Below are 72,089 nucleotides of genomic sequence, written 5' to 3'. Positions count from 1 at the left end.
TCTAAACCTTGGCCTAGAAGTTTCGAAGTCAAGGGACTCTTTCCTCTCGTAGGTAGAGAGTTGGAAAGGTCTCTCTGCCTAGTCAGAGCGCTGAAGTTTTATCTTAAAAAGAAGACTCAACTTCAGGGATGTCACCAGAGTCTCTGGTGTGCAGTAAGAAACCCCAAGAGACCTATGTCAAAGAACGCACTGGCGTTCTTTGTCAGGAATGTAATAACAGAAGCTCACATGAAGTGCCAAGAGAACTCCTTAAAGCTGGTTAGGGTTAAAGCTCATGAAGTTTGTGCAGTTGCAACTTCCCTATTTTTTAGCAAGAATATGTCTATGAAGGACATTTTAGCGGTGACGTATTGGAGATGCAACTCAGTCTTTGTGTCCCATTACTTAAAGGATGTAAAAGTAACATACGAAAAATGTTTTTCTCTTGGGCCTTACGTATCAGCGGATACTGTGTTGGGAAAGGGAGCTGATACTGATCCTTAAATAATATTATTTGTTTTTGTTCTTTACTGATGTTTTTGTAACAAATTTGGTGTTGAGTTTTAGGGTTGTTTGAAAGGATGTTGGGGATGGCTCCTTTCAATCTTAGTACTAACCCCAGTGTTAGGATCAGGTGATCGGGATCAGTATCGTGCTCCTTGATAATGCCATTAGGCAAGGTGTTTTGTCATTTAAGTGGATAGGACCCCGTTGACAAAGATCCTAAGGTTCTGTCAAGTAAGTGGATAAGACCCCATTGAACAGACCAACAAGAACTCTTAGCAGGAGGTCACTACCTCGCTGAGGCTCTTGAAGCCATGCAGGCTCCTAGGCAGTAGCCATGAAGTCTTTCGCTAACACAGGTAGGAACCAAGGTTTTTTATTTTTATTACCTACAACGTATGTTGTTTACCTGTCTATTCAGTAAATAGCCGTCTCTTACCCTCCGCCAAAGGTGCCAATCAGCTAAGTATATATCTGACAGGGAAGTTGAATGTATAAAAATGTTGTCATGATACAATAAAGTTTTATACATACTTACCTGGAGGGCAGATATATTACGATTAAATGGGCCAAAACCCAGCCTCCCCTCAGGAGACAGGTGGAAGAGAAAATCTGAATTAGAAAACGGGAATGGTTCCTATTCCTGCCACCCAGCGGCAGGGCGGTAGATCACCTGTAGCGTGTGCCGCGAAATTCGAATTTCTGTCGGGGACGACAGAGTCTATAGCTAAGTATATATCTGCCAGGTAAGTATGTATAAAACTTTATTGTATCATGACAATAACATTTTTCGACAAATTGTTATTTTTAAGAGGTACGCTTGCCTCCCTCTTATTACTTGGGTCCAGAGGTCTGACCATTGATCCTGCGGTACATACCCCGATCATTGGACAGAGGCTAGGATCCCTCCCTCTGCTCTTACGACCAGGGAGGGAACCAAGGTGGACGAACACCAGTCTGTTCATTGACTCAGATTCCTCCCACCAAGAAGTGAATCTTCCTATTGTTAAAGGACCGATGGTTTGTATTCGTATCGGAACAAATAACAATTTGTCAAAAATTGTATTTTTCCTAACTATACAAACCTGAGGTCCTTTACACATAGTCCCACCTCATGCCACCCCTCACTCTTGTGTTTTTTCCTGGGCCTAAAGCAAAGTGAATCTTCACCTCCCAGTTGCGCCGTGCGCTGACTGTCGGACAAGCAGTTAACTACCGAACTCCCTTGTACGAAGCTTACGACCGGTTCCAGCTGCCGTAAGTTACATTCCTATTGTTAAAGGACCTCAGGTTTGTTTAGTTAGGAAAAATACAATTTTCGACAAATTGTTATTTTTCTATCATTTCGGTCGAGTTAAAGTTGACCAAAGGACAAATTTTTTCTATATCATTATTTATATGAAAATATTTCAAAACTTATAAAAGCTACAACCATGGGTTGTTTATTGTTGTATTCTACATGAAATTGCGCATATTTTCATATATAAAACTTTATGTAACGGCTAATTTAAAATGGTGCAAACATTACGACAATCGACCAAAAAAATTTATGATTTTTTCGGAATAGTTACCACGCAGACGTAAGGAAAATTTTTTTTTTTTTTCATAAATTCACCATAAATCGAAAAAATGTTGTGCTAGAGACTCCCAATTTGTTGCAAAATAAAGGTAAATGATTGAATATTACTAGAATGTAAGAGTTTTAGCTGACAATTGCGTTTTTTGACCATTTTGGTTGAGCAAAGTTGACCGAAGGTTAATATTTTGGTACTTATCGTTATTTATATGAAAATATTTCAAAACTGATAAAAGCTTCAACCATGGGTTATTTTTTTTTGTATTCTACATAAAATTGTGCACATTTCCATATATAAAACTTTATGTAACGGCTGATTTAAAATGGTGCAAACATTATGACAATCGGACGAAAAAATTTAAATTTTTTCGGAAGAGTTACCACGCGGACGTAAGGAAAAAGTTTTTTCATAAATTCCCCATAAATCAAAGTATTGTGCTAGAGACTTCCAATTTGTTGCAAAATGAAGGTAAATGATTGAATATTACTAGAATACTATAAAAGTTTTAGCTTACAATTGGGTTTTTTTTACCATTTCGGTAGAGTCAAAGTTGACCGAAGCTTGAAATTTTGGCACTTATCATTTTTATATGAAAATATTTCAAAACTGATAAAGGCTACAACCATGAGTTGTTTTTTGCTGTATTCTACATGAAATTGCGCACATTTTCATATATAATACTCCATGTAACGGCTAATATAAAATGGTGCAAAAATTTTGTCAAAGTGACAGAATAATTTCTGAGATGTGTCACTGATGCTTTTTAGTGCGAGAAGAAAGAAATTCACGCTTGCGCGCCTGGTAACAATTGTTAACAAAATAATGCCTTTATCCATGAGCTCAGAATAATTTCTGAGATGTGTCACTGATGCTTTTTAGTGCGAGAAGAAAGAAATTCACGCTTGCGCGCCTGGTAACAATTGTTAACAAAATAATGCCTTGATCCATGAGCTCCCAACATCCCCCAAGGCGCATGATTAAAAAGTTTTCGCCTAGTAGGCCTATAACTATTTTTCCGCGAATTTAAAATAAACTTTTCGTCGACGTACCATACGTCCAATCGGCACCCGACAGACAATTTTCGTCTACGTTTAATAAGTCCAATCGGCGTTAAAGGGTTAATTTCCTGTATCTATATTGTAACAGTATTTAATCTTAACATTGGATTGTCTCTCCTTTACAGAAAGGATGTACGTAATGCAGTAGAAGTTGCCGGGAAAGCTCAACCAGGTTGGGATAAGCGAAGTGGTTTTAATCGTTCTCAGATACTGTTTTACTGGGCAGAGAACCTAGAGCAAAGACGACAGGAATTTATTGATCATCTGACATTAATTGGCCATTCTAAAGAGAAAGCTGAAATAGAATTTGATGCCGCAATTGCAAGATTATTCCATTGGGCTGCTTTCTGTGATAAATATGGTGGTGCTGTTCAGGAAACCCAACTATATGGCACTGTTTTGAGGCTTCATGAACCTTTGGGAATAATTGGCATAGCATGTCCTGATACCTTCCCCCTGCTTGGATTTGTTTCCCTTGTGGCTCCAGCCATTGCACGTGGCAATGCTATTGTGGCAGTGCCGAGTGAAAAAAATCCTACAATTGCATTAGCATTATACCAGGTCAGTGTGTTATATATGTTTATTTAATACTTTAGTACCTTTTGAGGAACATAGGCGTACGATAATTAGCGAAAATTGATGGTTTTTTTGTTTCTTAATTGAGTCAGAAGAAATTCTTAAAATAAGGATACAGTGAAATTAAAAAGTATTGGTTACAGTAATCTTCTGGGATATAACTAGTTTCAAACTGAGGTTGTAAATTGAAGATCAAAACTAGTGAGTTCAGATCTGTAGCCTTTTTTAGCTTGCCCCATTGCGTAGCTTAGTGAGTAAAATCTATGAAATCCAAATAGCAAGAATAAACAGTTTTAGAAAGAGTTAAAAAATCTTTGAAAACCACATAAATATTGAACTTGATTAGCAAAATTTAATCGAGGCATTCATTTTGACGCTGTTATAATTGGGCTATCATTATCAATAACCACCACACAAGCTTTCAATAAACCAGTCATAGAGTAACGTAGATTAAATGTAACTATTCAAACACAAGAACTCGTTATAATTAACAAAAACTAGAGTTGGAACCATGTAATAGCATAAAGCAACTTTTTAAGTATGCACATTGATCACATCACAGTTTTATATATCTTAGCTTGCAATTTTTGGTTACAGAAATTATAAAAAAAAAAAAGTTTACATATGTACATAGGTAGAAAAAGTGAAGTAAATTATGAACAATGAAAGTGTACAAGAAGTGTGTGTTGTATGCACATTCCTTGTACCATCCTTTTCAGAGTTAATTTTTATCACTCATTAGGTATAATACATAGGCAAGGTAGTCCTCGACTGCTTACAGCATCTGTAGTATAAAAAAATTTTCATAAATATACAAAACTTTTCTATATTAGTACAAAACAATAAGCAATTGTAAATAATTTTATGTTAATTTGGAAGTTTATTTTGGTGATAAAGATTAAAATTCAGAGCCCAATGAATGTTGTGTAAGCAATATTTATTAAGAGACTGTCATAGAATATTTTTTCAGTCGATATAACGAGAGCATCATATTGCTTTGAAGTTTATTAAAAGGCTTTGTACATGATTAATTTAATTCTAGTGTCAGTACTCTATGGGGAGCAGATTTTTCAGTTGAAAATTGTATTTTTTTTTTAAAGTGTCAAAGTGGAATTTTTGGCTGAAATTTGTCTTTTTTTTTTTTCCTGTTATGAATATTGTAACAATTCTGTATCCCAAAAGTTACAGATTTTCACTTCATACCCTGTCAGCCCCAAATAGGTCCCAGCTGCATTACTAATTTTTTCAGGGTTTCCCTTGAATGTTTTCCTATCTAGCCACCCAGTTTAATACTTGCTAAAATTTTGCCCTTACGTATTTCAAAATACATCATCTCGGCTAACACAGTGTAAGTGTAAAAAGTGCAACTTTGGTATGGTTAAGCTCATACTTTATATATAAAGGAAGCTAGTGTGCAAAATCTCTCTCTCTCTCTCTCTCTCTCTCTCTCTCTCTCTCTACTCCCTCTCCTCTATTCTCTCTCTCTCTCTCTCTCTCTCTCTATCTCTCTCTCTCCTCTCTCTCTCTCTCTCTCACAACTAAGATTCAATTTGAATTTGGTATCATAGTATGAAAATGCATAAAATTTCCAGTCTGTTTTTATTGATTTTTTTTTCTGGGATATTTTCTAGATTCTTGAAACTTCAGATCTTCCTGGAGGGGTTGTGAATATTCTTACTGGCTGCCGAGATCACATCACAAAATATCTGGCAGAACATCAAGACATCCAATCAGTGTGGTATGTGAGATTTTTACAGTACTGTATTTGTAACAATTTTTTTTTTAAACTTTGTAACCTTTTAAAGCTGTAGGACAATTTTCTCCTTTAAAGCAATCTAATTTTACAAGCCAAACAGGTATGTTCAAAGCACACTTTGTAGAGAAATGACAGGAGGATGACAAGGTGAATCTTCACCATGAAACAAAATAGGTTAAAATGGTAAAAACATGTGAAAATAGCAAAACTGTTAATGGTAATCCAGTAACTGAATTTAGGCAAAGCAATAAGTGAATGTTGAATTTAAGAAAAAAGAAAGTTAAAAGCAACAAGCCATTCTGTGGATAAATGTAATTTTCTACTTTCTTTGGATCCCATGAAGTTTGTTTTGAGTAGGTTTACTAACTAACCTCTAAGCTTCACTACAAGAAATTTAGTAGTCAGATCGTTAAAAGCTTGATGTGTTCAGTATATAAAAACAAGGGTGGAGACAATACAAGTGGTTATGGGAGACCCAAAACCCATGTGAGAGAAAGTATATGTTATGAGGTCTACTGCAAGATTATAAATGGTTGTTCTTCCAGTCTACTCCCACATGCAGAGGTAGACAAATGGAGAGTGCCAGGCATATGACATTGCATATGACAGAGCTATGACTGCAGGAAATGGATCATGATATCCCGACTGGGGTCTTAGAAGTGAATGTAGCCACACTTGTAGAGGTTCTGAGAGTTATAAGGAAGGTTAATTACCAGAACCGAGACGTATTGAAACTCAGATCTTTAGATTACAGATTTTTTTACCCATTAAGGCCACTATGAATATATTTACAGGTACCTACTCTGTTTCATATTTAAAAATTTTGAACAGTACAGTAGAATTTTGATACATGTCAGTTTCCAAGAGAAACTCTGCTCATGTCTTTAGTCTCAGTTTCTGTAATGGCTTTATCAGTATTTTTATCTTTGTAATATTGTCCTATTCATTGTAATAATTGACACTTGGCTTCATTTATTTCATCATAATAATTGACACTGAGGTTCATTTTTAAGAAAAAGGAAGTGAGATTCTCACTCTGGAATATAATTAAGATTACAGATTATCCTGGTAGGTTTTGTAGATCATGACACAGGCAGGTACATTCATATCTGTACTAAGTAAACTGTTTTCCTGCTCTTCAAGTACATGAATGTATCTGCTGCACGGTATACACAAAAGTATATACATAGTAAAGAAATATATTTTATAAGTTGAAAATATGAAGACTGCTGAAAAAATTTAGACCAAAAGGTGGTACAAATTACCTGTAACAATTGAAATAATTTTATAATCATGGGGTAGCAGTTTTCCAGAATTAAAAAAGAAACACCAATACTAATATATACTGTGCATTGTTCATTAACATAGTTATGTAGATGAACCATTTAAGTGTATGACATAGTAGAATAAATGTGGGTGATAGGCATTAGTGGTTTTGCTTTTTTGCAGGCAAAAATGCCTTGGAACTTATGCAGCTTTTTTTATGTGGGATTTCCCTGACATTTTTTTCTTCTAAGATTCAAAGGGTAGTTGAAGAGTAGTAATCGGCTAATTGTACAATTAGCCAAATTTTTCTAGAAAGTAGGTTACAGATTTCTTTTGAATCAAAACTGTCATATTTACTATAATTGCTTTTGTGATTCTATTATTTTACAGGTATTTTGGAAGTCTTGAAGGATCAAAGTTTGTTGAACACACATCAGCTGTAAATGTAAAACGAACCTGGGTGAATTATGGATTGGATCGTGATTGGTTGGATACCCAGCAAGGACAAGGAGAAGAATTTCTGTACCATTGTACTCAGGCAAAGAATATATGGCTGACAATGGGTGATATATTTGCGAATTGAAAGATTGAATAAACCAATTTCTTTATAAGTCATGGTAAGGTGATTTATCATAGTTTTTGAATATGTAATGTTTGTCCTATCTGAAATATTTAATTAAATACTTCAGTATTTAAACATTTAGTATTGGGATGGTTACATGGAAGCCATAACTTTTGGGTGGGAGATTTTGAAGATCTCAGAACCTTGTTAAAAGATATGTATTTACAATCAGAAGGTATACTAAAGAATTCATTGTCCATCTTTACATAAAAAATGTCTTGCTTTTCAACTTAAAACAAAATTTGATAACAAAAAATTTGAAAAATATGATGGCTTCAAGGATTATCATAAAAAAAATAGTCATTCAAACCTCTATAAATGAGCTACCTATTATTCCCTCCCAAAATTTATCCACAGGAATGGTATCAGTTTGCATAAAACTGTCAAAAGCCAAAATTCCAGTTTTAACTATTACAAATGGAAAAATTTCATACCTATTTCATTTAGTTTCTTAGCTTCTGGGATGAAAAGTAAAAAAATATTGTGACATAGTTTTGCATGTTATGTTTTAGGTGTGCATATGGTTTGCAGCGTATTCTTATAAAATTCATGAATATTCAACCCTACTGTAGTACTTTGTAAGCTTGAAAGTTTTGTACACATGGAAAAATTAGAGAGTTTTGTGAGCAGGACATAAAACTGAGAAAGTAAGTAAATTAATTGGTTTATGAACTTCTGTACTGTAGTGTTTTATTTTTCCTTTGACCTTACTCTGGGAAAAGGTAGAAGTGAAGTATTATACTAATGTATTTTGTAACTTTTTCATTTGAATTAAACGAAGGTAGTGATGAAGCATGAAGTACTGTAGTATTTTTTGTATTGTCTTGATTATTTTGAGTAGACTATGGTAAAGGAGTTAATGTAATTTTTATCCATTGATGGTAAGTTTCTTGATCTTTGATTCTCAGTTTAAGGTTGGCCTTTAATGGTTTATTTTGTGTGGATTAGTGTGCATTGCTTCAGTAACATTTCATCGTGGTAAGGGTTTATTAAATGATGTAGGTAACAGATACAAAGATTTAATATTAAAAGTAAGGAAGCTGCATAAGGATGTGGTTTGCAAAGGCCTGAAAATAAACTTGGAGATAACCGCGTGAAATGGTTTGAACATGTGAGGATCAGTTTCTTAAAAATAATAGATATAATACTACCATTACAAAGACTAGTATAGTATTAAAATCCAGAAAATCACGGGAATGGTAATAGGTGAAGATTAAGATCAGAGAGGAATTTGAGTAGGAAATGAACAAGCTGAAGGTAAGTGGTGAGAATTAAATTAATGCTTAACCCATATGGGAAACATGGAGTATAAAAATGTCAGTGATTAATGATGAAAGACTGAATCCATATGGATTTTTAAGGTGCTAAAGAAACTATTATTTGGAAAGTTAAAAACTTGGGGCAGATGGATAGGATCATAAGGTGTTTGGAAATTTTTGAACTGTATGATGAACTGAAGAAATATGTGATGCTTTCTTTCATAAAGAATCACATAGAATACTGTTCAGTCCTCTGTCTACTCTTCTATAGATCTAGACAGTACACATGAATTATTTGTTTTTAGCAGTGACAACTCGGACAAATATATGAAAAATAACTAGAGCTAGTGAAAAGTAAAAGGCTGAAAGAAATGCAAATGTGGCTGAAGTATTTCATATAAATTTTAGTACTGTTTATGGTGCACTTTGCATGATCATTAGCTGTTAACCCCCTCCTGTCAGTTCATATCTTTGTAGTTGAATTGGTTTTTGCTTTTAATACCCTCGCATTATATTCTTTGCAAAGTAAACAATCCCTATGGGATAAATGGCTACATTTTAGTTATGTCTTTAGGTAAAACCTTCCTAATAACTATGATAGTAGAGCAATATGTACTTCATCATGTAAAATGTAACTGTAATATACAGTTGCCTCTTCAATTTTGTAGGCACTCAGGACCATAGGTGCCATCCCTGCTTTTGATGGAAAATCCACAAAGAATTTTGGTCCCCAAGATTGTAGTGTTTGAGTATTTCATGGACCAGACTACTAGAAACTAGTGTTTTCAGTGATTCAGTGCTGGGACACTAAACTTGTAAAACCTAATAATGCAACTACAGTTATTGGTAATAAATATACGTATAGGTTAACATTGCAGACTACTAGTGGTTTCTTCTAAGAAAAAAAAAAAAAAGTTTCAAACCACAATTAACAAATCCCTGTTTCCAGCAGCATACAGATAGTAGTTTCATTTCTTGTACATACCTAACAAATATTGTAGTTTTTTGTGTTTTTTAATTACAAGAATTAATGCATAATTTATTATATTAAAAAATTTGCTTTATGACAATGTACCTCTGCCTCAGGGATTTGAACAGCTGACCATAAAGCTATGGAGGAAATAAAAGGTGGAAATCAGTTTTAACTGCACTTGAATTGGTTTTACCCTCTTCCTGCTCTAAGCAGTGAGTACTCATTTAATTTTTGTCATCAAATGGCTTGAGGTGAAGTATGCTATAAGCAGACAGCCTAATGTGGAAAATAGACTGGCAAATATCCTCCCAAGGTCTATGAACTGATGACGTGTGAGTTACCAGGTCAGTACTATGTCCAATCAATACCATCATATGTGCTACAACATACTTTGAATCTTGGCTGGCCAATTGGATACATACAGATGCTTTTACCCCTTCCCCACCCTACCAGTGTGATTAACTTCTCCTCACCACATGGCTTGAGGTAGAATATACTTTATTTGCAGGCAGTCTTGCCTAGAAATAGATAAGGTAAAGCTGCTTCATAGGTATTTGATCTGCTGACATTTGAGTTGCTGAGCCAACACTATCCACTGAAACACACACAATAAAAAGTTAAATCAGATATTGTTCTGTACGTACTTAAAATAATAGCAGGCCTACTGTAACCATATGTACGGTTTATCCCTTACCCATTGCCAGTGAATAGACTAAATTCTCCCCTCCAAGTGAAGGATGCATTATAAGCAGGTAGCTGTGTTGGAGAATAGATAAGACATGGACAAAACTATACTGTGATACCTTTGTGATTGAATAGATAGTGTTTTGTCTTGTAACACAGGTCAGTGGTGCAAGTCCTCAAGAGGAGGTTTTGAATTTTAAGCTTTCCCCCAGCAATTTTAGTTGCTTATTTTACATAGTTCATCTTGGGCCACTTGAACGAGGATGTAAAGATGTATCCAACTTGATGGATTGACTACTCCAAACTTCTTCAGTTAGAGTCCCTCTTGAGCTCTTTCTCTTCCAGAGATGATCCTTTTATCAGATGCCTCAAGAAGGAAGAGGTTGGGGCATGCACTTGCAAGGAGAGTTCATTTCAGGGACCTGGATGCTGAACTTTCACATATCAGCATCCTAGAGATCCAGGCAGTATGGTTGGCACTGCAGCCCTTTTAGGCCACCCTACAAGACACTTGGTGGTGGATGTCATGAGTAGCACAATCATGGAAATGTGAGCCAGGTGCATCCCAAGAAAGAAGAACATCCTGACAGATCAGCTGAGCCTGCAGGGTGAGGTAGTGGGAATGGAGTGGCCCTTACACCCCAAAGGAGAGGAGAAATTGATCAATCTTTGGGGGTTCTATGATCAATCTTTTGCAATACTTTCAACAACCAAGAGCATACCTAGACATATACCTCTTTCAGCGCTTCCGTGGCGTGGTTGGTATGGTGTTGGCGTGCCACCTCGGTGGCCACAAGTTCGATTCTCAGGCATTCTATTGAGGAGTGAGATGTGTATTTTTGGTTATAGAAATTCACTCTCGACGTGGTTCGTAAGTCACGTAAAGGCGTTGGTCCCATTGCTGAATAACCACTGGTTCCATGCAACGTAAAAACACCATACAAACAAACATATACCTCTTTCACCTATTCAACCTTCTCCTTTTACTGATCAACAGTATGTTTGCAACTCTGGGCCTTTGGATAACCCTGGCAGAATGGTACACAGACCTGCTGAATCTTCTAGAAGTACTGAGGAGTTTCCCTTCTGGCCCACCATCCTGTGTAAACTGCACATTTGCAGGTATCATTGGGTAATTCAATTCCTCCATCCTCATGGGTGGAAGTTATCCAGCATCTCCTGTGAAAGTGTTCTTGCACCAGTCCTTGGTTGAAAGTTTTGGACACCTCCAGTTTAGTTAGCCATATTTATACAGAATTTTAAGCAGTCCTATCCTCTCTGGAAGCAGTGTCCTTCAGAGTGGGTCATGTCCTTGGTCGTTTGGATTCTGATGGTCACCACTTAAAAGCCTTGTGTCTCAATCCTCAGATAGAAACATTACTTTGAAAATAGTTTTGTTTTGTTTGTTTGTATGGTGTTTTTACGTTGCATTTAACCAGTGGTTATTCAGCAATGGGACCAATGGCTTTATGTGACTTCCGAACCACGTCGAGAGTGAACTTCTATCACCAGAAATACACATCTCTCACTCCTCAATGGAATGGCCGAGAATCGAACCCGCGACCACCGAGGTGGGAAGCAAACACCATACCAACCACGCCACTGAGTTATTGGCTTAGGCATTGGTTAAGAGACTTGGGATTTTACATGTTTTGTCTTGTCATTGGTACTTTGAAGATGGGGTGCTGTCTCCTATTTTGTCCCAGTATTTGTAGCCAAAACTCAAAATCCTTTGTTCCTGACGAGAGATTATAGAGTTTCATAATTCCTTTCCACCAAGACTGTTGGTGGAGGCCCAAATGAATTACTTCAGCAGTGTGATGTTTTTGAAAACTGCTTTCCTAAGGGTAAAGAAAGTGTGTGTAGATTTGCTTTCAAGCTCAAGATGGTGTGCATAGCACTAATATGCACTTCAATCATCCAGAGGAGCCTGTCCCCCCCTCCTTTCCTAAATATAGTCCGGGTGGGTCACCATGACAATTTTTTGCCACTTGTAACTTACATAGTATTAGCATCTTGAGCCTTTTGTAAAAGCAGACTTTTGGCAAATTCTCAGTTATATGTATTTGCACTAACAGATTCAAATGTTGTTATTAAAGTTATTTTATTTACCTAATAGTTATTTGTTCCAATATGTTATACAAACCATCGGTCCTTTACAATAGGAAGGTAACTAGCGGCAGCTGGAACGGTCGTAAGTTTCGAACAAGGGAGTTCGGTAGTTAACTGCTTGTCCGACAGTGCGCGCACCGCGCAACTGGGAGGGGAAGAACCACTTTTGCTTTCGGCTGTGTGGTGTGAGGACGTTGTTCGCCATCGCTCTCTGCCTGCTACATCGTCGTATGCTTTGGAATTGTGTATTGTGTATTCTTCTACTGGTTTGTCTGGTTTTGAAAGTGAAATTTGTAAGTACTGTATTTTCATTTTCATTTATTATTGATATCATGGATCAAGAAATGGAGCTTTTGCCGCGCCCCCCCATCATCTGTAGTGTCTCCCGGGTTGGAGGGGCGTAAATGCGGCGGTTTTCGCTCATTTCCAGAAGTGGATCCTCATGATTTGTGTACTCGGTGCCGAGGGCGTGAATGCTCTCGGGTCGGGCCATGTGTAATTTGTGTCAATTGGTCGGAGGTGCAGTGGGGGTTGTAACGAGGGTAGGAAGAAGCGAAGGCCTGCCAAGGAGTCGTCGGAAAGCTCTCCAGCGACTCCTCTGGTTACTGATACTTCCTCGTCTTTCCTACCCCCGGCTCAGCTCCCCCGTATGGCACCTTCCCCTTCCGGGGGGGTTTCGGAGTCCTTCTCCTCGCTTGATCCATCGAGTGTGGAGGAGGGTGCTCGTTACCCCGATGTACAACTGTATTCGGGGTCTTCCGTTCGCTCGGGGTGGGCTCGTCTCCCCCCGCGCGAGAGGGAACCCCTCATGTTTACCAGACTGTTGCTCCCGCAGGTGCTTCTTCCGTGGGGTACGACCTTGGACAGGTGTTGGCGTCACTGGGACTACAGGGCGTGCCGAGTATTCAGGGGCTTATTCAGCATCTGGCGGGGTCTTGGGCGGTCACCCATGGAGCGGTGACCACCACCACTACCACGATCTCTACCCCAGGGTAGGCCGCCCCTCCTCACCTGGTTTACACTCCCCATGTGATGTCGGTGACGCCAATAGCCGCCGTGCAAGGGCCGATCGCTGCCATACCAAGGAGGGGCGTGCCACCGCCGCCTGGGTTCTTCATGCTGCCTTCCCCAGACTTCCGCTGCCCTAAGAGCTCGCCCCTGGACCTGCCGCTAAGTCTCCTGGCCTACCTGCTTTGCCTGGAGTACCTGCCGTACCTGCCGCTACTGATGTTCCTGCCACTACTGATGTTCCTGCCGCTGGTCCTGCTGTTCCTGCTGTTCCTGCTGCTCCTGCCGCTCCTGCTGTTTCCGCTGTTCCCGCTCCTGCCCATGTCGTTCCAGCCCACGGTGTTGCTGCCCCAGACGCTGGTCTGTCCGGACAGGTGCAGCCGGGCCCTGTTGCTTCGGCAACAGCAGCCCCGGCTCCTTCCTGGATGGCAGACCTGACGTCTGTCCTGTGAGAGCTGACGAAGAAGAAGAAGAAGAAGAAGAGGAGGAAGGTGTCGTCGTCGTCTTCATCGTCTTCATCGTCTTCTTCGTCGTCTGCTGCCGCCTCTTCCCCTTCAACTTCTAAGGCTTCCAAGCCGAAGAAGAAGAAGAAGAAGAAGGCTGCCTCCTCCCCCCCTAAGAAGGCTCCTTCGGGAACTTCTAAGGGCCCGTCCCACTCCGGTGGGACGGGGGGTCCTTCTGCTGGTCCTCCTGCTCCTTCGGGAACAGGGCCCGTCTCTCCTTCCGCAAGGAAGAAGAAGACGGGGACCAGACGGGTACCGGCTAACACCGGTACTTCCTCACCTGGTGTTAGCGGCGCTGCCGCTACGCCAGGTTCCGGCTCGGTCTCTCGTTCGCGAGAGGTTCCGAGTGTACGGTCTCCCGCGGGAGACCATACAGCCAAAGTTCTGGCGCCAGAGTCCGCTCAGCGCCAGGACCCTGGCACGGAGCAGAAGGCTGGTGAGAGCCGCTCAGGTGACTCTCGCCAGGCCAGCGGCCGCTCTCGCAGCGACCAGCCGGTAACCCGGGTCGATGTGACGGTCCCTGACCGGCCATGGGCTGAGGCTGGGAAGAGGTCCCCCCGATCGTTGGCGCCAGCCTCGGCTGGTACCAGCGGTTCGACGCACCGCGAGGACACGCACCGATCTCACTGCAACAGTGGTCTCTGCAGGTCTCCTGACCGCCGCTCCCACAGGGACCGGGCGGATAGGGGGACCAGCAGCAGCTCCTCTGACGCATGAGATCGGGGCTGCTATGCTCAGTCCAGCCGCTCACCACAGGTGAGCGGTGCAACCAGGCCTGCAGCACGATCCCCACCGCGGGTTGGCGATCGCCTGCAGCCCTCCAAGCACACTGGTTCTGCCAGTGAGCGAGGGGGGAGCGTCAGGTCTTCCTCTCCTGTACCTTCAACTTCCTTGGGTTACGCCGGGAAGAGTGAGGCACCTAGGAGTGATCGCGAGGGGCGCGCCCCTCACGATCCCGTCACGACGCCGTATGTGCCAGGCACGGTCTTAGGATCAACCAGGACGTACGCGCAAGTGACAGGAGGAGACCGAAAGGGGTCTGTTGCTGTTCCTCCTTCTGAAGGAGGAGGATCTCAGGAGTCGCTCTTGTTGGAGGGACTTGACGGTCCTACTCCTCAAGACGCCGTCACTCCAGAAATCCAGAGGAACTCTGCCGAGGTTACTGCGCTGATTCGTCAGCACAACAACCTCGGGGAAGGATCGCCGCTCCCACCATCCGAGCCCATGTCCCGGCTCGAGTTGTTTTGGGGCCCGAAGAGGGAACCCAAACCGATGGTGGGTCTGCCGCGATCAGAGCTGGCCGACTCCGACTCCGTGCTTAACCAGGTGGAGTCTCTTGTCTCCGGACGGGAGGGTTCGCTGAAGTCAGGCAGGTTGTCTAAGCTACTTCCTCCTCCTCCTCAGCGACAGCGGCGTTTCTACGTGCCTTCTGAGGCTCCAATGCCGCCCAAACAGGTTAACCCAGAACTAGCAAGGCTAACTCCGGGTGTGTCCCTGCAGCAGCTCCTGTTAGAGAACCTCTGGTTCTTGCAGCAGGAGGCACTTGCCCTGGAATCAACCGCTATGGTGGCTTTTCAGGCAGTCTCCTGGTTGGATCTGTGGTCCCTCACAGTATCCAAAGTCGCGGCCAACTCCGGGAGTTCTACTCTCGAAGAAGACCCGGCTTTCAGGAGACTTTGCCAGTCTGGAGGTAGGGCCATTTCCTACCTCGCCCATCAGACGGTAAACCTGTGGGCCAACCTGGTACTTCGTCGTAGGGACGCAGTTCTTACCTGGGTATCCAGGGGGGCTGGATGCAAGGTGGCACTTGGACTACGTAATGGACCTATTCGGAGTTCCTCCTCTCTCTTCCCTGGAGAGATGGTGGACGCTGCGGTAGAAAGGCGGCGCACTGATGACAGTGACTGCTTAGTACACCAGGCAGTCTCGAAGGCTTCTGGGCAGCCTCGAGCTACTGCGGCCAAGCCCAAGAGTTTGGCTAGCGCTTCCTCGGCTGCTGAGACGGTTACCCCGTCTAAGCCCTAAGGGAAGACTCTTCCTTCAACTTCTACCAGGGGAGGTCGTTATCAGCCCCCCTCCCAGCCCTCCTTCTCTCGAGGGGGGGCAGGGAAGAAGTCGAAGAAAGGCGGGAAACGCTAGGGACGGCGTTCCCCCTCACCTGCTGGCGAGCCATTGGGCAACATGGCAGCGCTACGGTGCCGAGACCTGGATAGTAGACGTCCTTCGGGAGGGATATCTACTACCCTTCGAATCTCGGCCACTCCTCACCTCCAACCCGGTCCATCTTCAGACCTACGTCCAGGGAACATCAAAGGACATCGCTCCCCAACAGGAGACCAAGACCATGTTGAGCAAAGGAGCTGTAGAGATCGTCAGGGATCGGTCACCGGGCTTCTACAGCCGCCTTTTCCTGGTGAAGTCTTCGGGGGGCTGGCGCCCGGTGATAGATCTCTCTCCCCTGAACCGATTCATTCGCCAGTCTCGGTTCGCGATGGAGACGGCACGTTCCGTGCTCGACTCCATCAGGGAGAACGATTTCATGCTTTCAGTGGATTTGAAGGGCACGTATTTTCAGATATCTGTTCCATCAATCCTCCAGGAAGTACTTCCGCTTCATCCTCGACGGGACGGTGTACCAATTCAGGGCACTTTGCTTCGGTCCTTCAACTGCCCCACAGGTGTTCACGCGAGCGTTCACTCTGGTGTCTACTTGGGCCCATTCGCACGTGATACGTCTTTTGAGGTATCTCGGCGATTGGTTAGTCCTGGCGAGCTGCTACAGGACAGGGATCGACTCCTGAATTTCTGCTGCGATCTAGGGATCGTAGTAAACTTCGAAAAGTCCGATCTCGAGCCCAAGCAGAGGATGAAGTACCTGGGTATTCTGATCGACAGGTAGCAGGGCAAGTCTTCCCCGCAGACTTGCGGATCAGCAGATTCAGGGAGGCAGTCGACCGATTTCTGTCTCGACAGGAACAGTCAGCTCAGCAATGGCAAGTTGTGATCGGCCACCTGTCGTCACTCGAGAAGTTAGTTCCTCACGGACGTCTTCACCTGCGGTCTCTTCAGTGGAGACTAAAGGAGAGTTGGTCACAGGCCCAGGACCCACCGTACTTCCCCGTGTCCCTCACAGAGGAGGTGAGGCAGGACCTAGCCTGGTGGCTGGACGACAGGAACCTCTTAAGAGGAGTGCCTCTCCACACACACACTCCCCCCCCCCGGGAGATGTTGCTGTTTTCAGACGCATCCACCGAGGGATGGGGCGCACACCTGGAGGAGTTGCTGGCTGCAGGTGTGGGGGACCATCACGACAAGCACCTTCACATCAATGTCCTGGAACTCAAGGCAGCATTCTACGCTCTCCAAGAGTTTCAGGACCGCTTGGTGGGACACTCGGTGGTGTTGATGTGCGACAACACCACAGTAGTGGCATACGTCAACAAACAGGGGGGCCTAGTGTCTCTTCCGTTGCACCAGTTGACTATGCAGGTGCACGAGTGGGCCATGGCTCACTCGATAGAGCTGTCAGCACGCTACATTCCAGGCAAGAGGAATGTAGTAGCAGACAAGCTCAGCCGTCGGGATCAGGTGATAGGAACCGAGTGGTCTCTACACCCAGACGTGGCGGAAAGGCTCTTCAACCTGTGGGGGCGTCCAGTTGTGGATCTGTTCGCCACCCGGCACAACAGAAAACTCCAAGTTTTCTTTTCAGCCGTGCCGGACCCATGGGCAGCTGCAGAGGACGCTCTTCAACACCCGTGGGACAACCTCTTCGCATACGCCTTTCCTCCATTCTGCCTGATTCGCAAGGTGATCAGCCGAGTGCTGGCCACCCCGAATCTCAGGATGATCCTGGTGGCTCCCAAATGGCCCCAGGCCATTTGGTATCCGGACCTGCTGGCTCTACTTGCGGAAGCACCGAGAGAGATTCCCCCTTGGCACAACCTTCTCGTCCAGCCGCACGTAGAACGGTACCACCGAACAGTCCAGTCCCTACAACTTCACAGCTGGCTGTTATCCACCATCTCTTGCGAACGAGAGGCTTTTCTCGCAGCACAGCAAAAGAGATGGCTGGACACGTCCGACAGTCCTCTGCAGCTGTGTACCAGGGAAAGTGGGCCGTATTCTGTGGTTGGTGTTGTAGACAGGGTCTATCTCCTCTCAGAGCCACTCTTCAGCAGGTAGCAGATTTCCTCGTTTTTCTTCGCCGAGAGAAGCTCCTCTCCGTCCCCACAGTCAAAGGATACAGAGCTGCCCTGGCCCTGGTCCTAAAGCTGAGGGGATTGGATATCTCGAATTTGTTCGAGATCTCCTTGCTCATGAGGAGCTTCGAAAGGTCTTGCCCACCCAGGGAACTCAGGCCCCCAGGGTGGGACGTGGCCAAGACTCAGAATCCGTCGATCCCTGACAACAGGTTCGAGTCTTTCACAATCCCCTACCTAATGGATTTCACCGACAACGATATGGATGAGATGCTGCTTTGTCCTGTGAGGGCGCTACGGCGCTATCTGAAGAGAACTCGACACCTCAGGCCTGAGTGTCGACGCCTCTTCGTTAGCACTGGGGTGACCAAGAAAGAAGTATCCAAGAGAACACTTTCTTTCTGGCTGTGTGAGGTGATCAGGAGGGTGTACGAAACTGATGGTAGTGACGACATCCGTCCCCTTCATCCGAGAGCCCACGAAGTCAGAGATATTGGTCCTTTGCTTGCGTTCCGCAAGAACTTCTCCATGGCGCAGGTCCTGAAGGCAGGGGTCTGGTCTAACCTGACCACCTTCACGTCCTTCCACCTTCGGGATATTGCCCACAAGTCCTTGGATACTTTTTCCTTGGGACCTGTGGTGTCTGCTCAACACGTTGTGTAGCTTACCCAGCACCCGAGCAGGCAGAACAGCATCGATTCCTGGTGTGACTGTAGGAGTGAATGAGAATGCGACTGGCTTCTCTTCCCCATCTTTCTCTCCCTCTACCTATGGGCAGAGGGACACGGTCGTCACTACGCTGGAAAAGGAAAAGATGCAGGTAAGCTACTCGACTGAGCCCCATCCTATCCCTTTCATTAGGGATAGGAGTGAATATCCACCACTTCCTCCAACAAGGGGGGGGGAAGTGGATGCCAACAAGAGACAAACCCATAACTTTATGTTGCCTCTTGCAACAGGAACAAGTTCTTGCTTGCTAGTTTTAAGAGATATGCTTGCCTCTCTCTTATTACTTGGGTCCAGAGGTCTGACCATTGATCCTGCGGTACATACCCCGATCAATTGGGCAGAGGCTAGGATCCCTCCCTCTGCTCTTACGATCAGGGAGGGAATCCAAGGTTGGGCGAACACCAGTCTTCTTTAAGACTCAGATTCCTCCCACCAAGAAGTAAGTCTTCCTATTGTAAAGGACTGATGGTTTGTATAACGTATCGGAACAAATGACAATTTGTCGAAAATTGCATTTTTCCTAACTACGTATACAAACCTGAGGTTCTTTACACATAGTCCCACCTCATGCCACCCCTCACTCTGCGTTTTTCCTGGGCCTAAAGCAAAAGTGATTCTTCAACTCCCAGTCGCGCAGTGCGCGCACTGTTGGACAAGCACTTAACTACCGAACTCCCTTGTTCGAAGCATACGACCGTTCCAGCTGCCGCTAGTCACCTTCCTATTGTAAAGGACCTCAGGTTTGTATAGTTAGGAAAAATGCAATTTTCGACAAATTTTCATTTTATTCACCTAATAGTTCAGATTTTATTAATGCCACAATTTCTCTTTTTTAGGGATGGATTTGTACCAGGGAGAGTACATGGAGTATTAAAGGGAAATAGATTCTAGAGGACAATCATTACCAGAATTATGGTAAGTTTATTAGTTAGGCTGGACACATTTTAAAATCTTTGATGACTGAATTAGTTGTCAAAACCATTGAGATCACCTAATAGGATAGGCAAGAGACACCAACATAGAACTGTAATGACTGGATTGTTTATTGGTACCACTGACATAATTGTATTGGGAGAGGGAAGAAAAACAAGGTCACAGAAATTTTATTAACTTAATTAAGGAGTGATTCTTTATAAGTATGAGGGTTAAGTAATAAACAGCCAGCTAATTTAAAATGTCAGTTATTTTTTTATGCTAGCCGGTAATCTCTATATGTATTGCCTTGTTTCTCTGCAGATGAAATATTCCAGTTAAATGGCATTCATGGTGTTAGTGACAGACAACCTCCACCATAAATTCTGTCCTGCACTGGGTAGACTCCAATTTTGTTCTTCCCAAGAAATGCAGTCTCCAAGTTATGCAGTAGTTTCTTTAAAGTCATTGCCTCTAAACCTGAATATTTTGTCTAGTGTTGTGTGTATATGTATTTTGGTTTTTATACAAGTTCCCATTATTTGCTTGCAATCACATAGTTTGGGTACCAGCCAATGAAATTTGGCTTGGCAGGTTATCTATGAAAATATGAAAATTTTAATGACGAAATGAATTATTTGGATACCTGCTGTTATTGTTAGCGTATATCTTGTCCCATTAGGCATGATTGGCATTCAAAATAAAACAAAACAAAATTTGGATAACCTGCTAGGACAACTAACACTTTCAGGTATGAAGGTGCTCTCCCTCATGCGCACAAAATTCAATAGTGGGATATTCTAACAACTAATGATAAGATGAAAAGCAAGGTTACTTTCACATTTGGTTCAGAACACATCCCTGCTGCAACAATAGGAGTAAGGGCTTTACTCATCTCATGCTAAGTTTGAATGTTTGCAAATATGAGGCAAAAACCATTACATCTCCCCTGTGCTGACATGACAACCGTCTTTAGCAAAAAGTCTTAAAAAATAAAAAGATGTGCTTCTGGTATGGAGGGCTTGAGGCTTATTTTCACAAGTGATAAAAGCTCAGGAATCAACTGTATGCATAAACTTAAGTATTCTTGGATATAAGTGCGTTTGGCCTCCTAACACCACCTATAGATTCTTAACTCCTACTTTTAAAGGTTTTAAGGTTATCAGGTAAAACCTTGAAATTCTAACTGGACATATCAAAGCCATTGTTTCATTGCCTGCCATAGCAGTTAAATTAGGAACTGTCACAAATCTGGGAAGTGCTTTCACTTCTACATCTTTCCTGTAAGCAATGATATAAAAGAAGTTACCACTACGTTTAACAAAGCCCACCTACAAGAAAGGGCTTTATGCTCACTAATACACTTGGCCACAGCAAGAGCTAAAGCTAAAAGAAAAGACATTTTCAAAGTTCTTATCAAAAGATTCAAACTGAGGGGGTTAAAATCTAAAGCATTGTGTCCAAATTTTATTGCAACCCATGCTAGGATGAAAGATATGAAATTTACAGCACAGAAGATTATGAACCTCTTCAGAATTTGTATAGTAAGCTATATTTGTCGGCAAGACACAGAATTGAAGACCATAAAGCGGCATCCTTTCATCACGTGTGACAAAACTGCTTTGTGTACCTGAGGTACTGGCATAACTTAATCGAGATGATCTATAGTGGAACGGGAGCTGGATACCCCTCTGGACAAGCACCAAGATCAATAAATTGATGACTGTTATTGATGCAGTCTAACTGTGGATAACAGTTGAAAACCTTCTGGACTTGAGGATTGCTTCCTTGGCCACTCTAGAAATGCCCTATCTTATAACAGGTAATTGACAATCTCCACACGGTTAGATGAAGCATGTGGAGGTTTGATGGAAACTTCTCAGATAAGGCTGTCTAAAATGACCTTTCTTGAATGAAGAGGAGAAACATCTACCACCAGGAATGGAAGTTCAGGAAACCATTTCCTTTGAAACCACCAATGCGCTATCAAGATAATCTTTATTTTCTGCAGACCTTACAGCATGCCAAATTTTTTAATCAATTTGTATTTTTCATAGCTAACAAACCTGAGGACTTAACAATATCCAAGCACTACCTGGTAACTGGTTAAGCACAATCAAAGATTGTAAGCAAGGAATCTGTGAGATCTGGCAACTCCTGTGGGTATGAGGCAATAGCTGGTCAGAGACTGCGCACTACCTCGTGACGTCTTGAGTCTTTTCTTAACCGCCTTAGAAAGTAAGAAGCTATTGCTTTGCTCTTCTTCCAAATTGGTTGCTTTGTGCCTGTTTTTCTCTTCTTTTAGAGAGTGCTTGTGTGTGCATTTCTGGATATGGATTCTACCGAGTCCCCACAGCCTCGTCAACGCATGTGCCCGGGTATTCCCTCAAAACGGGAAGCAGAAGAAAAGCATAAAGGTCTAGATTTAACCATTCTTGAAGAAACGCTTCAACTGCCCTAGCCTGAGGATTCTGGCATGGAGGGCAGTGAACTGGAAGTGTAGTGTTTTGGGCAGTTGCAACCATATTGGTGCTAGTGTCTCCCTAAAGGTTCCACAACTTCTGGCAAATGTGAGGAAGAGGAAGACCATCCGACGTTGGCGAGGCCGAGAAGACGCAAAGGAAACCATAATAACACAAACACACTCACACAGACAAGCAAGAAAGTGAACACGGGCAAAACAACTGGGTTGGACGGAGAGTGAGCAACTGTGTCACTCAACCAGGCGGTTTAGAAAAAGACAACGTTGTAGCGTGGGGTGCGCGGTGTTTGACCAGCTTTCACCCAATATACTCACACGTTGCCAGATCTCACAGATTCCTTGCTTTACAGTCTCTGATTGTTTAACCAGATCCAGTTAGGTGCTAGAAATTTATCCTATTGTTAAGACAGAAGGTTTGTTCGCGTATGACCAAAACATTTTTTCTTGGGCAGAATGAAGTAAAGGAATGATATTTGTTCCGACACGGCATACAAACCTTCGGTCCTTTTACAATAGGAAGGTACTAGCGGCAGCTGGATAGGTCGTAAGCTTTCGAACAAGGGGTTCGGTAGTTAACTGCTTGTCCGACAGGCGCGCGCGCGCGACTGGGAGGTAAACAAATCACTTTTGCTTTCGGCCTCACAGCGAGTAGACGTGTGTGTTCGACGCTCTCTGCCCGCTTCTCGTCGTTTGCTTTCCTTGAGTATATGGTTGTGTTTGTGTATGAAAGAATCATTGTAAGTACAATCATTTCTCTTTATTCATTTAATTGTGATTATTGGTCAATCATGGAATCTCCTCGCCTCGCTACCCCACGGAGACTATGCCTGGGTACCGAAGGGCGTAAATGCGGAAAGTTCCGCTCATTCCCGGAAATTGACCCACATATTTTGTGCGCTCGGTGTCGGGGGCGCGAATGCACCCGAGCCGAGCCCTGTGAAGTGTGTAATAATTGGTCGGAGGCGCAGTGGACTTTGTATGAGGGCAGGAAGAAGCGAAGGCCTGCAAAGGAGTCGTCGGAAAGCTCTCCCGCGACTCCTTTGGTTACGGACACTTCGTCTTCTTTCCTGCCGCCCGCTCAGCTCCCACGTTTGGCGCCTTCCCCTTCGGGGGGGGTTTCTAGGTCCTTCTCCTCACCCGACTTGTCGAGTGTGGAGGAGGGCGCTAGATACCCTGACGTCGAGTTGTACTCTGGGTCCTCTATCCGTTCGTCTTCGCGCGAGCGGGTAGAGGATCCTGCTAATCACCCGACTTTTGCTTCCTCAGGTGCGGTTGCCGCGAAGGACGACCTCGGACAGGTGTGGGCATCGTTGGGGCTGCAGGGCGTGCCGAGTGTCCAGGGGCTGCTCTACCATCTCGCTGGCTCCGTGGCGGTCACGCATGCGACGGTTACGACCACCACCACGACCCTTACAACACCTGGCTACGCTTCACCTCCTCACCTGGTGTACACCCCGCACGCGGTCTCTGTAACACCAACTACATCGGTGCAGGGGCCACTCGCCGTACCACGGGGGAGTGTGATGCCGCCACCTGGGTTTGCCGTGCTGCCGCGACCGAACTTCGTGTGCCCGAAGAGCTCGCCCCTGGACCTCCCACCAGTACCAAGGATGTCTGTGCCGCTGGTCCGTCCAACTGGACCGCCTGCACAGCCTGCCGTACCTGCCGTACCTGCCCAGCCGCTGTTCACGGACATGACGTTGATGACCACTGCTGCCGTTCCTGTACCTGCTCCTGCCGTCTCTACTGCTGTTCCTGTGATGCCTGCACCTGCTGACGTTGTTCCTGTTCCTGGCTCCGCTGCTCCCGATGCTGATCTGTTCGGACAGGTGCGTCCGGGCCCTGTTGCTTCGGCAACAGCAGCCCCGGCTCCGCTCTGGATGACAGATCTGACATCGGTCCTGAGGAGGTTGACGAAGAAGAAGAAGAAGAGGAGGAAGGTGTCGTCGTCGTCTTCATCGTCTTCTTCGTCGTCGTCTGCCGCCTCTTCCCCTTCTTCTTCTAAGGCTCCCCCGCCTAAGAAGAAGAAGGTCGCCTCCCCCCCCCTAAGAAGTCTCCTTCGGGAACTTCTAAGGGCCCGTCTCGCTCTGGTGAGACGGGGGGTTCTTCCGCTGGTCACCCTGCTCCTTCGGGGGCAGGACCCGTCTCTTCTTCCGCAAGGAAGAAGACTACGGGGACCAGAGGAGTGCCGGCTAACACCGGCACTTCCTCACCTGCTGTTAGTGGTTCGACCACGGCAGCAGGATCCGTCTCGGCCTCTCGTTCGCGAGAGGTACCGAGTGTACGGTCGCCTAACAGCGACCGTGCAGCTAGGAACCAGACCTCTGAGCCTGCTCAGCGTCAGGTTCACGGCACGGAGCGGAAGACTGGTGACAGCCGCTCACGCGACTCTCACCAGACCAGCTCTCGCTCTCGCGGCGAGCAGCTGGCCACCCGGGCGGACGTGACGGTCCATGACCGGCCACGGGCTGAGGCTGGGAAGAGGTCCCCCCGTTCGCCGGCACCAGCCACGGCTGGTACCAGCGACGTGACGCGCCGTGAGGATACGCACCGGTCTCACCGTGACAGTGGAGCTCGCCGGTCGCCTGACCGTCACTCTCGCAGAGAGCGATCGGGTACAGCGACCAGCACCAGCTCCTCTGACACACGAGACCGGGGCCGCTGTTCTCGGTCCAGCCGTTCTCCACAGCGAGACGGCTCGACTAGGTCTGCAGCTCGATCGCCACCGCGGGTTGACGATCGCCTGCAGTCTTCCAAGCCCACTGGTTCTACCAGCGAGCGAGGAGGGAGCGTCAGGTCTGCCTCTCCCATACCTTCAACCTCCTCGGGTTACACCGGGAGGGGCGAGGTATTGAGGAGTGATCGTGAGGGGTGCGCCCCTCAGGATCCCACCACGTCGTCATACGTACCAGGCACGGTTCTCGGACCAGCCAGGTCGTACGCACAGGTGGTTGGAGGAGACCGAGAGGGGTCTGTCGCTGTTCCCCCCCTCGAGGGAGGAGGGTCTCGGGAGATGCTCCTGTTTGAGGGACTGGATGGTCCGACTCCGCAGGACGCAGTCACTCCTGAGATCCAGAGGAACTTTGCCGAGGTTATTGCGCTGATTCGTCAGCACAATAACCTCGCGGAAGGATCGCCGCTCCCACCATCCGAGCCCACGTCCCGGCTCGAGTCGTTCTGGGGCCCGAAGAGGGAACCCAGACCGACGGTGGGTTTGCCGCGTTCCGAGCTTGCAGACTCAGTGCTGGACCAGGTAGAATCGCTTGTCTCCGGACAAGACGGTTCTCTCAAGTCTGGCAGGTCGAGCAAGCTGCTTCCACCTCCTCTGCTGCGACAGCGGCGTTTTTACGTGCCATCCGAGGACCCGATGCCGCCCAAACAGGTGAACCCGGAGTTAGCCAGGCTGACTCCGGGTGTGTCTCTGCAGCAGCTCCTGTCCGAGAACCTATGGTTCTCACAGCAAGAGGCACTCGGCCTGGAATCTACTGCCATGGCAGCTTTCCAGGCCGTCTCCTGGCTAGATCTGTGGTCCCTCACAGTATCTAAGGTCGCAGCCAACTCCGGGGGAATTTCTCCCGAAGATGACTCGGCCTTTAGGAGAATTTGCCAGTCTGGAGGAAGAGCCATCTCCTTCCTTGCCCACCAGACGGTGAACCTGTGGGCCAACCTGGTTCTCCGACGAAGGGACGCTGTCCTTACTCGGGTTTCCAGGGCGGCCGGGCGTGAAGCGGCGTTGGGACTTCGCAACGGACCTTTACGGAGTTCCACATCTCTCTTCCCAGGAGAGATGGTGGACGCTGCGGTGGACAGACGGCGCACTGACGACAGTGACCGTCTGGTTCACCAGGCAGTCTCGAAGGCTTCTGGGCAGCCTCGGACTGCGGCCAAGTCTAAGAGCTCGGCTAGCGCTTCCTCGGTGGCTAAGACAGTAGCTGCGTCGAAGCCCCGGGGAAAGACTCTGTCTTCGTCGACTTCTACCAAGGGGAGCCGTAACCAGCCCTCCTCCCAGCCCTCCTCCTCCCGTGGAGGCTCTGGGAAGAAGTCGAAGAAAGGGGGGAAACGCTAGGGACGGCGTTCCCCCTCACCTGCTGCCGGAAGTGGGGGGGTGCCTGGCCAGCCATTGGGCAACTTGGCAGCGCTACGGCGCCGAGACCTGGATTGTAGATGTCCTTCGGGAGGGATATCTATTACCCTTCGAATCTCGGCCACCCCTCACCTCCAACCCGGTCCAACAGCAGTCGTACGTTCCAGGGTCATCGAAGGACGTAGCATTGAGACAGGAGATCAAGACCATGCTGAGCAAGAGAGCTGTAGAAATCGTCACGGATCAGTCACCGGGCTTTTACAGTCGACTCTTCCTGGTGGAAAAGTCTACGGGAGGCTGGCGCCCGGTGATAGATCTCTCTCCTCTGAACCAGTTTGTTCGCCAGACCCGGTTCACGATGGAGACGGCACGTTCAGTGCTCGACTCCATCAGGGAGAACGATTTCATGCTTTCAGTGGACTTGAAGGATGCGTATTTCCAAATACCCATTCATCAGTCCTCCAGAAAGTACCTCCGCTTCATCCTCGACGGGACGGTGTACCAGTTCAGGGCACTTTGCTTCGGTCTCTCAACCGCCCCACAGGTGTTCACGCGAGTGTTCACTCTGGTGTCTGCTTGGGCCCATTCGCACGGGATACGTCTGATGAGGTATCTCGACGATTGGTTAGTCCTGGCGAGCTCCCGCTCGCAGTTGCTACAGGACAGGGATCGACTGCTCGAGTTCTGTCGCGATCTGGGGATCGTTGTGAACTTCGAAAAGTCCGATCTCGAGCCCAAGCAGAGGATGAAAGTACCTGGGTATGCTGATCGACACGGTAGCAGGGCGAGTCTTCCCCGCAGACTCGCGGATCAGCAGATTCAGGGAGGCAGCCAACCAGTTCCTGTCTCGGCAGGAACAGGTAGCTCAGCGATGGCAAGTCGTGATCGGACACCTGTCGTCACTCGAGAAGTTAGTCCCTCACGGGCGTCTTCACCTGCGGTCTCTTCAGTGGAGACTAAAGGAGAGTTGGTCACAGGCGACGGATCCCCCAAGCTTTCCAGTGTCACTGACACCGGAGGTGAGGCAGGACCTAGCCTGGTGGCTGGACGACAGGAACCTCTTAAGGGGAGTGCCTCTGCGCACTCCCCCCCGGACATGCAGCTGTTCTCAGACGCATCGACCGAGGGATGGGGCGCACACCTGGAGGAGTTGCTGACTTCAGGAGTGTGGGACGAGAACGACAAGCACCTTCACATCAATGTACTGGAACTCAAGGCAGCGTTCCTCGCCCTCCAAGAGTTCCAGGACCGCTTGATGGGACACTCAGTGGTGTTGATGTGCGACAACACCACGGTAGTGGCCTACGTCAACAAACAGGGGGGCCTAGTGTCTCTCCCGTTGTACCAGTTGACTCGGCAGGTGCACGAGTGGGCCGAGGCACACTCAATAGAGCTGTCGGCACGCTACATTCCAGGGAAGAGGAATGTAGTAGCAGACACGCTCAGCCGTCGGGATCAGGTGATAGGGACCGAATGGTCTCTACACCAGGACGTGGCGGAAAGGCTCTTCGACCTGTGGGGGCGACCAGTCGTGGATCTGTTCGCCACCCGGCACAACAGGAAGCTCCAAGTGTTCTTCTCGGCCGTGCCGGACCCATGGGCAGCTGCAGAGGACGCTCTTCAACACCCGTGGGACAACCTCTTCGTCTATGCCTTTCCCCCGTTCAGCCTGATTCGCAAGGTGATCAGTCGAGCACTGGTCAGAATGATCCTGGTGGCTCCCAAATGGCCACAGGCCATTTGGTATCCGGACCTGCTGGCTTTCTCTTCTCGCAGGAGAACCGAGAGAGATTCCCCCTTGGCACAACCTTCTCGCCCAGCCACACGTCAAGCGGTACCACCGAGCAGTCCAGTCCCTTCAACTTCACGGCTGGCTGTTATCCACCATCTCTTGCGAACGAGAGGCTTTTCTCGTAGCGCAGCAACAGAGATGGCTGGAAACGTCCGTCAGTCCTCTGCAGCTGTGTACCAGGGGAAGTGGGCCGTCTTCTGTGGTTGGTGTCGTAGACGGGGTCTATCTCCTCTCAGAGCCACTCTTCAGCAGGTAGCGGATTTCCTCGTTTTTCTTCGCCGAGAGAAGCTCCTCTCAGTCCCCACAGTCAAAGGATACAGACCCGCTTTGGCGCTCGTCCTGAAACTGAGGGGATTGGACATCTCGAACTCTTTCGAGATCTCCTTGCTTATGAGGAGCTTCGAAAGGTCTTGCCCACCCAGGGAACTCAGGCCCCCTGCGTGGGATGTGACTCTCGTCCTTAGGAGTTTGACTCGAACGCCGTTCGAGCCACTCCGAGAGTCGTCAGACAGGGATCTGACCCTCAAGACCCTCTTCTTGCTGGCCCTGGCATCGGCGAAGAGAGTAGGGGAACTTCATGGTCTTTCCTATGAAGTACGACATTCCAGGGGATGGGGATCTGTGACGCTCGATTTCGTCCCGAACTTCGTTGCGAAGACTCAGAAACCGTCGATCCCTGACGACAGGTTCGAGTCCTTCACGATTCCCTCCCTAATGGACTTCACCGATAATGATGCGGATGAGATGCTGCTTTGTCCTGTGAGGGCGCTACGGCGCTATCTGAAGAAAACTCGACACCTCAGGCCTGAGTGTCGACGCCTCTTCGTTAGCACCGGGGTAACCAAGAAAGAAGTATCCAAGAACACTCTTTCATTCTGGCTGCGTGAGGTCATCAGGAGGGCGTATGAGGCTGATGGTAGTGACGACATCCGTACGTCCCGTCCGAGAGCTCACGAAGTCAGAAGTATTGGCCCCTCGTTGGCGTTTCGTAAGAACTTCTCCGTGGCGCAGGTCCTGAAGGCAGGGGTCTGGTCTAACCAGACTACCTTTACGTCCTTCTACCTTCGGGATATTGCCCACAGGTCCTTGGATACCTTTTCCTTGGGACCCGTGGTGGCTGCTCAACAAGTTGTGTAGCTAACCCAGACCCTCGCAGGCTGAAACAGCATCGAGTCCTGGTGTGACTGTGTGGATGGATGTGTGAATGAGTGAGTGACTGGCTCCCTCTTCCCGTCTTTTCCTCCTCCTCTACCTGTGGGCAGAGGGCCACGGTCGTCACTACGCTGGATGAGGACGAGATGCAGGTGAGTTATATGACAGAGCCCCATCCTATCCCTTTCACTAGGGATAGGAGCAGAATATCCACCACTTCCTCCTACAAGGGGGGGGAAGTGGATGCCTACAAGAGTCAAACCCATGACTTTATATTTGCTCCTGTACAGGAACAAGTTCTTACATTGCTGGTACGAAGAGATACGCTTGCCTCTCTCTTAGTACTCGGTCCAGAGGTCTGACCATTGATCCTGCGGTGCACACCCCGATCAATCGGACAGAGGCTTGGATCCCTCCCTCGCTCTTACGACCAGGGAGGCTTCCAAGGTTGGGCGAACACCAGTCTGTTCACAAAAGACTCAGATTCCTCCCACCAAGAAGTGAGTCTTCCTATTGTAAAAGGACCGAAGGTTTGTATGCCGTGTCGGAACAAATGACAATTTGTCCAAAATTGCATTTTTCCTAACTATACAAACCTGAGGTCCTTTTACAATAGGAAGGTACTAGCGGCAGCTGGATAGGTCGTAAGCTTTCGAACAAGGGGTTCGGTAGTTAACTGCTTGTCCGACAGGCGCGCGCGCGCGACTGGGAGGTAAACAAATCACTTTTGCTTTTGGCCCAAGCAAAAACTGCAGAGTGAGGGGTGGCATGAGGTGGGACTATGTGTAAAAGGACCTCAGGTTTGTATAGTTAGGAAAAATGCAATTTTGGACAAATTGTCATTTTTGGACTTAGCCCAATGGAGATGGAAGTGTCCAAAGGAGAAGGAAGATACTTTTCTAGCATAAACAAATCTCTTGATCAGCATCTCCTTGTCGTCTTATATAAAGATCGAGGGGTTGAATTGTCAGAAAAGACTGATTGTATCTTGTCTGACTAGAAGTTCCACTTGCAAAATCTCTAGGTTGTTTACCATCCAACTCCCTGACATCAAATGTTTCTCAGAATGGCCCCCAATCTGCCTCCAAGACATCTGAGGACACTGTAAAAGCTCTTGAGATATACCACAGGCTGACCCATGAAAGTTCTCAACAATGGTAGGAAATTGTCTATTCATGCCTGTTGGAAAAATCCCAAAGAGTCAGTCCTCATCCCCAGATAAACAATTGACTGTCTTAGAAAAGCTTAATCTGTCTACATTGAACAAAATTTACCAGTAATTTTTATTCTGAACCACAAAGGGAGTATAAGAAGGCAGAGCAGAGGGGGAGAGGACTTGAGCCTATCGGGTAATGGAGGAGCAGAAGCAACACCAGACGATAAAGGAAAAATAAAAAAGATAAGGCCTATGGCCGGCCATAACTAAATGTCTACATAATCAATTGGCCTCTTGCACTTCTGGCACTTCACAAAATTATTCATCCTCTCACCAGGTCAGTCCTATTTTCTTCACAAGAAAAACCACTCATGTCTCAAGAGTTTGGGTAGGCTAACGCACGGTAGCCATTCGGTACCACCGGAACATTCGGTTTACACAAGTCATTCCTATACAGGCTAATGCTTTTTTTTTTCTGTAGATGACTGCATGAAGATTTGAAGAATTCTGATCAGAATGTCGACATTACAAAATTCACCTGGTGGTAATAAGCGATTGCAGAGACAGTCCTAGTAGGCTAGCCAAACTTTGTTTTATATTGAATGGTGATCACACCCAATGGTGCAAAGATATAAGCAAACTTTAACAGTAGGCGAGGTTTGCTCCAATTAATATGCAACTTGTTCCACTTATAAGCTTATCTAACTTTATTCAGCATTCTGGTTTTAATTGAGATGGAAATTTTACATTAAGACAAATAGTGTGCATTTTTTTCAAGAATTGTGTTTTGATGCTTGATAACTGGTAATTATGTGGTAACTTGTAGGTTTTGTTTGTAGATTTTCATATGTGAATTTTGTAAATTTTGAAACCATCCAACTATATTCATCAGTGACTGCATGTTTATTTGTAGCTACAGTATTGATTAGGATTTGCACAGACGATCTTGTAGCTTTGTCTTGTCACTTGTGATGAACACGATCGGCAGAAGTACTCTTGTTTGCAAGAGGTGCAGTGTGACAGGTTGGTGGATCAGGTAGTTTCTCTTCACCTAGAATGGACGTTTACTAAAATAGTTCCTTTAAAGTTGACCCTGAAAAAATAAGTAGATCTTACTGCCTCCATTGGGGTTTTCTTGTGTCTGACTTTGCTGATTCTTATGCATCAGTCAGTGGTGCTCGTGAGGTTCTAAAGTTTGTTGCATTCATTCTTTGCCAGTCATTATAGCCTGTGTAGAAGCCTAAAAATGATTCAACTTACAAGATTTCCAGTAATACCTGGAGGCTCGGGCATTCCCTTCCTTTCCTCTTAACCTAAGTTGTTCTTCAATAGTTGGCTCATGTCTTTAGTATTTCTGCTCTCATAGATTGACCACCCCTTTGCTGCCGTAGTGTAAAACCATGATAGATTTATTTTCTTGTATTTCCTAAGCAAATCTAATTAGTCTAGTTATAGACATTATATATATCTATATATATATATATATATATAGATATATATATTTATTTAATTAAGGTGGTATAAAACAATTTTTCTTGAACAAATAACTTTTATTTCTTCCACAAAAAATATTAATCTCTTTAAAAAAATTTGTAAAGGTGCTTTTATAGTTTACCACTAGAGTATCTATTAGGAGTAGTACACAGTAACAAAAAGTTAATTGGCATCAATAAGGAAAACTAAACACATTTACATTACAGAAAAATATGTGCAGTTCAATAACAATATTAAATACATTACAAATATTTATATAGTATATAATTTTTAAACATAATAAATTTGGTGCATCATGCAAATTAAATGCTAAGACCCTTTGGTTCATTTGAGCCATATAATATAGGTATTTCATATGGATTGGTTTGTAGTGTAACATTACGTCTGTTTCCCATTAAAAATAAACTAGTATACTGTACTAACAAGAGAGCTTTCTACATATAAAAACTTAAGTACATAAACCTTGAAATACTGTTGAAAATGAGTTGTACCTAAACAATAAATGAGTTAAAAAAATTTGTGCCAATAGTACTTTTAAATGAGAGTATTTGAGTTCAGATCTGTGACCAGTTTTAACATTACACAAGAATAAATGACACAACCAGTAAGGAATGCCATGTTAATAAGCAACAAGGTAACAACAATTTTGCTCAGTACCTTCGTTTTATTAAAGTATTAAATAACTAAATTTCAAAAAACATTATTTATCTGCAAGACAAGTGTGTAAAAAAAAACTTTACAAGCCTAATCATGAATCTTGCTCATTATGACGTTTCTTTCATTCATCGTATATAAGGCTTTCTTCTCATTAGGATTTTCCTTGTACAAATATTTATTTATATTTGGCAGGCCTCAATATAAAGCAAGTAATGTGAAGTCAAAGTGAAATGCTACTTATTTGCAACATTCATGCAACTTGGCATAGCTAAAGTTGTTAGTAAAAACAATTTTTATTACATCTTGCATGTTACCATAATAACTTTAAACAGAGTTTTCCTTGTTTATTAATTGAAAGCTCCAGGTTTAGTGCCATTCTGAACCAAACCCATAGGCTGAATCAGAATCAGAGTCTGCATTAACAGGAGGCATCCCAGACCCTGAAGTTGGAGAAATGGGTTCAGTGGGTGCTAGTGCAGAATATGCAGATACTGGACGAGGGGCAACAAAATCTCTATCTTTCTTGGTTTTTCGTTTCTTAATTGGACCAAACTTGGGTGGTGGCATAGACTTGGATTCTTTATCCTGAAACAAATTTGACATAAGTAGATAAGGATGCCATAAATAAGATCATATATTGTTACTATGAAATAAGTCACATACACACACAATAGGGGTACACCAAAACATTCTTGTGTTTGGAGCATTTTATTCAAAATTATATATTCACAGTTTTACAAAGTAAAACTATTCTAAATATTTAATTTTGCTAAATTGTCTAAAATATATTGAGTTTGTTTCTTTCATTGTCAAGATCCCAAATGACTTGCATAAAATTTTTTTGGGCTAATTTTAAGATTAAAGAAATTACCAAAATTAACTATATAAACTAATTTGAAGATTTAAGAAATTACCAAAATTAACTATGTGTATATAAACTCCATGTAGTAGGAAGTACAAAGTACTCCTAGTATCAACCTTCAAAAAAAGCACCATAACCAGTAAAGTAATAAAAATTCCCCATGTCTATGAAGTGTGATTTGCTTACACAAATTCTGGGACCAAAACATCTCAAAGGGTTTAATTTTGTTGATTAAAATTATGGACCAATGTTGATGATTATTATTATCCATTTGGAGATTTCCTTTATCAAGCACTGCTTTATGTTGTGAGCTTGGTATTGTTTTATCCATTTGCAATAATGTTAGTATGTACATAGACTTTATAATTTGCGTGTTCTTGTTACAGGTACTGCAACACTATATGAATATCTGTCGTCAACCCAGGCCAAAATCAGAAGAGTCAATTTCACAAAGTAGCAAGCATTCATGAGTGACCAACACCAGGTGAAACTATTCCAGTGACCATACACAGATGGACTTTAAAGTATGCATTGTGGCAGCAACCAATCAAGACACTACAAGACTTTTATCCAAGTAACCAGAAAAAGCTAGTTAACAAGAGAAGGTTGATCATAAAGCAATTTCCACTGTAATCAATAATCCAAGCAGAACTGTACAAGGGAAACCATAACAGGCTTTGTGGCAGGATCTGTTCTAGTAGCTAATGAAGACAAGGCAAGACATTTACGAGGAGAAAGGCTAAAGGCGGTGTAGTGTATAAGTACCAGCTATTACAGCCAGAAAAATTCTGCCGACATGTGAAACCCTTATCATTTTTCATGTTCAGCAGAGGAAGACTGAACTAAAACAACAACTATGGTGGTACAAAAGAAAAAAACTTAACAACAACTATGGTGGTACAAAAGAAAAAAAAATTACAATTTTACGGTAAAAAATAATTAACAAGGTTAAAGAAGAGGGGAGATCTGCTGTAAGGGACAAGGGTTGCCCTTAATGCCAGCCATAGAAACTAGGACACAAAACTTGACCCACACTATTTAGGAGGAAGGACTAAAAGCAAAAAATCTTAAGACCTAGAGAAATCATATGACTGAATTCCAAAAGAACCTAGAGAAACCATATGATAAAATTCCAAAAGAAGTGATGTTTTAAATTCCAAGAGAAGTGATGTTTGGTGTTTGAGGAAGATGAAAGTGCCAGAAAAGAGCGCAAAAGTAATAACAGCAGTTAGGGAAGCAGAAAACATTGAAGTCAGTGTTAGATTACACCAGGAGTCAGCATTAAGCGCATTGTTGTTTATGCTGGTCATGGATTTGTTGAGTGAAGAGATCAGGAATGAAGTGCTATGGGAGTTTTTGTACGCCATGATCTGATGATTACTGCTGAAGATAAGAATCTATAGAGAAGGGTTGGAGAGTGATGGGAGTCTTTAGAGAGGGGTGGCTTAAAGGTAAATGTGAATAAAACAGAGGTGGTTTTGGGGAGAATTACAGAAGATACGAGATAGAATAGTAATAGAAGAAAGAAGAGGCTTTTATTATAGAACAGGGGAAGTGGAGAGATGGAGCTGGAGTACTATGTGATAAAAATGCCAGTCAAGCTGTAAGTCAGGATTTATAGCACTGTGATAAGAGCAGTGTTAATGTATGAATCAGAATCCTGAGCTTCAGAAGAAAAGAGGGAGTAACTTCAGGGAACAGGATGTTGAGGTGGATTATGGGAATATTGCTGCTTAAGAAAATAAGAACAGGCTCAGTAAAGATTCCAGAGGTGTTAAGGATAGATGATGAGGAGGGAGTGAAGAGGGCTTGGAAAGAACCTGTTATAAGAGGAAGATCGAGAAGGAGACGAACATTAGGTGGCACGAGAAAGTGATGGAAGATATGGAGAGAGAGGTTTGGTGGACGATGACGTCTATGATAGAAGGCAGTGGAGAAGATGCATCAGGCAACTGATCCCTTAATGTAGGGAAAACAGTAGGAAAGAAGGTTGCAAGCAAAAGGCCTATTAGAAAAAAAAAAAGGCAAATCAACATCATGAGGATCATGAAGGAAATGCTTACAAGCTCGTTTGAGTAGAAGCAGAGACATTTTTGTCAGTGTTTGATTACACGGTTTTAACTTTTTTAGTTCATATTGCATTGTTTCTAAAATAAAGTGAACACATGAATGGAAATGAGGGAAAGTTTCAGAAGCTGGTCCTTTAGACAGACTGCCTCCCAGCCCTGAATGGTATTGTATGAAATAGTAGTGCTCAGGATCCAGATTCCATTAAGTCATATTGACCAATAAATCTTAAAACTAGGACCAGTGGGATTTACAGTTAACATTGCTGACTGTCAATGATGCTAGTACTACAAAAGTGTGTGCAGACAAACACCAGGTTCTACATTTGAAATGAGTAGACCTACCAGTTGCAGTAAAGAACCTTGCTTTTATCTGCGCACAGACACACACTTAAATAGTACTGGCATTGTGGACAGTCATCAGTGTTACCTGCAAATCCCACTGGTCCTAGTTTTAGGTTTTATTATTGTAGTACTGCTTCTGATCAAAACAGTTGGTTTTGCCTTCACAATTTTGAATCCCTCCTCAAGCTATGAAGAACTAAATCAGCAGCCTAACCTGGAGGTCCGATCGTGAAAGGTGTACATTGCCTACTCGCTGCAGTTTCAGATGGGTTCCAGTTAACGTGTAACAAGCCAACTATTGGAGTGCTAGATGATTAACCCTTACTTCCCTATCATTATTAATGGTTGATTATTGTCGGGCCTAATGCAGGTTAACTCCCTATGCTTTTGATTACAACTTCTAGGCACAAAGCACACTTTGTACTCTGATGAAAACGTCAAGGGAAGAGGCAGTTTCACTTCCAGTTTCCTCCACTACCACATGTCTTCTTTTAAAGAGCAGTGCAAGCCTTGTCAGAAAGCTATGTTCAGTGACACTACTTAAGTCTCCTTCCTACGGAGATTGGTAGGTTTATGAAACCTCTTCTGGAATTCTTGAAGAGCCGCAAGTTATGTTAGCATAATAATAGAAACTTTCCTCACAAGTTGGCACAACACCCTATCTTCCAAGTGTAACAGAGTTCAACCCCAGTAAATATCACAACCTTACTCTCAGACAATTATGGTGCATCTGGAAAGGAATGCTAAAAATTTGACTGCCCTTATTATAGCAATAATAATGTGCAAACCTTAAATATAAGAGACTACTGGATGCAAGCACATGTTTATCATAGACTATTCTAGCATGACAAGTCTTTGCTTCAATGTACACATAAGCATATCTGGAGAATGATCCTTGCCTCAATTTTTGCAGTGGTAGATTGCCTGATCTCCTATTGTTGTTGGGTCTGTAAATATTGTGCAGAAATTTCTCTACTCTTAACTCGTAACATTTGATATTACTGACCTCAGACATATAAGTGCATTTACCTATCTGTTTTCCCCAATAATTCCGTTTCATCCTGATCCTCAGAAATATTCTTTGTCATTACACACTATGTACAAAATAATGCACTTGGTTGGTTGGTAAGGTTTTTTACGTTGCATGGAACCAGTGGTTATTCAGCAACGGGACCAATGGCTTTATGCGACTTCCGAACCATGTCGAGAGTGAACTTCAATCACCAGAAACACACATCTCTGACCCCTCAGTGGAATGCTAGAGAATCAAACTCGTGGCAGGCCAAGACCATACTGAGCATTCCACCAAGCCGCTAATATTGCATTTGCCTTTTAAATATAAGGAGTAAAATTACTTTATTTGCTGTTGATCAAGATCCTTCCAATAGTTCAACCAAACAGCAATGTACCCCTTTTTCACATTCCCTATTTTCCCATTTGAGATTGTATTAGAAATCACAAGATTATGGTGTAACTAAAAATTAGATACCATTACTGCAGTTCTTTCATTCCTTCACATTAATCAGGGGTGAGAGGCAGCCCTGGTAATACTACTACTTGGTAATAATTATGTCAAGGGGATGGAATTTTACTTACTGCGTCGGGTAGAGAGTCTGAAGATCCCCATGTACGGTGTAACCTAGCTTCAACATCTCTAGAAAGCAGGTTGTTGAATGCTTCGGTGGTCTTTCGAACCTTAACATTGAGAGACCCAATACGCAAGAACCCAGCAGCCTCTTTTACTGCAATGTAAAGAATATTATATAATATTACATATATCAGAGACCTTTAAACCATTCAGTACTATCAATTAAAAAGCAAAGTGTTTCACAAGAGCAAATTATTTATGAAAAACCTTGAGAAAAATGCAAAATTTGCTAACAAATACTTTTATTGTCATCACAGACCATTAATTTTCTGAATTGTTAAATTAAAAGTTGTTTAAGAAATCTGCACAATACAATAATTCAAAGGTATAGCAATTTTAGATTTGAAAGAAAAACCAAATGACAATTAACCATGAGCACAAAAACTGCTTATAAAGTGTAATGCAATTTTTCCCTTACCATACAGTTATAAAATAACCACATTTAAATCTACAAGACCACAAGGATGAAAATGACTACCACTGGTAAAAAAAATTCTGTCCATCACCATTAACAACATGCTTTATCAGTAAATAAAAAAAAATGGAACAATGAAACCTCATGCATAAATAAAGACTGAATAAGTAAAAACCTGAAAATATGGATAGCAACATGAGACTCATGACATAGGTATCTTAACATTTTCACTGAAATGAAGATCAGCTACATCTCCACCTGCACAATTTCCACAGTAGACATAAAATACAAACACAGCAAACAACAATATTCGCTCTCATTAAACATATTTAATGTAGTATTACTAAAGGGTTAAAGGAATATTTTCATAAAAGCTTTTGACAAATACTAGCCTGAAAAAAACACATACCAACCATTGCAAAATAAAGAAAAATGCTACATATTATTAGGGATCAGTATAGAAAGCTTTAAAAAAATCCTTGCCAAGTTCTTGCTGGGGTTCTCTATGGGAATATTTTAGAAACCTGACACATACACAAACACACACACACACACAAGCTACCTGTCGAAATATTACTGCCGCCATAACTTCCCCTAAACTATGGCGTCGTGCACTCTTTGGTGAATCATCATCATCACAACTCCTTCGACGCTGAGCTTGGCGACGTTGTCGGGAGCGAATGTACTGATCCACTGATAATTTTTCATGTTACATTCGGTTAGTGATACAGTTTAGGTAGTCAACAGAAATAATTATGTTAGTGAGGTAACACCACCACAGGTTTAGTGTTAGCAGCTAGGTACACATGGAAAGTTCTAAAATTAACCTACACACCGTACACACCAAGTTTCATTTACATATAGAAATGTAATATGGGCTACCACCATCAAAAAATCTGCAGTAACATTATTAAATTAGCTTAGGGCGAGCTGAAGCAATATGGAGACATTCCATCTTGCTAAAAATCTTATATATACAGTATGGTACTTTAATATGCATGCAGTATTGCAATTACAAATTTCTGTAAGGAATTAATAAGCATAATTAAGGAAACTGGCAAACAAACCAAAAATGAAACCCATTATTAGAAGTTATAATGAATACTACTTGAAGATATTAGGGCAAAGTTTAAAAGTTCAGATAAATTAATGCTTTAGTTCAGGGAAATTAATGCTTAAAGTTAAAATACAGACTAAGATATAGTTATGTCAGTAAAAGGCCAATATATTTCTAGAGACAATATGGACTTTTCATAAGCAGCAAAGTGGTTCCTATAAAAATTTGTGGGCTACAAAGGATGTAAAAGCAAGTCCCAAATAATTATAATTACCCAGAATGATAATGTTACCAATTCTATAAGAAAATGCAGTTTTTAAAATAACCACTCTCCTCAATACATTATAAATGTTAATTTTTCAGTTGCCAGCTGAGGAATTACTAAACTTGAATATTGCAGACATTTAAACAATTCCGGAAACTGCTTAAATTCATATTAAAATACCACATTATTAGGGAAAAGCATTATAATGTAGTCAACGTGGCACTATGCAGTGAACATACCAGACTGTCTGACAATTTAAAGTCACTCTGTTGATCCTCCAGTGCCCTCCGTCAATACAAGAAAAAACCTATTCACATAATTCAAGATATTTGCACATACATAATCCGATATGACCAGATTAAATATGTCCCTTCCGGAACATCCTTGCAGATGTGTGTACAAATTTTTCCCAGCAACACACAACCATGAGTCAGCTTCGTGCATCTCTGGGACACAATTATCGTGCTCATCCTAATGGTAAAATCTTACAAACAACATGCATTGCATTTTTTGTAGAATTTTTTTGGCATAATTAATGCCTGATCAACCAGTTGAAACAAATGACAAAGTATAGCCGTGTCTGGTTTAAGCTGGGAACTGAGAACACCTTGATGTCTGCCACAGTTTTTAAAAGTAAGAAACTCGTTAAATCAAGGAGAAAGTAAAGAAATTAATTTCAATCACAACAGGAGACTGAGAACATGCTCAGATGTTTTTTAGCACTGCCCATAAAATTCAGTGTAACAAAAGTATCCCTCCTTGAAAAGAAGACGGGAACTTAAATGGATTTATTATACCACACAACTCTTAAGCCTCCTCCACCCACGATTCTTTGGGAATAAAACTAAACTTGAACAAGACCCCCGTGAGTATGACTCATTTGATTTTCCAAACAAATAATTCCCTAAGAAAAGATCATCCTACTATTAGCCCCTAGCTTGCCCTTCAAGCTTTTTTTTGTTTTTTGTTTTGTTTGTTAGTATGGTGTTTTTACATTGCATGGAACCAATGGTTATTCAGCAATGGGACTAACGGCCTTGCTTGACTTCCAAACCACGTCGAGAGTGAACTTAATCACCAGAAATACACATCTCACCCCTCAGTGAAATGTCCGAAAATTGAACTCGCAGCCACCGAGGTGCTGCGCCAACTCCATACCAACCACGCCACCAAGGTGCTTTTTTTATTATGTATAATAAAGAAAATTAATTAATTAAAATCAGAGCCAAATAAGTAGAACGTGACCACAGCACTATATGTACTTGTTCAATATTGACAAAACTATTGGGTGTGCAGCTGCACAAATGAGAGAATGGCATATTCACAATAAAATTTCATCTACATCCATGGCAGAACTGATGGCATTAGTTCTACTTTGGATCTTGCATATAAATCAGAGGACAAAGATTTTGTTCATTACTCAAACTCCACGACTCATGTGACATAGTTTAAACCACTTACTTAGCAAGGTTTACTAAGACACACTAGTTTGTCTATGGTAGTAGCATAAATAGTATTCAATATAACCTCACTGAATTATAAATTCAGTACTGATAATATTAGTGGGAAAAGTTTCAAAGCAGTAGCATTCAGGCAAGACTCCATGTTATGTTCAAGCAAGAGGATGTGTCAAAATTTCCTTCATAAATCACTTGCTAGAAGTATTATGTCATTCTTCACTATCCGTCATGAGGCTCAATAAAATCTCTTAAATTATCAGGATATAAAACCAAGTTTATATCTGGGGTTATTGCCTGGTAAAAGCAAACCACCATATCACAAAGTACTGAAGAGGCCAATTAATGGATTTGTTTCTGAAAACTGGCTGCACATTAGTACTGACCAAATTTTACGCCAAGTACGGGCTGGTATCTCTACAATGCAAGGTTTATAATTCAACAGGCATAACACTAGGTTTACCAATACTACCATAGTTCTATTTACATTCCTATATCACTACTATGAGCTATTTATTAAGCAAAAGGGCGTCGTATTGCAACACACTGTACAAGGAAAAAAAAATACCAGAGGGCCATTTCCTGGCATGCTTACTGCACCTAGATAATGTAAAAACTCAAACTCAAAAATATTCACACTGAAAAGGACAAAATTGGGTTAGTTTGCAAAATGGGTGGGAAAAAATAAACCTGCAGAATACTAAAAAGCAAAACTGGTAAGGTCAGGAGGGCATTAAGTTTCAGTGAGTAAACCAAGAAAGGAGACTGCTTGTATCATCATCGTTTCTAAGGTCGTCGTCACTATCCCATTCAATAGGCCTGTAGCTATGCATTTCTTGCTTTGCTCGCTCTGATGGAAAACACACAAAGTCACAGACAAAAGATAAAGCAATGTTTCTTGTAGGCCTATATTTGGTGCCTTCATGAGTCACATAAATGAAAAACATTAAAAATTTATTAAAAATGCTTTTGGAAGAAATATTAACCAACAATAATATATCAATCACCAAAATTCCAGAAAAAATTATTATACAAGTTTTAAAAAAACTGTTCAAAGCGATCTGAACCAAAACTTCAAAACTCATTCCTATACACGAAATACGTTCGTGAAACTTATCAAAAAAATTATATAACTAATATAGAGATTCCTATATCCCCTAATACACAGTAACTGACTAGAGGAGGGAAGAGAAAGATTTTAACCAGTGTCACCCTAATCTCAACAATCCCTTACCACCGTCTCAAAGTCTCCCTTCTCTTCTCAATATTTAAATACCACTTACAGCGAGAACAAGAAAAAATGCTAAAAGAGCAAAGTGACTAATTAAACATCGGGAGCGATCATTCCATTCAGCAATCTTACCAGAACATGTTGCTATATAATACAATGAACTTCATACATACTGATGAGAAAAATGACTTACACACACTACGAAATATTACACTATTTATACTAATGTAACACAGCACAATTATCGGCCTCTAAGAGGGCAGATGAAACTTTTCGAAATCGATTGCAGTTATATGAGAAACATCCGATACTCGAGCTGCGCACATTCGCGTTCGTCATTAAGGGAGCAAAAGTCAATTATCGTCTCCGTCTTTCTTCCCCTTCTCTATAGTTTCCAGTGTCCTCCACTCAAAGTTTTTCCCCCCTAATTATTTACCGAGAATAATTGATGGGGTTAATTTTCACTCTTTAATTTACATCAGACGTTCCTCCGACCCTACACAATTTATCAGCTATTCAACGCCTCTAAGGATAGGCCTACTTTCGAGAGTCACATTTCTGCCACTATTTCAGCCCATCAGATTTCATGTTATATCTTTCACCTATAACACACCAATAAATGATAAATTTAAACTGTTCAAAAACACCACGAACAATGTTTCTTCAACTGCTCACATAGAATCTATTATACTTTCTGCCTCATGTTGGAAGACGAATTATATGCTTAAACAGAAAACCATATCCATTTTGTATCTACATGAACATGTTCGGGAATATAACAGCATGGCTTATGTATTTTTAATGAGACATCGGAGCTTGATTTCTCAACGCTACTAATTTTACCCTCTACGTATGTTGTCCTTTTCAAAATACAGTCCTATGGCGTTCTTGTCTCTCCCCATTAAAAGTGTCTTATTTTATACTCCAGACTTCATAAGGTTCAGTTCGAGTGAACAGTACAGAAAGACTTTGGCCCAAACCTTGCATGTTGCTGTTAAGGCTTTTAACTATTCTACATGCAGGAAAATTACTGCAGAATGCTAAAATACAAAAAGCAATACGAGGGTTGGCTAGGATACAATTCCATTCGAAAATAAAGAATTAAGGGCATGATTTCTCCTCGAAGATATGAAACGTACATTTAAACAGCGTGTCCTATAATTACAAATGTGTATTCACTTACATGATGCTAACCGGAATTGATGGCCGATTAAAAAAAAAACTAACAGGAAATATACAGCACGATAACTTAAAACTAGCACTATGCGTGCATAAGAGACCTAATTGTCGGTAAGTTTTCTTACAGTGTCTAATTGTCTAAGTTTTCTCTTACTTCAAAAATTTCTCATTTACAAGCTACTCGATTCTTATAATAGCAAAATATTTCGGTTCATAATAAAATACTCTACTTATCCAAGTAACCTTATCAAAATCTCAGGGATCTAGTGTAATAAGAATATTTTAATAATTCACAGGCTAAGCTACTTTCATCTCATTTTAGCCCGCAATTACCGTAAAACGGGCGCCAAATAAAAGTCAATTGTCATAGAAGATGGCAAACACATGACCATTCGTTATAAGTAAAAATATATATCCACAATAGCTTCTTATGTAAATACTTCACCGAACAACGGCAATCACTTAGAAAACGAAAGTTTTCAAGACAAACACAGTTTCAGAAACTACTACCTCGATCGAAATGCCCAAATGACGCTTTGGCAAATTCTAACTTTCTGGCCATGCAAAGTTCTGAAGTTAATCATACTGCGATTGCCTAATCATCGGTGCCCGTCTTTTCAATGATAGCGGACTAATGTTGAAATTTAGAGGTTAGAACAATTATCTCCTCAAAAATGTTACTTATACTATTGGTTTGCTTTATTTAGTTTCTCAGCTGGGTTACCGAAAACGTTTCTAATATTTTTAGGGAGAAGGGATCTTTTTATATGAAAGAATACTAAACCCTGACAAAAGCTTAGGGTCTACGGACGTTCATAAGATTTTGAAATGGATGTGGAACAAGGATATACACATTCACTGAGGTGGCTGGCAATATCGGTATTCAAAGGTATTTTAGTTTTTATGACTTACGATTGCGTTTTTCTGAAACCACGCTGACTACTATATAATACATGAATTACGGTTAATTCTACAACGTCATGCGAATTTCCTTTATTTCAAGCGAAAGCCGATTTATCTCTAGGTAAAACATTCTCTTGATTTCAATCTTCGCGGCTCCAGCTTCAAAAACTGCGAAACGCAATTTTTAATCATAGCACTTGCTGAAGTCCTTTTAATTTCATCTGAACTTAGTAAAGCTTTGTTCAATATACTAGAAGTAAAAATATTCCACTTTAATAAATATTTAATTTCGGAAAGAAAGGGAGAGAAGAGTCAGTCCCGAATGAACATAGCCCGGCACCCTCCGTCCTTCTCAATATGCATGAGCTAATTACCCACTTAGAAAAGTTTCTAATGGTTTCATGTTTAAGGCAATTTTTCCACGAGTTGGTGATAGATAATGGAGGTTCTTTCAGGGAATGGGGAACTGTAGGGAGATAGGGCTAGGATGGGGGTAGTGGATGATCACGGTTACGGTAATGAAGTGAGGAAATAAAGGTCTGACTGGCTCCGGGGGTTTCTCGCATAGAGCAGGAGAAACACCACCCCGAGCTGATTCATTTGGAAAAATGCCCGTCATTCATCCATTCGCATGCACTCAATTCCCCGTGACATACAAATTAAAAAATTACAAACTTGCTTAGCCGACAGGGGCCTTATAATCGTTTATACGGCTTATCCCTTTCATTTTTCAGTTTATAGTTTTCTTAGACGTTTTTCGAGTTCATTACTTGATCAACGTTTGCCCTTAAGTCTCCTAGTTCATTGGAAAACTCAACAATCGTCATATCTTAAAACTTTGGTAGCGAACATCAGTCTCCTTCGTATTTTATTATTACCCGTGCTGCTACGCGTATTCTGACCAGATAAAATGTCATACATATGCCGGTAACTTTTGAAATCTAGATTTACCTCCTCTATCGCGAGCCCCATCACTTGGATTTTCAATGTGAAAGGATAAAATCAGATTTGCATGTTAAAGTATTTGTAACTTTTTTGCATTTCATTTCTTTGCAAGTAATTCTTACGTCCTTTACCATGTTCATTTTATGTCATAACCAGGTAGAATTGTATTGTAAATAAACCCACAAGAAGACAGCGTGTTAATTTGGCGTTGTAGCTTTACTTCCCTTAATGTGTTAAAAATCTTTTACTTTTATGGAAACTTTTGAACTAATATGTCACCATCCGGACTCCAAGGTCAAATTCTTTAAAAAAAATTAAGAATCCCTAGTTTTAAAAGGAATCTTCAGATGACCCTTCCCATTCCACTTTCATGATTTTACCTTTATTTAGATTGAGACGTCCGGCCACATTTGAATAAACTAACTCCTTTCATCCATGGATGCTTTATGAAAGGTTAGATTAAACTTGTGTTTTTCTACAAGTTGGAAATCTGAAGTTTGCACTACAGAGCCACTGAACTAATTTAGGGCATGGGAACTCATTTGAGCTTTCTGCTTAGGTCAGTTTAAAATAAAGAGAAGAGAGAGAGAGAGAATCCTAGACATGCAAGATTGGTTAATCCCACACTAACCAGAAAGCTGCTCTGAGAGTTCATACAATATTGGTATAATAAAAGTTACTACAGTGGAGGCTGAAGCAACTTCTTAGATTCTCTAACGACGCACTTAAGCAGACGTTTTATTTTCAACACCTTTACCGAAAAGTGAGTATGACACTCCTTTTTCCCCTTTCATTACAGAAGTTCAAGGGAAATTGAATACAACCATCAAGCAAAGCAAATTATTCAACAAGAATGGAACGGTTATAAACCCGGGCGCATTTGCAATCTAAATAGGTAATCGAGAAATACAGTTTGTAGACCACCTATATTCATACATGGAAAAAACTACTTTATTATAAAACTGCGAAAAACTCACGAGTCAATAAGAATAATTTTAAGTGGGATCTCTTCTTTCTGTATTTCCTATTACCTTCTGTTACTTCTTTCAAGTAAACACCATATTCTTTGGAAGCTTGAATTTCAAGTCAATAGCCCTGTTACTCCTGGCCATGGTAATTAAGCCCGTTTACATTTCAAGGTCCCTCTAATTTCGACTTTAGATATTGAAAATATATAAGTTAAGGTTAAAAGAAAATAATAGGTGCTTTATCCAAAACTGGGGTAAATGGCCGCTAGGGTCGATAATCCAGGATGGTGGCTGGAAATGGGATATTATATACTAACTTTAATTCAGGCCAGCACCTAAGGATGAAATGAAATGTTATGTATATTCCGACTCATTTTGACACATACAAATGATTTTCAAAACTCTCTCTTATATTATACGGTAAATTACCTGGTAATTAAAACATAACTCAAGAAATATATATATTTTGCATATGTATTGAATAATTCCATTACTGAAGAAGCAATCCCACCTGACAACTTTCCATAATAAAATGATAATGTGCATTTCAATATATCCCCATTCAGCCATTACTCAATACATCGAAATCATGGAATCATGCAACATGGAAACATTCCTTCAATTTAGACTAATAAGAGATTTATGAAACTGAGTATTTCATATGTTCAAGCAAGTTTGATGACAGTAACAATTTTTAGAGAATTCATAAAATAATGACTGTTCAGACTTTTCTTGACACTTATAAGAATGCTTGAAACTGCTGATAGAGTTTATCACTATTAGCCACCACATTTTCAAACATAGGAACACATTCATGGCGAGTCTTGGAAAGCAAGTCTTTTTAAATCAATAGCTGACTGAACAAAAGGAAGAGAATTGGCATTATTAACTTTCCAAAATGCATTCCACATTAAGATTCTCAAGTACTTCTGAAACGATCAACATTCCCTTGAATGAACAGGCATAGTGACCACCAGAAAGGACAGTGTTTAGGGTTTTTGCTCCAAAAACTTTACTCTCAGTGAGAGCATCATCCCTGCCACTACCACACAGAAAGCGGCCTCCACATTGGAAAAGTACCTTTACAAAATGAAACATTCCCAACACTGGAAATAGATCATCTATGTGCTAGGCTCATTCATAACAACCTTAGCCACATTATGAGAAACTATTACAGACAATAGCTATGCAATCTTGATTTAGTTGTCTTCTACATACCTGAAAGTAGGAGAGAGCTTTACATAACAGTTGCATACACTGTGAAAGGAGATGTAATGACCGGCAGAAAACCTACTCTCGTCCAGGGTTCTTGTTATGTTGTTATTAAGACAAGTATCCCACCCCATGGCAGTAGCTGACCTGGCTCAGCTTTGGAATGTGGGAGTCCACTTCGCATGGATATTATAAACTCCTGCTTTATATACTGTTCAACTGCCTCTAGAGCCTTCTCTTCCACATCAATAGTCATGTTTTCTGCAAGTTTTAAGTCTGGAGAAAGTCTAGGTTTCATTGCTGGCTTAGGATGACTAGGAACAATCTGACATGGAAGTTTATCCATTGAAGGATGTAAGGACTTAGGTTTGTGTTTGATAAAGTTGGTTTGGGTTTAGGAGACTTCGTTGATTTTGTTACAGCACGTGGGCTGTGTAATGCTAGCTTTCTGTTCCTGAAATGGATGAAGTATCTTCAAAATCTTCATTGTACAATGCATTAAGTACCCAGCCACCATCAGAAAAATGACTTGGAATTGGTACCCCATCCTCCCCTGCAGGGTGTAAGCACGCAAGAGGTTTCTAGAACGTCTTACATCATCGTAGCTAGTTGATACACCTATTCGATTTAATGTTGTGATAATCTCTATGCTTCGAGTTTTTCCATCGATTGCATGACCAAGCATAGTCTGTAGGGGTGTTTTCCCGCGACCACAGACTTGTAAGCAATCCGAAAGCGAGTTTTTGTGCATGCCTATTACTGAGAAAATATTCTTCTTTTTGGTCACCAAACATTTCAGCATTACCTTCATAAACACATTCTACATCCTCTTCCTCAGATACAATTTTCGTCTTTGCCAAGAGAAATTTGGGTATATCGTATAATGCTGAATAAGATGTCAACCAATCATCGGGTACTGGGGTGTTTTCCCAGGCATTTTTAAGCTCATTTGAATCACAAATCTTATCATCAAGTTCATAACCAACCTGCCTTGCACTTTTGTTTAAGGACTCCCCAACTTGTCTGAGCACATCCAGATTCTTAACCTTTGCGGCTACATCAGCAACAGTAATGTGCGAGGAGTAAAACAGTTAGGCTTCAATTTTTCTAGGATTGGGAGCAAAATGAATTTTCCCACCATAATGATCAACAAGAAGTTATTTAACATCTCGAATGTACATCTGAAAATCTAGTGTGTCATCTACATCACACATACTCATTTGTATGTCTGAAACAGTGAAGCCATATCCACGTTGTAAGAAAGGTTCGATGTGTTCTAATGATTTTACAAAAAGATCTTGTTTAACTAAAGTACTTGATTTGAAAGTTTCATCGAGATAACTACTGCAGCATTGTGTCTAGTTCATATCCTCTAATGTAGCGTCTAAGGCAGACCTTGTGGCAGTCAATACCTGCAGCAAAAATTTTTTTATATACAATTTAATTCAGCAATCATACAATACAATTATCTTTAAAATGTCTAGTAGCAATAAAAAAAAAATTTTTTCAGCAGCATTTTGCTCACCAATTCGAAACTTCTCTCAAAATTACTTTATTTATAATTTTTTCACTACCACAAAGTAAATTTGATTAGTGTAGGGTCTTTTCTCCGACTGGGTTTTTCCCTTGTCCTAACATCAATGCGATGTAACATGCTAGATGATGTTTAATTTTCAGCTTCACAAGAAGTTTCTGCATCACTGGTTAAAGTTTTTACATCATCTTCTATTTGTTTAAGTTTCTTACTGTGTGTGTATCACATGAAACACTTGCTGTTGTTGTTGTGATAAACAGTGTACTACTTGAAACACTTTTGTTGTAGTGATAAACATAAGATATAGCTCCCTCCTCTGCTCGTTTCAGTCTTTTAGTAACAATGTCATTTCTATATGCAGCATGCTTCATGCTCCTACGTCCAGCCTCGGATGGATCTGCTTCTGGCAGATAATGCATGTGAAAGCATCAAATTCATTTGAGGTATTTTCCATCAACAGTGTCCCTTGTTGATGTTCTTGTTGAGAAGTTTCTGGCGTGTACTTTCATCCATTGTTAACCAGTAACTCATTATATCTAAAACAGATAAAAATTAATATGTTGATGGCAATGACAGCGGTTATAGCTACCAAACACAAAATTGCCCACTATTGCAGTCCTCTTAAGATATTGATAAATCAAACATATGGGAGATTACTGTAAAGTTTTCCAAGGATGAGGCAACAAAATACAATATCATAAAGCACCCATAAACTTCTGTGTTTGCATGACCAAATCTATGTACTACAAGACCGAATATTCAAGTTGATAACTCCGACCTCTGAACACGTAAATATCCTTTCATATCCGAATGTGCTCGAGACCAGTGTTGCCAAAATATTCACATATCTGTAACTTCTTCTGAGAAAATGACTTGAGAAATTTATTCCTTGTGTAGAAATGAGTAAAAACAGACATATCAAATAGTGTTCTGCTGTGAACGGTAGTAGGTACCACATTTAGTATTCAGTATGTACCATTTACGGCCGCCATCTGGGATTATCACCCCTAGCGGCCATTTGCCCCAGTTTTGCAAAAAGCATCTGTCATTTTGTTTTAACTTGAACTAATATATTTTCAATATCTGAAGTCGAAATTAGGGGACATTGAAATGTGTACGGGCTTAACTGCCAGGGCCTGGACTATGTAGGTTTGTTCCATTACGAATAGGTTTCATCTACTGAATAAAATTAAAAATATATTATGAATGATCACCACTTCAATAAATAACCAAGTTAATCTGCAGTTCAACCTAAAGAATAAAGTTCATGAATCGAAAATAAACCACACCTGACGATAATAACCAAGAAGAACGAAACAAAGGTGGTCGACTTACCAGAATTCCTCCTCTGGATGATTCCTGAAAAAGAAGAGAGAAGCGTGAGATTACAGTAATCTTTGTACCTTGTAAAGTTTAATTTGGATGCCGCCCACTATAAGATGTTCTGTCTTTCGTTAAATCTAATCTCTGGTTGTTAACACACAAAAGTCACTTACGAATAAATTAAACTTTACAAACGGATTGGAAGTATATAAATACAGTGCAATAATCTGGTTATGTACCGTTACTGGTAAACAAGAGTCGAAAACAATCTACGGAGCTAGACTCCAAATTCAAGTTCACAAATAACACTTCTATTTCCTGTTAAATCTAATAATTACAGTAATTAAATATCCTCAGGACACTTTTATTTTAAACAATGAATAAAGAATAAGACAGTTCTAACAACGCCTACTTAAGGGCCAAGATGGCTGATAAGATACGCCCACTCCCTCCCTCCCTCTTCAAAGCATACAATGGGAGGCGCCACACTTTATCATCTTATTTACAGATCTAATCACGATAACAGCGATAACATAGGACCTTGTAGGTGCTGCCACCTACTTTTAAATGACAAAACGTCGTCAGTATGCAGATGTCTGACGAGAATGCATATCTTAAGACCTGAGCCCTTACGCTCATCAAAGCACTTGAAGCTCAATATTTTTAATTAGTCCCAATTGTTATCGCTCAAGGTTAATAATGCAACCTCTGTGGCATTTATGACTATCTTTTATTTGCTCATCCAATGAAGGAACGTGTGTTCTTTGGTTAATATACATTAGAAAGTTCTTTATTCATGATCCCATTTAATTCCTTATCCGAGGTATTGGCAATTCTGCATCAAGTAGGTACTGAACTAGTTTCATTAAATACTGCCGTTTAGTAGATCAATGTAGTTTAACGTGGCAACTACTACGATAATGAACAGCTACATTTCACCCCAGTTTATTATAATAATAATATGAACTCCCCAACATTTGTTTAATTGGAAGTTTTGTGTTATATGACTAAGAACTCAAACATACTGCTTCACAATTTGTTACTTTCCTGACTGAACAAGCTAATTGCGACAGAATCCTATTTCTAAATATCAAGAACACTATAATCGATAATTATAAAAAAATCAGCAAATTATTACCTTACAATATAGTACGAATTAACAACTAAGAGGCAGTGACTAAGGGTAATTAGTTTACCATGGCCGACTGATTTAGATTTTATGAAATTTTAGACTCTGGCACTTTCGGCTGTTCAGTGATTAAGACAGTGAAAGGAGGCGGTTGGATTGGTAGGACAGCAAGTTAAGAGACCCCGAATAGGGAGGAGATATAAGTGCACAAAGGTCTAAGGGTGGAAATCTAAGAGGCGGGGATGGGAGAAAGCCTCACAGTTGAACTATGAGGTATTAAAATGGGAGAAAATCTCACAGTTGAATTATGAGGTAATAGTTAAAATGGGAGAAAACCTCACATAAACTATGAGGGAATAGTTAAAATGGGAGCAAAGCTCACATGAACTATGAAGTAATAGTAGTTAAAATGGGAGCAAACCTCACATGAACTATGAGGGAATAGTTAAAATGGGAGCAAACCTCACAGTTAAACTATGAGGTAATAGTTAAAATGGAAGCAAACCTCACATGAACTATGAGGGAATAGCTAAAATGGGAGAAAACCTCACATGAACTATGAGGGAATAGCTAAAATGGGAGAAAACCTCACATAAACTATGAGGGAATAGTTAAAATGGGAGCAAACCTCACAGTTGAACTATGAGGTAATAGTTAAAATGAAAGCAAACTTCACAGTTGAACTATGAGGTAATAGTTAGAATGGGAGAAAACCTCACAGTTTTAACAAAATCTCCCAGTTGCACAAAGTAACAGAGAAGTTGAACAGCAAGAATGAATGAAGGAAGCGGGAATGGAGATGATGTACAATGATTTTTGAAATTTTGGAATTCATCACTCCTAACCAACAATAACAAAAACCAGAGGATCATCAGTCGTGTCAGTGACATTATAAAGTTACGTACCTTAAGCAGGTACCAAAGTCTGCTTGGTGTTACTTCATGTTAATCTCCAACACAAATCAAAACGCTTCCAAAGATGTACCAACCAATCAAATGGCTGCATCTGAACTTTAAATACGATTTTTATCTTTGAAGATTGTTGTAAAAGTTTAAATTTTGGATTGTAACACGCGGCATTTCAGTCATGGTGAGGTGAGAATAATCAGTTTTTGGTATCATTTAAACAATATGGTAATCGTTAATTTTACATCTAAGATACACTGTTAGTGATATAATAAACTTCACGGTACGAGATATACCGTTAGATACTATGAAGATATAGTAAGTTACCTATCGGTAAGTAAACAGTAGTATTTTTGGCGATCATACCGATTTCGCCAAAAGTAATTAAATTTGCGGGTACGAAATTAATGTAAGGTACGCCACATTTTTGCTGAAAACAATTTCTGACTGGATGACAACAACTTACTAATTTACCGTATAAGAAAAGGAGGAAATTAGTTCATCAAAAACTGCCAGAGAGAGAGAGAGAGAGAGAGAGAGAGAGAGAGAGAGAGAGAGTTAAACCTCGTCTTCGAAGAAATGGTTATCGCTACTCATGGGCGATTTCGGAGACCTAAGGTGCCTGGGGGATCTGTCATGCGCCCCGAACGTGAGAGATCTCGTGATCTTCTGAAACCGCTTCGAACCGATCCTTTTGGCCCTTTCCAAACTCTGCGTCCCCTTTTGAAGGCGGTTATGAAGAGTCGAAGAGTAAGTCCTGTTGGCCTTCTGTTTGTGGTGATCGATAGAATCCGGGTCGCCTCCAAACAGATTGGAGAGACCGAGGTCGTCCTCGGAGGGATACTTACTCTTCTGAGTGTCATGGGAAACGGTGGAGTTGATCGTGTTGTACGTCCTGGCCTTCTTTCCGGAGTAATCGCGCATGTTGAGGTCAGCACCTGCGGACAACGGTGAATCTCTTAATAGCGAACACTGAAAATATTGAACTTTCCCAAGGGATTTTCCAATTACAAGAACTAAGACATGATGATATATTTAATTGAACACACAGCTAATATTCTCATACTAATATGCATGCATATGCATAACTTACCAAAATGGACTAAGAGGTCAAAAACTTCTGTTCTATTGTACATAGCTGCGATATGAAGCGGCGTGTATCCCTGAAAAAAAATAACAGGATAGCTGTAAATCATCATCCAACCTCACCAGCACCAAGATTAAATCACTCACACACAAAAAAAGTTTTAGGAATCGTAAAATAACTTTAATGTAGTCTCTATTATAATAAACCATTGTCGAAAAGACAGCAAGCGAGTGTTTAAAATTCAATTGACAAACTAATGAGTGTTACCATGATATCCGATTTGGATAGCATCTGTGCTTTACAGAATATTAAAAATAATGAGACCATAAAAATGAAATAAATTTAATGGCATATATAATTAAACTTTTACGAGAGTGACTGGTATTTTTGAATTAATGAAAAACATTTCCATCTTTCGTCCAGATGGAAATGATTACTGAACAAGGACGTCTTTTTTGCCAGGCCTATTTGTAAAATTTTACACACACTATAAAAGGAGATAGGGATAATTTTAGTTTAAATGAATTACTTTACTACCCAGCAACTGCTACAATTAAACTGATGCTGGAAAAACAGCTGGAAAGAAAATCAAACAACATGAGTTCGCAATGAAGTCAAGTTCGTTACAGCAGAGAACATTCGGCCACTGTTCAAGATTATTCACAAAATATCACTTATGTTATCATTGGAAATCAGGATACCTTATCTAACACGCAACCTTGCATCTGAAAATCTTTTTAAAAAAAGTAATAAAATACAGACAATCATCAAATGTATACCAACTGTTATCATGAACGGCAACAAATAATTAATAATCTTTTCAAATATAAGATCCACCCTGACAGTGACGAAAATACAACAGTTGAGTAACTCATTAAAATATCTTGTGGAATCACTACAATCTTAAAAATGAAAATCCCGCATCTTACCGCTGGTGGAAAGTAAATGTATGTATTATTATGTAAAACAGAGAAAATGCAAAACTGCATATCTTCAGTTTCTTCAAAACTTTCAAACCATTATGTAACAACAAAATACCGCCTGGCGTGAAGATCACACAAGAAGAAAGCAAACTTCAAAAAGAACTAAAACTATCCTATTCTGTAGGAGCTATGAGACTGATGAGACAACACTAAAAGACAATCATAAAATATAAGAAACATCTTATTTAGAAAACGTACAAGGATCCGCCAGAGAGGGAATCATCCCTGTGGAGGGCTGTATATAAAACCAAAGTGAACAAAGTGAACCATCACTAGTTTCAATGTCGCCTCACACAGCGAGGGACCGAAGTTTCAACCCTAAAAGTTGTTTTCCTTTGTAAGCATTAATAATACAGATTCCAAGAAAAAAAAATTACATCTTGTTATTTTACAACTTCGGACCAATCAATTCTCTTCATTTTTCCCTAACGTTCACAACACAAGCATTAGTCTCGTGGCAAGTGCTAACGAAGTATTTGTTAATTCATTCTCAAATTCAATTTCCTGTTTGCCTGACCCAAATAAAATTAATCACAGTCCCTGAAAGGGATTTTACAATGTTGCTTTTCTGGGAATATAATTTCTTATCTGCAGGATTTTCATAGTTTCAGAAAAGCAAACAAAGGTGGTCTAGGGCAACTCAGTCTTCGTGTCGCTATTAAAAAATGTCCTCACCACTTTACTGTACAAGCCTCAAAATATGAGATGAATAAAGTCCTTATCTATGTTTTCAATGGTTTGCAGTCCTTCATACAAGAAATCGGGACTGTTAACGAATGCGCACAAAAACATTTTTACAGAATTAACAGATATTTATATCAAATGTCCTGAAAAACTATGGATAGAAGTGGAATTATTTGTTGGTTTTCTACAAATACTTTTTTTTTTTTTTTTTTTTTTTTTTTTTTTAACGAAAAGACACGTCTAAGAACAGCCATAAAGGGGGTGGTTCTAAAGGGTCTCAACTTTCTGGTTTTCAGCAAATGTACGCGTGCAAAATAAAAGGGAGAAGAAATACGTTCCCCGCAGCGCAATCCACAGAGTAACAAAAGCAAACTCTCCAACAAACTTGGACAACAACTTACAGAGCAGGTTTGGGGAAGGGAAACCCGGAGAGGGATGACAACGGGGAAAAGGGAAAGGGACGAGCCGCCGAAAGAGAGAGAGAGAGAGAGAGAGAGAGAAGAGAGAAAGACGAGCCGCGAGAAGAGAGAGAGAGAAGAGAGAGAGAGAGAGAGAGAGAGGATTTTGCAAGACCACCGTTGGTTTATTCCCAAACAAACTTTAATATAGGATTCGGGGGCGCACTTGGGGTGTTAATCTCATAAGTAGATTCAGATTAAATCAAAATATCTCTTGCAATATAGGAGCTCGAGGTGGTTAAGATTAAAATCGCTATGCTCCGACACGACGCTCTTTGGCGAGAAACCCTTCCAAACAAAGAACATGCCACGACTTGTCAAGCAAGGCCCCCCAAAAAATCCAAAAGAAAAAGCGACTGAAAAAAAGTTTTAGGGGAAAAAATATCGCACAAAAATAGACAAACGGCGGCGAGAACAGCAACAAATACCGAGTGAGAAATAAGTCAATTATCGCGCCTCGGGCATGGCGTGGTAATTTCCACATACATATTAATATCAACAGCGAGAGGGGAAGAGTTAGTCTATCAGGCGAGCGTGCACTGATGACATATTCCATCAAGCTTCGCTGGCAAATTTCGACCTTGGAAATGGAGGCCCGAAAACCCGTTATTCTATGGTGGGCCGCCTCTTTCTGGTCTGTTATATTGTAAATCGCCTTTGCCATAATTAAAACGGGCGGAGTAACGACCAATCAACCAGGACAAACGATGCACTCGGCAGTTAGCAACAATTGGCGCGTCCTACCTGTGCTGGACACGTAATTCTTTAATCATACCCCCACTGTATTTTAGAGCCATGGACCTGGGCCTACCAGGTCATCAAACTCCACCCGTGACCCGTCCACCCACCCACCCAGCCATTCACACTACAATTAAACGTGGTAACCACGCTAACGACACTGAAAGAGAGAAAGAGTGAGCCTGCGAGTTAGGGAGCGAAAGCGTACCAGTAATTAAAACTGCACCACTACAATATGTTGCACAATACCCCCTTTAAACCCCTGCCTACCATCCGCTGCAAATGTTTCAACAACGCAAAGCCCTCGGAAATGTATGAAAAATAGGAAAAATAAAGATTATAAAACGCACTTTTCTGGAGCAAAGGTTCCATTTCTCGTTAACGATCGTAAAAATCGAAATGCTACAGTGCATATCTACTGAATTCAAATATATTTGGTTATTCCACTGCATACACAATCATAATCTCTCTCTCTCTCTCTCTCTCTCTCTCTCTCTCTCTCTCTCTCTCTCTCTCTCTCTCTGTCTAAAATACTAACACAAACACCAATAATAATTATTGTAAGTGTTGTTCAAGACTAAGAATGATAGATAATAAGGGCGAAAATCATACTTTCAACACTGTCTTTTATAATGTCCATAACTAAAATTAAAAGACTAAAAATCCCAGGACGTACTGACAATCACGCAAGCACGCTATATTATAGAAGTTTCGGGAGAGGTCACTTGGCAATTGGGCAGGGGAAGAGGGGAGGCTTCAATTATAAAGGCACCCCATCCATGTAACGCCTAACAGCAGTACTTAATATGTGTTCCCACCTTGCAATTCGAAATAAATCACAATTCGTACGCCTTCACAAATTTACTTCACCGAATACAGTTCCAGGAATGAAAGCAGCAGTGTAGGGAAAAAGTATTTGAGAAATGAGAGAAAAAGAATTAACTAAAAACATATATAAATTTATTTCCTATGACCAAAAAACTATTTCCTCACAGAATACGTAGGTTAAATTTTCAAACAATATATGACGACCAGTGAATGTAATACAACCCAGTGCACAATCTGACTACACGAATGTGTACACTCTGGGCTATCCGAACGTTTCCTAAATAGAACAAGTCACATGGCGACACCTTGTCATCAAAGTATATATGACAAAGATAAGAAGATAAAATGAGTAAGTATCACGCACTACCCAAGGGATCCAGCTTAAATACTCCAATGATCTAAAAACCTTTATTTTATTGGGACTAGTCGAGCTGACAACGTTGATGAAAAGGGAGAGGGTTGAAGGCTAGTAACTAGAATAGATGGAATTTAAACGTTAAAACGAACCTTCGGTGATCATAAAATGTAACAGGTGTACTCTTAAGGTGACGATTCAAGATGTATTAACAATGAAAATAATTTTAAGTGTACTGTGGCATAAAGGAAAATTATATTACCACTGCTGGGAGAGCAAAACCACTCCTCTGCTGCCTTTTGTGTAAGGTGCGAAAAATATCTGAAAGATAATCTTATATGCTTTGCAAAATGTACCGTTTGACAATCATTATACAATACTTTCAGGTGCAAAAAAAAATCGGCTTGAACCCATCTTGCCAGCAATCTAAGGACAAACGACACTGGCACAGTAAATTTTGCATTGTATGTTTGTTACTAGATCCAAAATCAATGAGATTTTGTTGCCTTGTGCGAGCCTCCCACCCGGCTGACTACTTTTAACCAATCTACTCTCCATCGTTGTTTATGACTCCCTTCATCTCTCACCATAACAACCGAAGTACATTTGTGTATAGTATTTTGGCGGGGAAGTATAAATTAAAGTAAAATTAAGCAAGCTCTGTCCACAGTAGCAGGTTACGAACATGGAAAGTGTTTCTATATTGCGCATTTATACTCTCTCTCTCTCTCTCTCTCTCTCTCTCTCTCTCTCTCTCTCTCTCTCTCTCTCTCTCTCTCTCTCTCTCTCTACTGGTTCTTCTTTGGATGGGCGACTGTCGAAAAATATCAGATGCAGAGTCAAGAGAAAGTCTAAAAACCCAGCAAAGAAATAAGATTAATATTCAATAGTCTTTGAGAAGTCAATGATTAAGTACAACCTCGACGTTATGCAAAATAGAATAATAATAAAATAACAATAATAAAATAATAATAATAATAATACTAAAATAATAATAATATAATAATGCAACTAGACAGAAAAAAAAAGTTGGCTTCAGACAGTATTATGAAATCCAAATGTGGGATTACTATTGGAAAAAGGGCAGATGTCTATTGTTGCAGTGTGCTTATTAGAATTAATTCATCAGAAGTCATCTTGTAACTGACGTTATCTAGTATGTCAGAGAACCATCTGCGGTTCTAAGAATCAATCTTTTCTTTGAAGAGGCTGCTACTTACTGTCAAGCACTGTGCTAGAGCTGACAAATTTAACTGATCTGGACCTTTTGACATTTAAATGCTATGAAATGATATTTAAAATAGTGGAAAAAAGAAAGAAAAGGAGAGAGAGAGAGAGAGAGAGAGAGAGAGAGAGAGAGAGAGAGAGAGAGAGAGAGAGAGAGAGAGAGAGAGAGAGAGAGAGAGTTCAAAATAGCCCGAATATAAATTTTTCCTTGAAATAGTTTATACGAAAAAGCAATCGGCTTTATTTCCCTTCGTTTCATAAGGGAAAATCTGGTACACAAAATTAAATTAGGCCTTCCAGTCTTCCCTCCCACCCACCCTTACTTTGGTACATTCCACGAGACGTCTCCAAAGGCACGAACGAGGATCCTTGAAGGCATCCTAAACGCTGTCTGCTGATAACTTGGTAATTTTGCATACAAATTAATCCCGGCTGAGAACCTCCCCGGGGCCGCCGGAGGAGGGGAGACGATGTATTAATTAAGCTTCCCAAATACAAAAACGATAACTTGTAAAAACTCGCGCAACGGCTGCCATGTACGAATGAGAAGATATTGATCAAAGGCAACCGCCATCTCCTTCCTTCGTCGTCACCTTTCAACTTGTACACTGCAGTTTAAAGTAATAGACCCAAAAATAAGGAAATATGTATTATAATGCTAATTTCATGGTTGATATTTGAAGTATTCCCAATAAAATATGTTTCCTACAGACACTTTTGCTCGTACAACAGATATTAGAGAAAACAATAATACAAACAGCTTAGTCCAAATCAAATACTCTTCGACAGGAAGCAAATCTTCCGAACCCTAAAAGAGTGTTTTAAAACTGCACAATACCTACCAGTTTTCATTCAATCCGTGAAACTACAAGTACAGGAAGCGAATTTGCATTCTTCATATTATTGTTATACATTGCGTTATAATAATAATAATAATAATAATAATAATAATAATAAAACACCAAGAGATGAAGGACACGATCAGGAAAGAATATATGCAGAGACTCAAGGCGATACTTAAGTCAAAACTCAATGCCGGAAATATGATAAAAGCCATAAACACATGGACAGTGCCAGTAATCAGATACAGCGCAGGAATAGTGGAATGGACGAAGGCAGAACTCCGCAGCATAGATCAGAAAACCAGGAAACATGAGACAATACACAAAGCACTACACCCAAGAGCAAATACGAACAAACTATACATAACACGAAAGGAAGGAGGGAGAGGACTACTAAGTATAGAGGACTGCGTCAACATCGAAAACAGAGCACTAGGGCAATATCTGAAAACCAGTGAAGACGAGTGGCTAAAGAGTGCATGGGAAGAAGGACTAATAAAAGTAGACGAAGACCCAGAAATATACAGAGACAGGAGAATGACAGACAGAACAGAGGACTGGCTCAACAAACCAATGCACGGATAATACATGAGACAGACTAAAGAACTAGCCAGCGATGACACATGGCAATGGCTACAGAGGGGAGAGCTAAAGAAGGAAACTGAAGGAATGATAACAGCGGCACAATATCAGGCCCTAAGAACCAGATATATTCAAAGAAGGATAGACGGAAATAACATCTCTCCCATATGTAGGAAGCGCAATACGAAAAATGAAACCATAAACCACATAGCAAGCGAATGCCCGGCACTTGCACAGAACCAGTACAAAAAGAGGCATGATTCTGTGGCAAAAGCCCTCCACTGGAGCCTATGCAAGAAACATCAGCTACCTTGCAGTAATAAGTGGTACGAGCACCAACCAGAGGGAGTGACAGAAAACGATCAGGCAAAGATCCTCTGGGACTATGGTATCAGAACGGATAGGGTGATACGTGCAAATAGACCAGACGTGACGTTGATTGACAAAGTCAAGAAGAAAGTATCACTCATTGATGTCGCAATACCATGGGACACCAGAGTTGAAGAGAAAGGAAAGAGGGAGATGGAAAGTATCAAGATCTGAAAATAGAAATAAGAAGAATATGGGATATGCTAGTGGAAATCGTACCCATAATCATAGGAGCACTAGGCACGATCCCAAGATCCCTGAAAAGGAATCTAGAAAAAAAAAACTAGAGGCTGAAGTAGCTCCAGGACTCATGCAGAAGAGTGTGATCTAGAACGGCGCACATAGTAAGAAAAGTGATGCAACCCGGAACCCCACACTATAAATACCACCCAGTCGAATTGGAGGACTGTGATAAATAAATAAATAAATAAATAAATAATTAAATAATAATAATAATAATAATAATAATAATAATAATAATAATAATAATAATAATAATAATAATAATAATAATAATAATAATAATGTAATGTAGCATTGTAAAGCTTAACTACCATGTTTCATGTAACAAAATGATCATGGGCCCTCGACAGCACAATATACCAGGAAATACTGTTTTCAGTCTACATACGGTAACTACTACCACCTCCTATACGAATACAGTACTGTCTATTGCCAAGTGATGACTCTATAAGATCTTGGTGAAAGGCAGTCTCTTCATCATAGTTACATACCTTCAACTAAAAACAGGCTGTCTATTTAATTTAAACTTTTATAAATCATTGATTAAGGGTGCTAATGATAGAATAAAAAACTGCTTTCTAAATGAACGGAGAGCATCTCTGTATGTCCCTCATCTTCCAGGTTATCTGGCGCAGCTGGTCAATATGCTATACTAAATTTTGTAAATATCAAAGCAGTCTCAGGTGCGCTGCTTTCCTCAAAATTAAGTTCAATATCATCTCGTACATTTGTATTCTTAAATATATGCCAGAAAAGGGTGAACACTCACCCCTACCACTAATTATAATAAAATACCAAATCAGGTAATAGATAATCTTGATGATGACCATTTTATTAACTTCGGTTCCTCACCTCCTTTTGCTTTGTCACAAACAAGGACCCGACAATAGCTCAAAGACAAACGATACTTTAAATTAAAACAAAGCCAATCTTGAGGCTTTTTTAAAAGAACAAAATATGTACTATCTACGTAATATGTCCAAAAGCACTTTCTATATAGTATATTATATATATATTATATATATTACTATATATTATATATATATATAAATACACACACATGTATGTACGTGATAAATTCATGGCTTCAACGGGAAGCTTCTAGTCATAGTTGGAAGAAAACCTCAAAAGATATCTCAAGTGTTATTTAACGACCCAAAATCATTGCTTTTTCAACTTCTGACACCAATATGACACTCCTTTATGTCCACTGCTCAAATAACGGCGCAAGTGTAGGACAAATACACTATATAGAAAACACAATGCTGTATCAAAACTAAAAATTATAGAATAAATAATATTTTAAAACGCGCTTTTGTTAAAATGCACTAAAATTAAAAATAATTTTTGAGACAACAGGATTTTCTTAGAATCATATCTACAAAAATGAAATCGTGAGAAATGCTACAAGAAATTTTTTTTTATTTCTTGTAGCATTTAACTTCCATGTTTGGCGCCAACGCTTTTATTGTTGCAGACATGATTAATTGTAAAATAATCCTGGTGTCTAAAAAATTATGATTTACTTTTAGCGAATTTAAATAAAGGCGGATTTTAATTTTTTTCTTACCATTTCTTCAATATCTGTGCTATGTATGAAAAGTTGTCGACCTGTGTTTGAGACGTTTTACTGCAGTGTGGACGCACCTGCACATACCCTAGTATGAATATTTTTTCTTTGAAGTCATTGTTTCTTTTCTTTTGGTCTTTCAATTAATTTCGACGGATTTTTCTGGTAACACACAGCATAATTTTTATCCTTTAACCTACACATGCAACAACTTTCCAAAGACATTTACAATTGATTTTGTTTGTTTGTTTGTATGGTGTTTTTACGTTGCATGGAACCAGTGGTTATTCAGCAACGGGACCAACGGCTTTACGTGACTTCCGAACCACGTCGAGAGTGAACTTCTATCACCAGAAATACACATCTCTCACTCCTCAATGGAATGGCCGAGAATCGAACCCGCGACCACCGAGGTGAGAAGCAAACACCAAACCAACAACGCCACTGATTTTATGTGGTATTTTTACTTCAAACTAACCACTGTCTAGAAAGGACTGTCTAAACAGAGCCACTACCCCTGGCTCCTCTGGGCGCAAGAGCTCAAGACCTTAAGTTACTTAGACAGGAGCCTGGAGAATTGCAAGGCATTAGCGGCACTTGTCAGTTGGTTCTCCGCCACACAGCTTCTAAACTATACTCTGTTTTTTTCCATCTGTCCATCCGCCTGTGGTGTTTGCGTATGGTAACACTACTTTCCGGGCTTTAAATAATATCCTATTTCGAATATTTACGGTGTAATTCGCATACAGTAAATCATTAAAACACTTTTCAGTTGCAAATGTACATCAAGGTGTCATTTTATTTACCTAAAACTTACACATAGCGTAACTATTTAAAGCCCGGGATGTAGTGTTACCATGCGCGACCACCACAGGCAGATGGACAGATGGAAAAAAACATAGTATAGACTGCAACTTCTACAAAGAAACCGTTAAACTTTAATATTACCATCATCTAACAACAACGAACAACCACTACAGAACTTTACCTACTATGTAGTATATAAAAAAGGGCGTGAGCATACTTACTCCATTCTGTTGGTTTCAAATCGCCGTAAGGGAGCATACGTTATACGGCATCGAAGGGTCGGCAATGCAGGTAATTATGGACGTGCAATGAATGTGTCATTAGGGAATCATGCAGATATCATCCGATTCAACATGGAAAAAGAAGAAAACGCACATTAGTATCTTATACAGCCAAAAATTATTCGCTTTTCCCATAGGATTTTTTATTTTAATGAAAATTTGTACATTCAAAATGCATTTGATCTCATTCAATACAATAAAAATAAATCCAAGTCTACAGTTTCTTCAGTACGTACAACTTTCCATGTGCAACTTCAGTATATATGTACATTATTTACAATAGAGTAGATACTGTTAACTATTTTAATGACTATTGACCAGGTTGGTGATTAAAAAAAAATCAGTGATTTATGTGATTTTTTATTTTTTTGATTTGTTAGATGTTTTTTCCATCTTTTTACCCTCAAAATGTATTTTAGGACAGAATTACTATTGATTTACCATTTAGGTTTCCAGCTCTGGCCTAAAGTATGCGCTTGCAATTTTTTTATATCAAAATAAATAGATGCAGCACAGTTATGCTCAAGTTTTTATTAACCTCCAACCCCTATTATTCAATTTGCTTGCTTTCAAATAAAAAAAAAATCATGATTTTTTTTTATGAAAAAATCAATGTTTTAATCACTTGATTAAAACAGTTTGATTTAATCATTGCCAACCCTGCTATTGACTAAACGCCCTTCGAACAAATCTGAATGATAGATTATATACTTCAATAATCAATATAGTATACAGTTACTAACCATAACCACAAAGGTTTTATTCCAAAACATTCGACCCTCCTTATTCCTTCGTGTCTGTCCCGTGGAACAACCAAGACCTAACATATTATTAAGGAGAACACTAAGAACTAGAGGGTAAGTTGAAGGATTTTAAAGCCTTTTACATAAAATTTTATGCTACCTTAGATCACTACTGCTCGAGTACTGGAGATTCTAGCGAAGCAATGAAAAGAACATGCATATAGTAATGTATAGGCTACTACACAAACAACAATTACAAGGAAATTTTGATAATGCGCCCGACTCATCAAGCTTCAATATTTTACAGAATCAGTAATACTGACAAGCCAATGCGGTATTTTACACTTGACGTATTAATTTAATTAACTCCACAGTCACTTTCCTGACAACCACGACATTCTCTAACCACCACCAAAAGGTTCTGAAATAACTAATGTAGGTGTTAGCGTTCTTATTATTTATACCGGTTCAGTTACTTGCAAACGTGGTGAAATTTCATTCACGTAGGTTTAATGATTGATAGCAACTATTGCTCATTTAATCATCAAATCACTAAAAACACTATATCCGATTTTCAGGTTCGTCTTGAGGTAATTATAAAACGAAATAAAACTAGCTGGAAACCTCATTAACTCCAACTATACTCGATTTCCAAATACATTTGTACTGTAGAGTATCGTGTCCTTATCAGTGTTTGCTGTGTCCCAGTGCCTTGCTAATCTATACTTAGGCTAGACGATGGCGGCCATAGTCCAATCCTCTTGGTCAATATTTTCGAATTAATTCCGTTGTTGCCTTTATTTATTCATTTTGCAAGAAAGTTCATGGCGTCATGTTCCTTAAAATCCAAATGAAACCGGTTATCTTCCCAAGATCTTAAGTGAAATACACATCAATCGGTTGACAGTTCTGTAATTACACTACTGTACACACACTCTCTACTTAAAGTGACATTAAGTTTGGCTTTCACTACCTAATACCAATGACAAATCGTGGCACCAGCAGCCTGAAACTTTAATAATATTTAATGAACGTCATTTGGTGTTGAGTAACTATTGCGAGTGGCGCGGGGGGCAAGATTCGCTGCCGTTTTAAAAATTAAGCATCTATGGCACAAACACCGAAAAGATTTGATCTTTATTATATCGAATGAACAGAAAATGTTTAAAGGATTTAGACAATATTAACTTAAAAGTGTTTTCTTCGAAATGTTGATAATCTTGACGAGAAAGACGAGATGTCATGACCATATAATGCGGTGTCCTAGTATTTACAGTGCGGGATCATAATGCTTTCAGATTTTTTTTCTTTTTTTTTTTTTTTTTACCAACTGTGCTGACCAGCAGTATTTGGAGTTCCTCACAGTCGTTTCAGCAGTTTCACTTGCAAACTACCTTCTGTCCTCGTTACACATTTAACCCTTCAGCGAAATTGCTCTCTGATATAAACTATGCTATGTCTATATTCAGTCTTAAATACAAGCATTCTACAAACTAGAAATCCTTTTTTATTTTTTTTTACCAACAGCCATCAAGCTTACTACTGTAAACCTATGGTTTCAGCTATTATCTAATTCTATTCAAAAGCTGGCAATAAAATAAATAAATAAATTACAAACCGATCGAGCATTTATCTCCACGTGATGAGTCTGGGCCAAGAACTTCACAACCTCATGGCGTCCGTGTTTCGCTGCCCAGTGTAAGGCAGTCTGTAAAAGATGAAAATATTTCATTAGCTAAGTACCCATTAACAACAATGCAACCTGTAAAATTAAATTTTAAAAAAGTAACCTGATCAAGTTTGCAGATAATGTAGTAAATCTTCAATAGCCTAAATGAATTAATTTAAGAAAACTGCAAATTTCAAAATATAAAAAGCAAGATGGGAAAACCTTCAAAAATCCACTAAGAATTGGTGGAAAACGTGGTTCCAGAACGCCAATAACTGAAAGTGCCACTCAACTTTAAACACGAATTAAATAACTTGTAACATTCGCTAGAAAATTAGTATATAATAATAATAATAATAATAATAATAATAATAATAATAATAATAATAATAATAATAATAATAATAATAATCGAAGTTACCCCTCGCGAGCTAGCGTGTTCATTTTCTGTGAAAGCTATCAACAGTGCCTTCACAAGTACGTTTTTCAAAGGGTAACCAAATTATGAGGCTTTTCGTCCACAACTAGAAAAACATATCTAAAATAAAAACTGAAAGTAAGCTTAAAGCAAGATTTAAATCCCCCAGCTTAAAAAAAAACAAGTTGCTTTTAGTGATTAGTCTAGCCATGATATTTGTTTCGAAACAGAAAATTTGAGCGTTTTAACAAATCAACAACGTAAATGCCGATTGGAAAATATTCTTAAAGTGAAAAAAAAAAAAAAATCCTAATTGAAATGCGTAAGCCTTAAAAGCGAGTCTTCAAGGACTACGTAATGTTGGGAAACGTTTAATTAACTAGTGCCACAACTATCAACATATCCTAGGTAGTCAAGTCCAAAATATTTATCAGAATATTTAGAACTATGAAGTGTCTAGTTGGAAAAATATTGGAGCAAACTGACAAACTACGAAGTGGCCCTAACTGCTTGTCAACGTAGAAATTATGAAAAATAATCTATAATATCCTTTAAACTTCAGGTTTAAGCCTTAAATTCCGTTACAAGCTACATATTACAACTGCAAACATCTTTAACAGGTGCAACTGAAACTGAGAATCCAAGACTGACCAGAAGAAAAATCTTTTACAAGTAAAAGTAATTTCGTTATTATTTGTGGTTTAATAATAAAATTATCGTCAAGAAATTCACAGTCGTGAAAACAAGTTGTTAAAAAATCCACAATTATATATTAAAATACATTTATATGTAAAAAACAAAAACTTTCGAACACCGTTCATGTCGACGTTAAAATGTCTTTTAAAGTCGACACTGATGATCGAAAGTCTTTGTTTTTTTACATAGAAATATATCTTAATATATAATTGTGGATTTTTTTAATAACTAAAATTATAGTTGAATACCAAATGCATTAAATATCACGTTAAATCAATCAACTTTAACCTTGAAGCTCAGAATATATCTATCTGATAATATCCACGTTCTTCATTCATAACATCTATAAACAACACACAAAACTTGAAGCAAATAAATTGTACTTTTACAAATGTCAGAATACAAATATTTTAGTTAACAATAAAAAAATAAAACCGATTTTAATTCAAATCCCTTCATATCATATAAAACCAAAAATTTTTTGGTAAACACCAAGTCGCAACTTTCTTACATAATACCCTACCAGAAGGTTCGTAACTGCTCTCTAAGCGGAATATTCACATATTGAAGACGTTTCTCTGATGAGAGCAATTAAGAACATTTCTAAAGAAAGGCATTTGTCCTGCTTAAACTAAATACTATAGCAGTGACCGAGAATACAATAGTCTATCGTTAGACTATTGTAAATGCAAATCACCACTAACGACAACTACCCTTTATAATAACCTCCCGTTCTGTACGGAATCATGTACGTTTTTTCAGCACCTAACAAAATCTCCATTTCAGTAATCACCAAAAAATAAAAGGTTAAACACAGAAACCTAAAGAAAATTACCTCAAACATCATTAAATTACAAGCAAAAACGGACATCTGAAGCGTGCGGATACTTCAAACAACAAAACCACAAACTGAAGTTAGCCAAAGTCAGTCTCACAAACCCACCTCCTTCCATCAACATGTATCATCGTATCTAGAGAGTCGAAGCAATCTCCTTTAAGAAAAGAGTATTAGTGTGGAACACGAGGAAGATAAGGGAGCGAATGGTTCAAAAGATAGGATCAGGCATCTCAACCAAGTAAGCCTCTTAGCTGACTCATGTCTTTTTGCTGGATGAAGCATCGTACATTCATCACATCCTCCTGCCTAGTTAGGACTAACACAAGATATGGGGGTTGGACACAAGAGGCCATTTTAATTCCAGTATGGCGACGATACAAGACGTTCATTTAATTCAATATTTTCTTCATTCGGCTCTCTACAGCTCTGATCAAGTTGTCCAACTTTTGATGATCCAATTGTGCGTCATTTACTGCATTTGGAGCCGATGAATTATGAAAAAACTATACAAACGTACTTCCTTAAATTTTATCTACATAAAAATCGTTACCTCTACGTTTTCATTAGTTTAAGACGCCAAATAAAACGTTCCGAATTAAATATTTCAAAATCTTCAAAGGTTTACATTTTAAAAGCAAATACTATCTAAATTAAATCCACAATTAAGAATTAATTCGCAAGATTCATGTCACCTAAAAATTACTTCAAAAACTATATTTCCCGTTTAGACTTTTGTTCCCATTCACTCTTATAACAAGCCGTGTACTTATTAAAGAATCAAGTAGATGAACTAACTAAGATCTTGAATTTAATTTCAACTAAGAAAAATAAAAATGTTACATTTAATAGTTAAAATAAAAATGTTACATTCAAGAGTAAGTTTCAACACTTGAACCAGTCCAGTTACACAATAAGCATGCCAACTTAACCCAGTTACTCGTGTCGAGAACTGGTTATTGAAAGAAACTTTCAACATCACTGAAAAATATATACATTTGTCCAATACTCCAGCCACCTCAAAATCTTAAAACGATTCAAACAGGACTCATTCTGTGCCTACAAAGTTTCTTGAATTAGATCAAGATCGGTAGTAAGTACCACAGTAAGGTTGCATAGCAGCAAGCCACGATATTGTTAACATACACGGTATAAGTCCACCGTATTTTATGTTAGCGATTAACATTGTTATTTAAGTAACTTAATTTACAGAATTTAAAGATCCTGAGGGGCTTCACTGAAGGAACTGCCCTTAAGTAGAGAAAATTGCAACAAGGTTGAGAAATACTATGCCATGTAACTGAAAACCAAGGTTTACCAATAACATCTTTCTTAGGCAAGAGAAAAAAGATAAATAAATCTTAGCTTTCTTCACGCTTGTTATGCTCACCGCAATTAGGATCAAACTAAAATTATTATAGAGTGTTCTTCGAGGTTATCACAGACAAACCTTCTTGTAAATGAAGATGCTATTTAAAAAAAATTTCCTGGAAACTAGGTGAAAGAATAACCATTAAGCTAATAGACTGCAGTGAAGAGGAGAGGAGAGAGAGAGAGAGAGAGAGCGAGAGAGGGTAAGAGATGCGAGAGAGGAGAATTCACCCCCGAGAGGGATGAGAGACTGAGAGAGAGACGAGAGAGTAAGAGGGGAAGGGAAGAGAAGGAAGAGGAGAAGGGGAGAGGAGAGAGGGAGAAGAGAGAGAGAGAGAGAGAGAGAGAGAGTTAATGAGGTAGTAAATAAAAGAAAATGTAAACGCAAATCTTAATACTTCATGGTTTACAAATATATTCAATACAAAAAAACTTTTTTTCTCTCTCCATATATTATACGAAAAATAAAGACGAAATTACACGACAGATATACTCATGTCAATTATTAATTCTTCCTTACATTTTAGTCTCCCTAAAAGTACAATTCTAATCATTTCATATATCTATATTACAAATGCATTCTTTGTAAATAGTTAAATTTACCTTTTAAAGTTTCACTCCTGTTAAAGACGTTCATCTGAATATATGTTTACAAAGTTTAAGAACTGACAAACATGGCGGGATACGACCTCCATCTTACTCGGAATGCGTGCAAGATTTCCCCCTCACACATAAGTTGTAAACATTATATGCCTAACTTTTAACGTAAGTTGAAACGTGCTAAAATCTATGGTCAAATACAGTTGTGTTTCACCAACAAAAATTAAAACTAAGAGCGCAGGATTTTATTAGGAAGTAGTATTCGGTACTGTTTAAAATGCACATTATTTCTTACATTTTATATAATTCTAATAAATAAATAATAAATACCCAAATCCTAAAATTCCTATATCTAACTCAAACCTTTCCTACCTCCCCTCCCCCTCAACCCAACAACAAGAACAACAACAGCAAAGTAGGCTTACTCCTCGAGTAAGCGAAAAGAGAACGAAACACTACTTTCATTGCCCAAAAGGATAGAGAGAGATGACCCTCTATATTTTGAACAAGTAAACATACCAAAAAACGCCCTTCAAGGCTACAAAACGATTGGACTGCAATTTTCCAAGCACGGTTAACTAGCCAGGTTGTCATTTGAAAACTTAACGGTTAACGATCCGTCAACTATTTGTTTCATTAAATGCATATATTTCTTTTTTTACTAAAGTTGTAATAATACTTTTTAACTAGACTTATATCGATCAACACGATTAACAAATGATTTATGAAGAATTTACCAAATAAGCTTTTCGCAAATTTTTACCGATATTGGTTTCTCAAACAGACTTGGCTGAGAGGTATTGAATCCAACCAAACCGCTCCAATAGTGACAACTGCTCATACCAACGGTCACTGCGCACAAGCCTTCGAACTGGCAAGCACACCAAAGAATGATCTATATTGGACGGAGTACCACAATAAGAATCACCAACAACAAAAAAGAAAAAAAAATTAAGAGAGGTTTACTGATGTACTCAAAACAATTTTAGGAACATTGTTCAGATGATTTATAATAGTACTGTAATTGGAGACTATTTACATAATGTACGTTGACCATTTTAAAATAAAATATAAAATAAACCATCAAAGGCTAAAGAAACCAGGACAATTAAGAGCGTAATCAAGCCTGCGGCTTTTGAGATAATATCCCTTTGCTTTTCACAACAGAAGATTGCTGCTTTACTACAAGGTGATCAAATTCAACGGCGAACAACGGTGGTTACTAAAAACTTTCAAGTCAATCTACTGTCAGATGATGACATTTTTGTTCGCATAGAAGCAAGTGACTACGCTAATGAGGTTTTGAGGAAAGTCCATGCTTTAAAAAATTACCGTCGCGAACATTTTTTTACACTCTGGGGAGATTTTCCCAGAATCTCACACTAAAATGGAGGAATTATTGTGACAACGGCTGCTGTCTAATTATTATTCTTCAAGTAGACACCTAATAGATTTGTTTTGAGTCGCCACGAGACGTAATGCAAACCAAAGCGTTAAGTGGCCCTTTCCTTATTTTTAAAGATATTTTACCGAAAATATCTTTTTCTAAAACAAACAGAATGCAGTGGTCGATCTCCTTGCCGAGGCAAAGGAAACCGGGGTTGGACGTGCTTCGACTTCTTCCATGTCTAAAATGTTCCGTTGTCTATTAGACTCTGATTACGCCCCCGCCACGCCCAACACCAATCATCGCCGCAATAGCGCCTTATTTGCATGGCACCATAGAGCCCCCGCCTCCTTCAAACCGCCCACATGCGAGCACCCCAAAATCCCGGTTATGTACTCCGCTGGTCTTGTACTATGGCAAACTTCCCCCTCCCCATTCTCTCTTTCGGTATTCAAACTCCCCCCCCCCCCCACAACCCCTTATCCCTATCAAAATTTAACCCTCTTTGCGACGACCTACGCCTTGGCGCCCTCTGGTTCTGACCTTATATCTTCTGTTGGTGGCATCATCCTGTAGATTTTTTTTCGAGCTTATAGTACAAATACCCAATATCCAAAGTGGCACAGTGCCCTTTTTCATTTCATATTTTCGAAAGTGACCATTGCTGATGGAAATATAAAAGGCTGCTATTCCAGAGTAAAACTTCTAAAATTATATATATTTAAATTCTATTCCAGAGTAAAAGTTATAAGTAAAACTTCCAAAAATATATATTCAAAGGCTATTCCAGAGCAAAACTTCTAAAAATATATATTTCATCTCAAAATGGCTAAAAAAATATAAAAATTATACAGACTAAATTTTAAAAATAAAACCACCAGAAAATCCGTGAGGGGAAAAAAACGAAGACCAATTCACTGACCGGAGAAGATACACGGAGCAAATTAACCCCCTTTTCAGCAACCCTTTTCTGAAACTGACTTATCCGAAGCTTCCCGCGTCTTCCTTCGATCGGCAGCGTTATCCGCACCATCTCTGTTTCATTCGTCCCGTGTTCTTCCTATCACTTAACACACCCACGACACCTGGCGACATTTACTCTAAACCACAACCACAATCTTACTTCCCGATCTTGGAACCTTAAAATGAAACTCGGAATATCAATGGGTTCATCACTTCACAATCTACCACCTGTTTAATATGCCCTAAGGAAAATGTTTTCAAAGTCTTTAAAAATTTCGTAAGGTCATCTATGGGAAGGAGGTGAGGGACCTTGGATGACTTTCACCTTTAGTCTGGATGTGGAAGTCTAGCCTTCTGTGCCTTTTGGTCAAG

General features: G+C 40.4%; 2 protein-coding genes across 2 annotated transcripts in view; one reads left to right on the top strand and one right to left on the bottom strand.

The window, feature by feature from the left end:
- LOC135213522 (aldehyde dehydrogenase family 16 member A1-like) overlaps nt 1-8,018 on the top strand; it is a 61,418-nt gene extending 53,400 nt beyond the window's left edge. The window contains exons 5-7 of the mRNA XM_064247438.1: nt 3,244-3,679; nt 5,326-5,432; nt 7,107-8,018. Coding sequence (XP_064103508.1) covers nt 3,244-3,679; nt 5,326-5,432; nt 7,107-7,299 — 736 coding nt within the window. The 3' untranslated portion in view covers nt 7,300-8,018. The remainder of the gene's footprint in view (nt 1-3,243; nt 3,680-5,325; nt 5,433-7,106) is intronic.
- A 23,908-nt stretch (nt 8,019-31,926) lies between these two features.
- On the bottom strand, nt 31,927-65,489 carry LOC135213523 (uncharacterized). The gene is made up of 6 exons (XM_064247439.1): nt 65,397-65,489; nt 53,075-53,144; nt 52,830-52,919; nt 49,960-49,983; nt 37,407-37,552; nt 31,927-33,122 (listed from the first exon to the last, which is right to left on the bottom strand). Exons 2-6 carry the CDS (start codon nt 53,115-53,117, stop codon nt 32,904-32,906), a joined length of 522 nt encoding a protein of 173 aa, XP_064103509.1. The 5' UTR covers nt 53,118-53,144; nt 65,397-65,489; the 3' UTR covers nt 31,927-32,903.
- Between the last annotated feature and the right edge of the window lie 6,600 nt (nt 65,490-72,089).

The sequence above is a fragment of the Macrobrachium nipponense genome, chromosome 43 (assembly GCF_015104395.2).
Source record: "Macrobrachium nipponense isolate FS-2020 chromosome 43, ASM1510439v2, whole genome shotgun sequence".
NCBI classification, from domain to species: domain Eukaryota; kingdom Metazoa; phylum Arthropoda; class Malacostraca; order Decapoda; family Palaemonidae; genus Macrobrachium; species Macrobrachium nipponense.
Note: the sequence above shows the minus strand (reverse complement) of the source record. Positions and strands in the feature narration are given on the sequence as shown.

Excerpts from the sequence above, each read along its gene's own strand:
- LOC135213523 (XM_064247439.1), bottom strand. The coding sequence starts at position 53,117 with ATGTACAATAGAACAGAAGTTTTTGACCTCTTAGTCCATTTTG. Across the intron at positions 49,984-52,829 it reads TTCCCATGACACTCAGAAGA|GAATCATCCAGAGGAGGAAT; the intron begins GTAAGTATCCCT and ends CTTCTTTTTCAG. Across the intron at positions 33,123-37,406 it reads CAGACTCTCTACCCGACGCA|GATAAAGAATCCAAGTCTAT; the intron begins GTAAGTAAAATT and ends AATTTGTTTCAG.